Genomic DNA, 72089 nt, shown 5'->3' with positions numbered 1-72089 from the left:
ACACAGGTTGTATCCTTTCATAAGAAATTTCCTAATGGTCTATTTTGATGATATTTTGATCTATAATCAGTCTCAAAAGAAGCATTTAGATCATCTTAGGGAGGTGTTTGAAACTTCAAGAGCTAAAGAATTTTATGTCAACCTTAAGAAATGTTTCTTCATTCAATCCCACGTGATCTTTGTAAGATTGATAACCTCCTCAAGAAGCTGATCCACAGAAAATTAGAGCTATTAGAGAGTTGCCTGAGCCTACGACTATTTTTTATGTTCGTAGTTTTCATGGATAAGCCATTTTCTATAGGTGATTCATCAGGGATTTAATACTTCAGTGGCTCCCATTACCAATTGCATGAGAAAAGGGAAGTTTCGTTGGAATGAAGCTGTAAGAAAAGCATTTGAGGAGATAAAATGCAAAATGAATAAGGCAAATGTGTTAAGCCATCTGAATTTTTCAAAAGTCTTTGAGGTGGCATGCAATGCACCAAATGTTGGCATAGATGGTCTCTTAAGTTAAGAAGGTTGTCCTATAGCATATTTCAGTGAGAAACTCAAAAAGGCTAAATAGAGCTATTCCACTTATGGAAAAGTGATTAGTGATAAATATGGAGAGGAAGAAGGTGGGTGGTGGTCCAATGAAGCTAGAGGTGGGAATGGAGTCAGTCTTTGGAAATTCATTAGGAAGGAATGGAACACTTTCTTTAGGTGTTTTTCTTTTAAGGTGGGTAATGGAAAGAGGGTGAAGTTTTGGATAGATAAGTGGTGTGGGGATAAACCGTTGTATGTTTCTTTCCCCTCTTTGTTTGCTTCATATGTTGCAAAAAAGGCTTAGCTAGCGGATCTTTGGGTACAACATGGGGAGAATGGCCATTGGAACCCTTGCTTCTCACGACCTTTGAATGATTGGGAAGTGGATGAAGTTGGGGATTTATTTGTCAAGTTGCAAGGAAAGGCAGTTGATATGGCAGAGGAAGATAAGATGGTGTGGATGAACTTGCACAATCTTAATTTCTCTGTGAAGCTCTTATATGCCACTTTGGAATCGAGGGTTATTATGTCTTTTCCAAGGCAAGTAGTTTGGAATTTGTGGGTCCCTTCGAAAGTTAATTTTTTGCATGGGAGGCAATTTGGGGAAAAGTTTTGACTTTAGATCAACTTCAAAAGAGAGGGTGGTCTTTGGTCAATAGGTGTTTTTTTTTTTTTTGCAAAGAAGAAGAAGAATCCATAGATCACATCTTCCTTCATTGTTTTCTGGTTAAGTTCCTTTGGCAACTGGTATTTGATCTCTTTGGTATTCATTAGGTGCAAGCCACTACAATAAAAGAGGCTCTTTTAAGCATGGTTTTTTTGTGAGTAAAAGGAGGAAAAAGGTTTGAAGAGAAATTCCTTTATATCTTTTTTGGACAGTTTGGAAAGAAAGAAATTTCATGATGTTTGAGAATAAAGATCATTCAATTCAGTTTTTGAAGATGTTCTTTTCGCAAAATTTGTTTGTTTGGGTAAAGCAATATATAGAGATTGATTCTTAGTCTTTATTTGATTTCTTCGAGTGGTTGGTTTGGTTAAGGGCGGTGGTTATTGTTGGGGTTCTTTTCTTTTTTCTGAACTTTAAGACACTTTTTGTATACGTCTTGTGTACTTTGGAGTGTCCTTGTGGCGTTTTTATTTTTTAATGCATTTGATTTTATTTATCAAAAAAAAAGATTGTGCAAGCTCTTCGTCATTGGAGGTATTATATATTACCTAAAGAATTTGTGTTGTACTATGACCATCAAACATTAAGGTATCTTAGTTCTCAAAGAAACTTGAATGTCAAACATGCTAGATGGATAAGGTTTCTTCAAGAATGCTCATTTGTTCTCCACCATCATGTAAGAACTAAAAATAAAGTTGTCAATGCCCTTAGTCAAGTAGTGGCCATTTTATAGGCTATACGTGTCCATGTGGCTAGATTTGAGAGAATGAATGATGAGCATCTTACTTATCCTGATTTTGGTGACATTCGTCAAGAAATTCAAGATGGCCATCGTCGAGATCACGTTTATTTTATCATTCATGATGGCTACTTATTTAGAGGATATAAGTTATGCATTCCTCATACTTTTATTTGAGATTTCTTGATTTGGGAGTTGCATAGTAGAGGCCTATCTGGTTACTTTGGCAAAGATAAAACTATTCCTTTGATAGAGGATAGGTTTTATTAGCCTCCCTTGGAAAAAGATATTGCAAAAATTGTGTCATGGTGTTGAACTCATCAACTAGTTAAGGGAAAGAAAGAAACACTAGTTTGTACACACCTTTACCTATACCACACACCCCTTGGAGAAACCTTAGTATGGATGTTGTTCTTAGGTTGTCGAAAACAGCTCAAGGACATGATTCGTTTTTTGTTGCATAGATAGGCTTTTTAAGATGGCACATTTTATCCCTTGTAACAAAATAGTCGATATCTCACATACAGGCTTATAGCCAAATTATTCTTTAAGGAATGGCTTCATGGGTTTACTCACTTCCATAATATCTTATAAGGATATCAAATTTGTTAGTTATTTTTGGAAGACTGTTGGGAAATGTCTCAAATTCCTAATTGGTATAGATTCCTTTTTGTAAAGAATATTGTATAGAATATTTTCTATATTCATATGTCATTGCAATATTAGATTTTCTTATAGAATAAGAAAAGTTATTAGGAATATCTTTATAAATATTTTAGGTCATAAGAGGAAAAGGTTAGGAGATGGAAATGGTCTTATGAAGACTATATGTGATGGATAAAGATGTGAGGAAAAATGGGAGATACCTAGTGGAGTGAGGGAGCGAGGGAGCGAGGGAGCTCGTGTACCTATGTGTGGATTATTTTATTGTTGTGTTCTTGAATTAATATGTTTACATTAAAGCTTCCGCCTATACAACAAAGACACTTTAGAGAACTTTTGGCACCAATCTAAATTTTCTTCAGCATTTCATCCTCAAATTGAAGTTCTTAACCATAGTTTAGGAGACTTTCTTAGGCGTCTTGTTAGAGAGAAACAAGGTAATTGGGATTTGATACTGCAAAAAGCAAAGTTTGCCTATAACAATTCTATTAACTATTATACAAGTAAATAGCCATTTGAGGTTGTTTATGGTCAATCTCTCTGTCAACCTATTAATCTCATCCCTTTTATCATATGAATCTAGACTTTGTATACTTGTTAAACCCTTTATTGATTACATTCATGATCTCTACGCTCATATACAACCTAAAATTACATTAAGCAATGAAAATTATAAACTTGCTATTAATGCGCATCATAAAAATCAAGAATTTAATTAAGGGGATTATGTCATGATTTGTATTTTCACCCCGAGAGATAACCCAAACATTCCTTCAACAAGTTGTTTGTTATCGCAAATGAAGCTTTTTGCATCATTCACAAACTTGGGTCTAATGCATATTTATTTGACTTACCTATTGATATGAATATTAGCCCAATTTTCAATGTGAAGGACATGTTTCTTTATCGATGCACTTTTGAGCATCCTATTTCATCATATGTATCTTTATAGGTCAAATTACAACTTTAAAGATTCCCAAGCCTTCACCATTTCAATAGCCATACATGAAGCAAATAAAGGATATGCTAGATGATGAAGTTATTGGATTTTCTCATGGTGGATATCACCGGTACCTTGTCAAATGGCAAGATCAACAAGTCTCTCATGCGACTTGTATTACATGTGAAAAGTTTCAAGGGCTTGATCCTAATCTTCTTGAAGAGCATCATACCCATAACTCATCAAAGTCGAGTCTTTTTCCATTAGGGAGAATCGATGGGGATCAAAACCACTCATTTCAATTTTATTTTAGACATAAAGGATGATAAGGATTCCATTCGCACTCAACTTTATAATTAGGATTTCTATACTTTAAAGTTAGCTTTTAAATTCAGCACCAATTCTTTTATCACTTTAGTTTAATATTTCAACTAAGATTGAAAGTATATCTCCTTTAGGATTAGTGTGTCCAATTGCTCATAAATAGAGTTGATTATAACAATGAGAGATCATTATTAATTTTGAGAAATATTCAAAATTTGTCTTTTCTCTTTCTCATTGTTCTCACCTAATTATCCTTCCCATCAAATTCCTTTCCCAACCCAATTTCTCTTCTACATAAAAGAAGTACTTCTTCCATTATCCTTCATCAAACAACACAATTAGTTTCATAAAAGATGTACTTCAATTTAAGTACTTCCAAACAAATTTACAACAATAATAATAGTAATCATTGTTGTCCCACAAGATAAACCTCAATAAGGGGTTTCAAAAACCACCAAACAAAAAATTTTAAAAACTAAAAGGAGTTCTTAAAAAAACCCCACAGCTTTTATTATTAGGACTCAATGATTAATGCTTAATTATTTGGAAAAGATATATTTAACCTTCAATTGTCTAATTTAGTTTCATAGAAGTAAAAAAATGAAAATGGAAAATGAGAACATACACTTCCTCAGGTTCTCGAACATCAATCAACTGAACCTCTTCAAAAAAATTGGGATCTTGCATTTTTGCATGAAGCTCCACAGGTTGAATGTCTTGAAGTAATGATTCTTCCCTAGAGGCACAAATTCAAATGCACGAAGATACAAGTGTGTGGAAGTGATGTCAGCACTTTCATTACTTTATCAAATGAGCTGTTCACCTTCAGATAGGTTTACAAAACATACCTTTCAGATATAACTTGCAACAAGTGCCATCCAAATTTTGTTTTACACCTTACAACTTTGTTTAAAGGTGCATTAAATGCAGCCTCCTCAAACTCTGGTACCTGGAATTTTTCATATGAACAGCCAAGAATATTTGTTGAGTAACCCATTGCGCTCAAGAACTAAATGATATTATTAAATACTAAAGGCGCTGATATTGCAACATTTCATTTTAGAATCTGAGGGAACACATCCTCAAATTCAATCAAAAAACTCTAAAAAAATTAATAAAAGAGAAAAAAAATCCCAGCACCAGGAAATCATTTGTTACCTATCAAAAAAAAAGGCATTAGGAAATCATTTTATAGGTATTTTTTTTCTGAGACGTGAACCTAGAACGTCCTACATCCCCACCCCAACCCCTTCCCACTCAAATACAACATCAGGAAATGTGATTCCTAGTGTTCCATAAGTCAGATGTGACTATTAAAGATAGTTTTCACTTATTTGCCAGAATATGTCATCAGCAACATCAGAATCCTAAACTAAAGGGGCCTTTTCCAAGATGCATGTCCCATGTGCAAATTAGGACCACAAGTAGAAACCATATATAATCTAAACTTGATCTACTAGGTTTCTTACAGTCCATTGAAAAGAAAAAGAAAAGAAGTCCCACCATTCATCTTCTTTTTTCTGGTTATAAATGTGGTCAAAGATATATTAAAGAAAACAAAAAAAAGGATGTTTAAGTAAATAAAGGGCTCTTGTGTCCAATATTCACTTTAATAAAAAGAAAATACTAGAGAGAGAGAGAGAGAGAGAGAACAACAAACATTGTTAAAAGCTTTGATTGTGGAAGGTGTCAACTACCATATATCGTACAAAGAATCTAGGATAGATTCCCACCTTCATTATGGTTTGGGGACTGTGTAGCATATGTTCTATGGGAAAATAAATAAATAAAGAAGGGAAAGAAAGGGGAACAGAAAGCACCAATCACCATAGACATCTAGTTTCCAAAATGATAGAAGATAAAAGGGCCACCGCAGGCTCCACTCTTGGTGGTGCCCTTCCGTCAATTCCTTTAAGTTTCAGCCTTGCGACCATACTCCCCCCGGAACCCAAAAACTTTGATTTCTCATAAGGTGCCAGAGGAGTCCTAAAAGCAACATCCGTTGATCCCTGGTCGGCATCGTTTATGGTTGAGACTAGGACGGTATTTGATTGTCTTCAAGCCCCCAACTTTTGTTCTTGATTAATGAAAACATCCTTGGCAAATGCTTTCGCAGTTGTTCGTCTTTCATAAATCCAAGAATTTCACCTCTGACTATGAAATACGAATGCCCCCGACTGTATCTGTTAATCATTACTCCGATCCCGAAGGCCAACAGAATAGGACCGAAATCCTATGATGTTATCCCATGCTAATGTATCCAGAGCGTAGGCTTGCTTTGCGCTACACTGATGTATTCAACGAGTCTATAGCCTTGGCCGACAGGCCCGGGTAATCTTTGAAATTTCATCGTGATGGGAATAGATCATTGCAATTGTTGGTCTTCAACGAGGAATTCCTAGTAAGCACGAGTCATCAGCTCGCGTTGACTACATCCCTGCCCTTTGTACACACCGCCCGTCGCTCCTACCAATTGAATGGTCCGGTGAAGTGTTCGGATCGCGGTGACGTGGGCAATCTGCCGCCCGCGACGTCATGAGAAGTCCACTAAACCTTATCATTTAGAGGAAGGAGAAGTCGTAACAAGGTTTCCGTAGGTGAACCTGCGGAAGGATCATTGTCGAACCTCCGAACGACCCGCGAACACGTTACAACTCACCGAGGGGGGGCGGAGCGCGGGTGCGATCCCGTCGCCTCTGTCGCCCCTCCCCCCATTCGGGAGGCCCCGGGAGCCCCGCCCTCCGTCGTGCCCCGCGCACGGGCAGAGGGCCACACCAATCATGCATCCTATGCCATTCCTAAGGCTTTCCTTTTCTTTCTTTTTGGCATATTGGTTGATATTCTTAACACCCTAAGACATTTACCTCCACTCGTTTCTATCTCCTTTCCTGGATATTTTATTTCTTTGATTCAACATGTCCCTTTAGTCCAAGGGCCTTTGGCACAGTGGTCTAGTTTCTTAACACCCTAGGACATCTATACCCTCTTATTCCTCCATTACTAGATCTTCTACCTCTTCACCGTGATCCTCTTTTCTTTTTCTGATTTTTTATTTTTTTTATAGATAAAGAAGATGTATTATAAATAAAAAAAGGTATACATATTGTATACAAAATAGCCACAATACCCAAAAGGATTTTCTGACTTCTTGTACACTTTTTCTCTCATTCATCATCATTTGGAAGTTCATAAGTCTTCTCAGCCCAGTTCATGGGTACTAGTTGGCTCATGGAAGTTCACATTGCAGTTGCACCCTTCACCATGATTCCTTTCTTTTTATGACAATTTCTTCCATTATTTTGTAGAAATTAGATGGATATTAAGGATTGTTTGGCATATTTCTTTTGTTTATGGTTTGATTAAGTTTCTACAAGGTAACTGATTGACTTCAAGTTGAACTCTGTGCAAAATATTTTGTACGGATTAATAGTATCAAGCATTTAAAAACACCTAGGCTGCTCTCTCATAGATCATGATATCAACAAAATTTAGTTGAAAATTTTCTTCTCAGTTTCTTATTTTGAAAGAGACCTAGCCCTTGCACATGTTACATCACAAGCATGCCAGAAATCCAGTATTCCCAGAGAACTGGCAATAAAGTATAAGCCAATGAAGCAACCAAGTAGTAGCAAAATCAAATGAAGGTATAAAGATGCATATTCTTTGAATGGATAAAGCCTACCAATTCATTATCTCTCTACTTCATGTTCAAAGGAATTCCAAGAACAAACTAATAAAATTATTTACTTGTCCACACAATCACCAGCATTACCATCAACTTAAACCCTTAAAGTCAAATAACTCCTTTTTTTGTGTAAAGCAAGATATTATAAAAAAGAATCACTAACAGAGCACTTCAAAAGTACACAGGAAGTATTAAAGACGCCACCAAAAGAAGTTCAAAGCCAATCTTTTTTTTTTTTTGATAAGTAAAGAGAAGTATATTAAAAAGAAAGAGGAAACACCAAACTAGTGTCCTCTAGGTATACAAAGAGTATACTAAAGCAGCCCCTCGACTCAAAACCGAGGGAGCGAGCCGGGACCCCTACCTATAACAAAAGCCTAGCCACTCAATAAAGCTAACCAGAGACCGCGGGCTCAAAACTATAAACATCCTCACCCATGACCACAGATTACATACAAAAGAATGTTTCAACCTTTGGATTGACAACACCTCATTCCCAAAAGCCAACGAATTTCTTTCCTTCCAAACTGTCCAAAATATACATAAGGGGGCCATTTGCCACGCCTTCTTACGGATTTTCCCCACAAAAGCACCATGCCACCCTAGGAGAGTTTCCTTAACTGTACCAGAGAGAACCCACTCCACCCCAAAGAGAGAGAAAAGAAGATTCCACAATGTCCTCGTCATAACACAATGGAGTAAAAGATGATCCACTGTTTCTTCTTCAGCAAGACAAAGGAAACACCTATTTGCCAAAGAAAACCCCTCCTCTGAAGTTGGTCTAGAGTTAAGATTTTGCCCCAGGATGCTTCCCACGAGAAAAAGGCTACCTTTGGCGGCACCCTCGCTCTCCAAATACCAACATACGGGAACATAGCTGAACCACCAGGCTCCAAAATAGAGTAGAGCGACTTGACTGAAAAGACACCACTTTTAGATGTCGTCCAAACCATCTTATCCTCGTTCTCCCTTTGCACCCTAAAAGCTTGGATTTTAAGCATAAACTGTTCCATCATCTCAATTTCCCAATCATTCAGCGCCCTTGAGAACAAAGGGGTCCACCCATCCCCTACACCATCTTGGCTCCACACTTCCGATACCCACACGTCTTTAGCCTGAGAAATGGCAAAAAGAGAGGGGAAGGATTCATAGAGAGGCTCATCTCCACACCACTTATCCTTCCAGAATCTCACTCTCCGCCCATTGCCCACACGGAAGGCTAAACTGCTATACATACCCATCCACTCCTTTCTAATAACTTTCCAAAGCCCTACACCATGCCTCCCTCTTTCGGCCCGAGTACACCAACCCCCCTCCTCTACACCATATTTGTGATTGATCACTTTCTTCCACAACACCTCTCTTTCAATGGCAAAACGCCAATTCCACTTTCCCAAGAGAGCTTTATTCATCAACGCTAAGTTTCTTATCCCCAAACCACCTTTCTTCCTTTCCAAACAAACCAGATTCCACCTAACCAGATGAGGCTTCTGATCAAGAGTGCCTCCCCCCCACAGGAAGTCCCTCTGAATCTTCTCCAACCGCATCCTTACTTTTCTGGGCAAAAGGAAAAGAGACATGAAGTAAACCGGCAAACTGGAAAGAGTGCTCTGAATAAGAGTGAGTCTTCCCCCCTTGGAAATATACTGTCTCTTCCACATAGCCAACCTTTTCCTAAACCTCTCTTCAAAACAATCCCATACCACCTCTGATTTAAAAGGTGCCCCCAAAGGCAAACCCAAATAACTGGAAGGCAGACCACCCACCTTACAACCCATCTCCAGAGCCAAATCCTCTATATCATACACACTCCCCATCGGGATAAGCTCTCACATGCATGCATCATGAAATTTCATGTAACTCTTGCTCGCTAACATGATGCCACCCACACGTTACATAAATCTAGACATACCTATGAAATTGCCTATTTATCATATTGCAAACACTAAATAAAACTTTCTTATATGGGTAGCCCACTCCATAAAGCATTCTTTTTTGGCTCATGGGAACTAAAAAAATCTATTTGCCTGCCCCTCCGGGAACAATCTCTCAAGCAGTGATAGTTATTATATGTTTCTTAATGTAACACCTCAAGGAGATCAAGTGACTATAGGGACCAAAAAGCACTACTAGATTTCAAAATAGCAAATTCTATTTCAAATTTCGACCAAAAAAAAACGTCTGAAATAAAATTTTCAGGTCCACCATACTTGCCACAATTAAAACTCAACGAGTTTACCCATGTTTTCTTATATGTCTCAGACCAGTATACACTTTCTAAATTCACAAATATATGCAGTTCATAACAAGCATCTAGCTTATATTATAATACAGGCTGAAAAGAAAATTATCAATCAATATGATAAAAGGAGTATCTCAATTATATTTGTCTTGGAAACTGGAGCGAATTCATTGATTTCAACTGAGGAAAAAAAATGAAAATAAATTTGAATTTAATCATCAAGATCCCCAAAAAGAGTAACATGACAATTTTCTGTCTCGGCAACATACCATTTGCCCCTTTCTCACCCATCCAAGCATTCCACCCTCTTCTTTGGACGGACAAATTGAGTATTCTACAGCCAGATCACTCAAATCCACTCCTGAATGTAACAAATAACATTGGAACATGATAAAATAAATAAATAACATTAGAACAATAGAGCATTAGAAAAAATCAAATCTAAGTGAGAAAAAGTGTGATGACCCCAAAATGGAAAGTTCAAACTTCAACTAAATACTTATAAATAAGTAAAATTTCTTTACCAAAATCTGTGGAAACTAACCGCCAGAAATCCTCTGCTGAAGCTCCAATAGAAGCTTAAGGTCATCCTCCTTGACAAGCAAGTGCTGCACCAATATTTCTCTACCACTTCCAGAGCTGCCCCCAGAACTAAATGAAGCTGGAAAAGACTAGAAAGTTTGAAATTCTCATACAAAATTGAGAGAGAGAGAGAGAGAGAGAGAGAGATGATATAACAGTTAAGAAAGAAAACTCATAACAGTGTTCATTCAAAGCAATTTTAAGACTCACAAGAAACTGAGTGTTCCAATTTGATCTCATGGTTGCTCAAGCACAATTTTAAGGGTACCCTTAGTGCTCCTTTAAGGGTTGGGATTAAACTTAATTTCCAATAACTCTGTTTCATGTACCTATTTCTTTCTTGGAAATTCAAAGCTTTGTATTTGAGCAGTTCTACAACAATATATTCTAGGCACTTGTTTTTATGACTATTGAATTCTGTTGTCCATTTAATGTTGCCATTACAAAAACAAAAAGGGTAAAAAAGGGTCAGGCACTATTTGTTCTCCCACAGAACTAATTATGGACACAACCCTTTGTATTCTCCTCTGTTAGCTTTTCTGAAAGGCATTCAGTTAAACTTCAGAGAACAACTCTTCCTTGTTCACAACCAAGCAACAGGAAAGTAACCAAATCAACCATAAATAAAAAATAAAATAAAAAATAAAAAAACAAAAATAAATTAAAATAAATTAAAAAAATAAAAAAAAAATAAAAAACCCGCTCAAATAAGCGCAATATATGTGGCGCTGAGTTTTTCATTCTCAATTTTCTCAGCAACCAAAAGAGCAAAGAAAGCTTGAAAAATATATCTTCAATCAATAAAAAGGAAAGGAAAATAATTACAATCCATTTCATGACCAAATATGTATCTGGGTTTTTGCTCTGTTAAATATTCAATTAAGAACTAAAAGGAAACCCATCTTAAATTTCTCAAATTGACACATAAAAATCTAAAATCTTTGTCTAAGTATGAATACATGAATAAAACATCGGTTACATGGAAAAACGAAAAACAATGTGTGTATGGTGGGCGTGCTCCACCAAACATTGAATTTTGAGAACAAAAAAACCCATCTTAAATTTCTCCGATTAAAGCATAACAATCCAAAATTTTTGGTTCTTAGTCATATGAAAAAGAAACCAATTGATACGACATGGACTCAAGCGGCCCTAATTCAACTATCTGGCTGAGAAACCAGAACAATATAAACTATAAAACACAAAAACACAAAGTTTTCCTTCATTTTCTTTTCTTTGGCATCGGTATTCCCATCAACTAAGCGAGAAACTACATGGAAATGAAAACCCACTAGTATCAAACAACGAAAAGAATGGAGAAACCAAGGGCTTTACCTCTGGGACATGGCTGAGCCACCATGGGAGGGAATCTCTTTAGGCCAAGAGAAAGAGGATAAGGTGAACTAGGTAGGAATGTTTTGGGGAGAAATGCGTGTAGAGAAGGAAATGAAGAGAATTTGCGAATGATTGAAGGGGATGTGAGGTTGAGAGTGGGAATCAAAGATAGTTTCAGTGCAACGAGAGCTGGAGATACACCTGGTGGGAGATGAGCAGCTCTCAACATTGCTTTCTCTTTTGAAATCTCTTCTCCTCTTTCTTTGTGTCGAGAGTGAGGCCTCGGGTGACAAGTCTACAGATGCAACTCTATATGTGTATTTGGGGATTGAGGGTTTTTTTAAAAGAAAAAAAAAAAATTACACTTCGAAACAATCAAAGATTCAAAGGAAATGATACAAAAATCTATGGTATAGGGTTTGTGTCATAGACTCATAGGGTTCATGGTAATAATATTGTTGTAATTCACAAAAACCAGCATCACTCCATTTTAAATGGAAGAGAAACTTTTGTAGAATTTTCCATTGCAGAGTAATACTCATCTTTAGAAGGCATTGTTGTTATTTACCTTCCAATTACGGGTGATAAATTGGGGGAAAGAATGTGTAGTTAATTGACCATCCTAATTTTAGGGCGTTTTAATTAGAGATAAATAATGTCTAGATTGTTGTATTATAAGTGAAAGGAAAAATCATTTATCTATTATGTTTTCTTCATAATTTTCATGAATAAAGTTTTATCAAATTTCTTTTTTCTTGATTTGTATCATTTGGTATCAAAGCAATGATCCTGCTTGCATCCCCATAACAAAAGGAACTAGAGGGCAAGAAATGAAGCAAATTGAAGAAACATTGAAGCAATTGTGACAATCCATATTCTCATTCTAAAGCTATCAATAGCAAATTCAAGCCTTGAAGGAGCTACGCAAATGGATGGTTACAATGACTCTAAATGATGATTAGATCAGTAACTCTTCTATGACCTATTATCTAGATCATATCAAGACCTCACACCACAATGACAACAAGACAAACCTCAATCGTAACAACAACTTCCAACCTTAGGACAATAAGATTGATTTTTCAAAATTTGCTAGAAGTGACTCTTAGGAATGGGTGTTCAAATGTGAAAGGTTTTTTCATCATGGAGCAATAGAAGATGACAATGTGAGGAAGGAGAGAGACATAAGAGGGGGAAAGTGTTGGTTTGTGATAGAGTTGAAGACATTTGAAGTTTCATTAGAGGAAGTTAAAGGAAAGCTAAGAGGTATCATTGTGGAGATGAGTACAGGGTTTTCCTCCTGGATCAGATTCGGGGTGGCAAGTTTTGAGAAAATTTTTGGAAGGTCTTGAAGAATGTTGCAGGAGGAAAAGAAAGGAAGATTAGTTAAAGTGTGGGAGGAAGAGGGTAGAAAGTTCAGAGTGGAAAGACGTGAAAATGGGGCGGGGAGATACATCCTTTGTTCTGTTGTTGATGTAGAGACTAAGAGATTTTGCTTAGTTGTCCCCGAATATAAGGGTTTGATAGGAGGTTGGGCCATTTTCACTAAGAAACTTCGAGCTTTAGGGGTAGTTACTCAAGAGGAAGCAAAGTTTGAAGAAGCACTACGAGATGATTTAAAGCCAAAAGTGGTGATAGTAGAAGGTAAAGCTGAAGAGTGTCTTGGAAAGAAGGTGGGAGTTGAGAAGAAGACCTTTGTGGATGTGGCTAAGGAGCCGGCTAGAAGGCAAGGATATGTTTTATGGCTACAGGTTGGAGGGAGAAGGTTGAGAAATAGGGAGGAAGGGTTGGGTCAGTGCTTTGGTGGAAGATGGGATGACGGGTCAATGGTGGAGACGGAGTTGTTTTCAGTTAGAGAATAGGGAGAGCGCAGTTGGAATATAAAAAATGGAATGAAAGTGTTGAGCATGGGAGGACCTTTCATGTTGCTGGAGTTCGAAGATGAAGAGGAGGCAGAAAGAGTACTAAAGAGGGGGACACGACAATTTAAAGACAAAATGTTGCAAATAGAGAGATGAAGCGAGGAGGCAGGATGCTTGAAGGTAAGAAGCCAAGCAAAAGAAGTTTAGGTAAGAGTGGTGGGACTCCCGCTTCATTGTTGGAGTGAAGAGATGTTTAAGAGAATTAGAGACTGTTGTGGAGGCTTTGTTGAGGTGGATGAAGAAACAAAGAATTGTTCTTAGTTCCAGTGGGCCAGAATTTTGGTGAAGAATAGGGGGATTTTTTTTTTCCGCGAACTATGCATTTAGTGGTTGATGCTTACTACTATGCATTACAGTTGTGGTGGGAGAGGCTGCCACGGATCTTTGAAATGGTGCCGATGAAGAAGTTGAAAGAGGGATAAGAGGAAAAGGCTAGGAAAGAATGGGATGTGGGCTCACGCGCGGGGAGTAGCAGTAGCAAAGGAAAAAAGAGGTGTCGTATAGCAGAGGCTGATGGGGCATATTCAATCAGAAAGGCTGGAGGAGAAGAAAATCGTGATGGAGACTAGACGTTTGGTACAACTAAAGCTTTTTCAGCTTTTGGGAAGAATGATGGAGGTATAGGGAGTGGAGTGGTGAGCTTAAGTGGGGGATGCTAGGCTTAAACTTTACAAGCCCGCTCAAGAAGTTTCACAAGCCCATCTAGATTGGGCCTTAAAAGAAATGGGGACTTTCAGTAGGCCAAGGGACTCTTGGGAAGATGCGCAATCCAGCAGAGGAATGGGACGAACCTATTGTGATGGCCCTTCAACCCATAATGGGACGAGTCGGGTGGTGTTGTTTGCAGGCCCAATATGGGATTGAAAGAAGGACAGCCCACTGTAGAAGCTTCATGGGCTTTTTCTCCTGTTAGGCTCACAAAGGACAGACCTTTAAAAGAAATTAGGGCTTCTTTCGGTCGGTCACGATCAGAAAGGTGGTTTGAAGAAGAGCTCTTGGCCGGTAGAATGGTTTATGCAACGAAAAGAGGAGAGAAATGAAGGGTTTCCCTTACGGACACATGGATTTTGGAGGAAGATGCTAGGTATTCCCCCTTTGAGCCTTCTACTGTTTGGTTTTGGGGGGGACGGGTCTCTTCTTCTTCTTCTTCTTTCTTTAGGGTGGAAGGGGTTTTGATTAAGGTGGAGGAGAGTTGCAGTTTTGATGCTTTGATGAAAGAAAGTGGAGGCAAGTTAAATATAAGCCCTTTAAGAGTGTGTCTGGCGGAAGAAAAGATCGATCAGAAAGGAGCGGGCAATTTCTTTTTGTTGGAAAAGGGGAGGAACGATAGGGCTGGGAAAGAGAAAGATGACGAGGAGTCTTGGAGGTATAGTTGTCTGGCAAGATTTTGTTAGTGTTTGGGAATGCCTTCGGAGGCCTTTGAAAGCGAGATCTTGAAACTCCTTAACAGAATAAGAGAAAAAAAAGACTGTTTTGAGAGAGTCATCGAAAAAAAAAAAATGTCAAAAACCTTCAAGATTTTATCATGAGTTGAAGAAACTTGAGTGGTCGATGAACTATGGTGGAATAGAAGGGGATCGGGGCCATCAAGAGTGTGTTACATGAGGCTTAGAATTCTGTCGTGGAATGTAAGGGGGGTAAATGACAGAGACAAAAAAAGATTGATAAAGAATGTGATTAAATCACAGAATGTGGACTTAGTGTGCCTACAAGAAACAAAAATTCAAGAGATGTCTAATGGAATGGTAAGAAGCCTCGGGGTTGGAAGATGTTTAGAGTGAGGGGCTTTAAATTCCAGAGGGGCGACCAGGAGGTTTGTGGTGTTTTGGGATAATAGGGTGCTGCAAATGGTGGAAATGGAGGTGGGTAAATTTACAGTTTCTTGTCGATTTAAGAACTGCGATGATGGTTTCTGTTGGAGTTTTTCAGGAGTGTATGGGCTTATAGTGAAAGTGGAGAGATAAGATTTTTTGAGTGAGTTGGGGTCAATTAGAGGTTTATGGAATGAGCCATGGCGTGTAGCAGGAGATTTCAACATGATAAGATTCCTCTCTGAACGGAGTAGAGGAGGTCGTATGTTCCCAGCAATGGGGAGATTCTCAAATGGTTGAGGAGTAAAAACTAAGGGATTTTCCTCTTCAAGGAGGGCTATTCACGTGGTGTGGAAGTCTCAATAATCGATCAAAGTCAAGAATTGATCATTTCCTTATTTATGAGGATTGGGAAGCGCATTTTCAGGGGACCATTAAAGTTGTACTGGCTAGGCTGGTTTTTTATCACTCTCTGATACTTCTTGATGGGGAAGGAATGAGGAGAGGGCCCACGCCCTTTAGATTTGAGAATATGTGGTTGAAGGAGGAGGACTTTAAAGAGGTGCTGAGACAATGGTGGAAGGGGATTCAAGTTAGCAGATCAACCAACTTTATTTTGACTAAAAAAAATGAAGGCTTTAAAACCGATTTTGAGAAGTTGGAATAAAGAGGTTTTTGGGCAGATTGACTCCAAGAAGCAGAATGCGTGGAATTTAATAGATTACTGGCATAAGGAAGAGGGAGTTCATTTTTTGTCTTTGAAAGAAGATGAGGCTAGGAAAGAGGCAAGAGAGTCATATAAGAAGTGGGCCTTATTAGAAGAAGTGTCTTGGAGGCAGAAGTCTAGGGAAATCTGGCTGAATGAGGGGGATAAAAACACTAGGTTTTTTCATCAGATGGCTAATGTTCACAGAATGAGGAATCAGCTGACTAGAGTAAAGGTGAATGAGAGGTGTTTAACTGAGGAAAGTGAAATCAAAGAAGAGGTGAGAATAACTTTCCAAGGACTGTTGGCAGATCCTGGTGACTGGAAGCCTAGTATAAATGGTTTAAATTTTGAGAGGCTGGAAAAGGTGGAAATAGTGTGGGGGGTGGAGAAGCCGTTCTCAGAGGAGGAGGTTTTTGAAGCACTGGTAGACTGTTGCGAAGAGAAAGCGCCAGGCCTTGAAGGTTTCTCAATGGCCTTTTGGCAGTTTTCTTAGGATTTTGTGAAGGAGGAGGTTATGAAAATTTTCAAACAGTTCCATGAGATTGGAAGATTTGTTAGAAGTCTGAATGCTACCTTTTTAGTGTTGATTCCTGATAAATAGGGGGCTGAAGACTCGAAGAATTTTAGGTCAATTGGCTTGGTGGGAGGGTTATACAAATAGTTAGTTAAAGTGATGGCTAACAGATTAAAATGAGTATTAGCCAAGGTGATCTCAATGTCCAAAAATGCTTTTGTGGAAAGGCGGCAGATTATGAACGCAGTATTGATCACTAATGAGGCAATAGATTCCATTTTGAAAAGTAAAATATGGGCAATTATTTTCAAATTAGACATTGAGAAAGCCTATGACCATGTGGACTGGTAGTTTCTATTAGTGGTGATGGAGAAAATGGGGTTTGGGGGAATGTGGTGTAGTTGGATAAAGTGGTGTTTATCCATTGTTAGTTTTTCAGTCTTGGTGAACGGAAGCCCAACGGGTTTTTTCAAGAGCTCAAGGGGTTTAAGGTAAGGAGACCCCCTCTCACCTTATTTATTCGTAATAGTGATGGAGATTTTTAGCTGCTTGCTTAAAATAGTAGTTGTTGGAGGTTTTTTAACGCCTTGTATGGTTCGGAGAAGAAGGGGTGAAGGGGTCCAGATCTCACATTTATTGTTTGCTGGTGACACGTTGATTTTCTGTGAGGCTAAAGAGGATCAGTTGACATATTTGTGTTGGCTGTTAATGTGGTTTGAGGCTTTGTCAAGGTTAAAAGCCAATCTGGAAAAAAAAAATGAACTGATTCCAGTTGATAGAGTTGAGAATGTGGAAGAGTTGGCTGATGAGTTCGAATATAATGTGAGAAATTTGCCCTCCACCTATCTAGGAATGCCTCTGGGTGCTCTTTTTAAATCTATTGGTGCATGGGATGGAATAGAGAAAAGATTCTGAAAGAGATTGGCTTTGTGGAAGCGGCAGTACATCTCAAAATGGGGGAGGATTACCTTAATTCGGAGTACATTGTCCAATCTATCGATCTATTTTATGTTCATTTCCCAACTACCTAGGGCGGTTAGGATGAGACTAGAAAAGATACAAAGGCACTTTCTATGGGGTGGTGGGATTCTTGAGCAAAAATCACACTTAGTAAGGTGGCTGATTGTGTGTGAAGACAAAAGTAAAGGAGGATTGGGGGTTAAGAACCTTGGTTCTTTCAATAAGGCTCTCCTTGGCAAGTGGGCATGGTGCTTTGCAAATGAAAAAAAGACCCTTTGGAATCAAGTGATTAGAAGGAAATATGGGAAGAAAAGAGGAGGATGGAGATCTTGTGAGTCTAAAGAGGTCTATGGAGTTTGGTTTTGGAAAGCTACAATTAAGGTGGGAGAGCTAGTAACCCCTTTTTTTGGCTTTGAGGTGGGGAATGGTAAGAACGTGAGTTTTTGGAAAGATAAGTGGTGTGGAACCGTCCCTTTATGCGAGGCTTTCCCTTCATTATTTGCTATATCAACATCTAAAGAGGCTTGGGTAAATGAAGTTTGGACAGCCGAAGGGGAAAGGAGGGGAAGTTGGACTCCTAGTTTCAATAGGTCGTTTAATGATTGAGAGATGGAAGAAGTGGGAAGATTACTTTGTTGTTTGGATAGGAAGATGGTTAGGGTGGATGAGGAGGATAGGGTGAGATGGGTAGAATCAAAGGATGAGGTTTTTTCAGTAAAATTCTCTTGCTTCATTCCCTTCGAAGATTATTTGGATTTCTTGTGCACGACCCAAGATAAGTTTCTTTGCGTAGGAGACTTCATGGGAAAGAGACTTAACCTTGGACCGCTTGCAAAAAAGGGGTTAGGCTTTGGCTAATAGGTGCTTTCTGTGCCAAAAGTGTGGGAAGTCGATTGACCACCTCCTCTTTCATTGTGAAAGAACAAGGGAGGTGTAGACATTGCTCTTCTCTTTTTATGGAGTTTCTTGGGTTTTTCCGCATTCAGTAAAGGAAACCCTTTTAGGTTGAAGAGGTTCTTTTGTGGGCAGAAAAGGAAGGTGGCATGGCAACTAGGACCGTTATGCTTGTTTTGGGTTATTTGGAAGGCTAGGAATTCAATTGCTTTTGAGGACGGTGTATTGTCCATTCAAAAGATGAAAATTTCTTTTATATATTTACTTTGGTCGGAAACCAAATTATGGATAAAATATGGTCCTTCGACCTTAATAGATTTTATAAAATGGGTGTGTATGCGTTAAGGGAGAAGGTTTTTTGTGCTTTCCTTGTGTTTTGGGTCCTTTTGTAAGGGGGTGAGTTGTTCTATACTGTAACTTTGTGAGTCGCTTCTTTAGCGCCTCTTTGCTATACATATATTGCTTATTGATAAAAATAAAAATAAAAAAAATGTGTATGTGGCTTCCATTAATGTGGAAGGTATAACCCTTGACTAAATTCAAGATTATGAGATAACTAATGCATAAGTTTCTTAGGAAAATTTCTTGAAGGATGTTAAACAACATTTTGGACCTAGCATATATAAGGACATTGTCAAGAAACTAACCAAGTTGCAACAAAGTAGTAGTGTGAAGTAATATCAGTTAGATTTTGAGGCACTCATGATAAAATAAAAGGGGCTCACCAAGGAGTTTTTCATTAGTTGTTTCATCGATGGACTACAAAGTTTTCAAAGGCGTATCTCAGGTGCGCCTTGAAGAGCGCCTTAGGGCGAGGCGGGGCAAAAACGCCTTGACATGTAAATAATAAAACGCAACTCCTGAAATGCGTACGCCTTTTCCAGTGAGGCGTGTTTGAGGCGCACTTTGATCGCACCTTTTACGCTCCAAGAAGAAGGCGCACGTTTTGTAGAAGCTGATGTGGCCATGAACGGAAATTTAAAAAAAAAAAAAAAAAAAAAAAAAAAAACCTAACTAATCCCTAAAGCAAAACTCGAGTCCCGATTGAAGGCAAACAAAAATTGGGAGAAAAACTCCAAAAGGAAACCCTACTTGAAGCGGCGACGGAGTGTTCAACCTCAAGCGGCGACCAATCGCAGAGCTTCTTCTCCGGCGGTGATCCCTCTCGTTCATCTCCAGGTATGTCACGAACTCGTGATCTCCCTTTTTTCGTCTCCCATGCTTCCCCCTCTCGGCTTCATCTCTTCATTTCTCCATCTTCCATGGTAGTCGACAGACTCGACACAGAGGTCGGTCTCTCTCTTGGCAGTCGGTTGGTCTCCCTCTTCATCATTTTTTTTTTTTTTAATCAAATGCATTTTCATCCAATATATATGCATATAACTATATATATTTAAATCATTTGACCAAGCTTTCAGCCAATAATTTTGACCATGCTCTCAGTCTCAGCCAGTAAGTCGTTTCTCTCTTCATCCATTTTTATTTTCTAAATATTCCAGCAAATTGGCTGCTTAAAATTATTTTTTTATTTCTGGTTTAATTTTATTTTTCACCCAAATTTTCTTTATTTCATTATTAAATTCCAATTAAAATTTGTGTATAATTTTTAAATTCCTCTAAAAAAAATATTGGTTTTTTTAAAATTAAAACCAATTAAATTTTGTATTTTATTTTTAAATTCTTCTCAATTATATCTTGTTATTATTTTTTAGTCAATTATATTGTTATATAGAAATTTGAATATTATTATTGGTGTTTTTTTTTTTTAGAATGAGTTCCTCCAATTCGAAAAATTCAAGAAAAGATTTTGTGTGGAAGTATGTTATTGAAGTTGTCGGGAGCAATATTTAAGATGTAAATTTTGCAATCAAAGATGCATGAGATGGGTGAATAGACTCAAGCATCACTTAGCCGGAACTCATCATGGTATGAAACCATGCAACAAAGTTAGTGAAGATGCTAGATTGGAATGCAAAGAGGCATTAGCCAATTTTAAGGATTAAAAAACGAAAAGAAATGAATTGCTCCAAGAAATTGGTATGGGTCTAACTTCAATGCATAAGAGTGTCTTGTCTAAAACAATAGGGACATTAGGGAGTGGGAGTGGGAGTTGGAGTGTAAGTGGGAGTGGGGAACCTATTCCTAGGTGACCCATGGATAAATTTACCACTTCACAACCTAGACAAAGCACTTTGAATTCAAAGTGGAAGCAAGAAGAAAGGAATGAAGTATGTAGAAAAATTGGTAGGTTTATGTATTCAAAAGGTCTCCCATTCAACACTGTAAATGATCCTTATTTGTTTCCTATGATAGATGTTGTTGCAAATTTTAGGCCCGGGTTTAAGCCTCCATCTATGCATGAATTGAGGACATGGATTCTTAAAGAAGAGGTGAATGACCTAAGCATCATTATGGAAGATCACAAAAAAACTTGGAAACAATATGGATGTTCAATTATGTCAGTTGGTTAGACAGATGGAAAGAGTAAGTGTCTTATCAATTTTTTGGTGAATAATTCTACTGGCACTTGGTTTATGAAATCAATTGATGCTTCTAATACAATAAAAAATGGGGAATTGATGTTCAAATATCTTGATGAGGTGGTTGAAGAAATTGGAGAAGAGAATGTTGTGCAAGTCATCACTGATAATGCCTCTAATTATGTGAATGTTGGAATGAGGCTTATGGGCAAAATGAGAAAATTGTGGTGGACTCCTTGTGCTGCTCATTGTATTGATTTGATGTTGGAGGATATTGGAAAGCTAAATGTTCATGCTACTACACTTTCTCGAGCTAGGCAAGTAGTGAAGTTCATATATAGGCATACTTGGGTTCTTAGCTTGATAAGAACATTTACAAAAAATCATGAACTTCTTCGTCCAACAATTACACGATTTGCTACTACATTTCTTACTCTCCAAAGTCTTTATAAGCAAAAGCAAGCTCTTATAGCAATGTTCTTCTCAGAAAAATGGTGTTCAAGCACATGGGCTAAAAATGTAGAAGGTGTGAAAACTCGAAGTACAGTGTTATTTGATTCAAATTTTTGCCTCATGTTGCTTTTTGCATAAAAACCACTGTTCTATTAGTTAGTGTCTTGAGAGAGGTTGATTCAGAGGAAAGACCAGCCATGGGTTATATTTATGAGTTAATGGATTCAGTTAAGGAGAAGATTGCATTTAATTGTCAGGGTATGGAGAGAAAATATGGCCTAATTTGGAGAAAAATTGATGCAAGATGGACTCTGCAACTTCATCGACCTTTACATGCAATGGGTTATTATCTTAATCCTCAATTGCGGTATGGAGATAAGTTCTCTAATGTTGATGAGGTGAGGAAGGGATTATTTGAATGCACGGATAAGATGTTGGATTATCAAGAACGTTTAAAAGCTGACATTCAATTGGACTCATATGACCAAGCAATGGGTGAATTTGGGAGTCGTATTGCAATTGATTCTCGAACATTAAGAAGTTCTACAAGTTGGTGGATGCGTTTTAGGGGTTCAACACAGGAGTTACAAAAGTTTGCTATTCGAGTCCTTAGCCTTACTTGTAGTGCTTCGGGATGTGAAAGAAATTGGAACACATTTGAGTCGATAATACTTCTATTTTTGTAAATTTTATACATATATTTCTATTTCAATGTTAGAGAACCTTATTTCATTTTTAACACATAAATTTGTTTCTTTTATTATTTGTAGATCCATACAAAAAAAAAAAGAAATAGACTTGAACATCAAAGGTTGAATGCTCTAGTGTATGTAAGGTACAACACTAGATTGAGAGAGCAAAGTCTACAAAGAAAACAAAATGTTGATCCGATTTTGCTAGAGGAGATTGATTCGGATGATGAATGGATTGCGGAGAAAGAAGATCCCCTCCTTTCCCTTGATCTTTGTTGGCTTCAAGATAATGAGGTATTCAGTGTTGATGCTATTAGAGTTATGTCATCCAACTCCCAAGAGACTGGAGCATCATCGGATCACATGGTTTTTTCACATTCCTACAAAAGGAAACATAATGAAGTACCAAGTAAGTACTCAAAAATTGAAGTCATAAATTTGATTAAATTTAATAAAAAAACTTATAATATTTACACTTAATTAATTCTTTATGCTAGGTACAAGTGGAGGCAAAGACAAAGAGAATGAGTTGAATTTGACACCAATTGATGAAGATGAAGATTTACATGAAATGGGGATACATGATAGTGGACATTTTCCTACTATTGATACATTGGATGAGGATGATGATAACCTTGGAGATAAGGATTTAAGTTGAAACAATTGACTCTAGTTGTTATTTCATGACTTAGTTATGGATTTTTTGTAAAAGTTTAGAACTATTATTATGGTTGAATCTATTTTCTATTTCATGACTTAGTTATGGCTTTTTGTTAAAGTTTGAAACTATTAGTATAGTTGAATCTAGAATCTATTTTATGACTTTGTTATGGCTTTTTTGTGAATGTAGGGTACTAGTATGCTTTTTTTTTTTTTTTTTTTTTTATGATTCTAATGAATTGTTTTCATGTTTTTATTTATGCTATTTTATTTTATATATTTAAAAATATTAATTAATTATATAATGTAAGACTCAAAAAGCTTACGCCTCAACGCCTCGCATCACGAACACAAAAACTTCTCATCTTATGCTTTCGCCTTTAAAAACTTTGGTGGACTACAACTAGAAATCCGCAATGAAGTCTACGTGTTCAAACCAATAACCCTAATGCAAGTCATAGCTTTAGCATTGCTACAAGAGGAAACTAAGAACACGGTGCTCTAAAAGGCCTATAATCAAATGCAATAGAAACAACCCCTTCAACTAGCAAGTCATTCAAATCAAAGACACAAAATTCCTTACCCCCGATTTAAAGAATCGTGCATTCAGAGTTGAATGACAAATGTGTTAAGGGGTTATGCTATTATTGTGATGAAAATCACATGTTAGGCCATCAGTGTAAAAAGTGCCAAATATATTTGTTGGAAGAAGAGTAGGAAGCAAAAAAGCAAAAGACAAATGAGATCAAGGATCAACAATTTGATAGCAATGAAGATTTGGAAAAGCCACTAATTTTTGTCCATGCACTTTCAGGTTCATTGTCTTGTCAAACAATGCAAGTGAAAGAGTTCATCAAGAAAAGACTTATTACTATCCTAATTGACTCTGACAACTATTACCAAGAGTTAAAGAACCACAATGTCATAATGTGGGTGTTGAAAGGAAATTTAAAGAAACCCCAACATCGTGTGAAGCAACAAGTTAACATACATGGTTCTAAAAGATCCTTTAAGGTGAAGGGATTCAGTGTATCCAAGGTTTAAAATATCCAAATATATCTAATATCTATGAATACCAATACAAAATTTGGGAAGATGTATCCATCAACTAATATTTTTGAATATTTTACTAATATTTCACTGATTTTTTTTTTTTTTTTCGTGTTTGAACCAATATTTCTCCAATATTTCTAGATATTTTACTAATATTTCACCAATTTTTTTATTTTTTGATTATTAAATAAATTAATTATAATTATTTATTTTTATATTTGATTTAATTTATTACCAAAAATATAATAATATAATTTTCTTAATAGGTCTTTTTTTATATATAATCTATATATTTATTAAATATAATAAATATAAATATTAAAAAATATATGCATATATTATTATTTATTTTATATCATTGAATACATTTAAATTAAAATGAACGATAATTTTAATATTAAATATGTTTTAAAATTAGACATGTTATCATAATAATATTCTAAAATGATCTATAATGCAACTTAATAGTAAATATACACTTATAAAATTTATATTATATATATATATATATATATATATATATATATATATATATATATATCTATTTTTACTTCTTATATAATTTTTTTAGAGTTTGTCTTAATATTTTTAGAATTTTTATTAATTTTTACTTAATTGATATTTTGTGTCAAAATATTCATTCATAAATCTCTAATATATCCAATATATCCGTAAAATCAAAGTATTCATATATCCATTATTACCGATTTTTTTATCATTTGGTGTATCTTTGTCTCCAATCACATCGACAATCAATTGTTATCTTTTGCAAAACCAAGAAGCTTTCTTCGCAAAAACAATAAGTTTTCTACACAATATGGTATATCTTCTCGCCTCCAACATATCAACAATAATCTATTGTGTTCCGTGAAAACAAGATGCTTTCTCCTCAATTTTATAGCCTTTAAAGTTCTCACTATGTATTTATTAATGGATTTAATTATTTTTAAAAATAATTTGAAACTCAAAAAAATAGATTAATATATTATGATTTAATCACTATATTTTTTTAATATAAATATATTGTAAATCAAGTCATAATTAATAATTAAAATTGTTGAATGAATCTTTTAATTTTTAAGAATAATTTGAAATTCAAAATATTGATCTAATTAATTGTAAATTAAATCAAAACATTCTATAATATTATGTTCGTAATTGAGTAGTAAATGTGCACATGAAATGAAAAACTTGGTTTATTCAAATGTTAAAAAGGATAAATTTATTCGTTATTCATTTTAAATAAAATATTATTAATAATTTATTTTAAAATTATTCTTATTATTCATTTTTAACAAAAAAATAAATAAAAAGTTACTAAGATGTTAATATCCTTATCTTTGTAACATATGCTAAAATAATATATATTTTTTATAAAAAAAAAATATAATTCATCATTTTATTATAATATTATTATTCATGTTTTACTAAAAGCTATTTATTTTTAAATTTATTTGTAATTACAAAATTATTTTTATTTTTAATAAAACTTGAATTAAATCTGATTAATATTATATAAATTGAATTTATATTGTTTTTACAAAATCAAAACCAAAAAAAAAAAATTAAAAACAACTTATCCAAACAAGTATTATATTTTTTACTTTTAAAAACAACTTGTCAAACACTTTTATTTTTATAAAATACTAAAATATCGATTTTGATTCTTTTAACTAAATTTTTTTAAAAAAAAAACAAGCATTAGAAAATAGCCAAATGGGCCTTAAATCTTCCTTGACCTCCCTTTCTCCATTTTATGTCTTTCACCTCCTATGCACATCAATACTTCGATCATTTACACAGAATGACCCAACTCTGACAAAAACCTTCCCCAATATAAGCTACAAGGTTATTTTCTTTTCAAGCTGTTTGCACATAAATGATTATGGATGCCCATTAGCCATTTATACATGGAATAAAAATTACAATTTCAATACCATTTTACTTCTCTGCCTCTTATTTTGCCATCACTGAAGAGAGCGGCTGTACACCATTCTCTGAGTTTAACTAATGGTGATGATGCTGGTGAATGATCTTATTCTAGTGGATTGAAGGTGAGGAAGAACTGTTTAGATTCATTGACGGCGGTGTCCATGCATAAATCATTAGGCCCACCAGAAGGATAATAGCACCTGTCACAAAAGCTGGTGGAAGAGAAGATGCGACACCAAGATATGGAAGCGGCAGTGTGAACATGTACACAGCAATTGGCACTGCCATGGAAAAAAAAAACATTTGATATCAAAACACAATATGATAAACTTGATTAAGCAGTAAGCTAACAAAATGAAACCTTATGGATTTGCTCTCTTGGGGCTAATAGTCTGTCATACCATTATTATTAAGCATCTGTAAGTAGAAATAACCTTGACAATGAAAAATGATTGAATTAGACTACTTACAATATACACTCTTTGGTAAAACTAAGAAGTCCGTATTTCCGTCTCCAGAATATTGCCTGGATTGGAGGATTTCATGCTTGCACTCTTATGTATAAGGTGCTAGGTTATAACTTATATATAAGCAAATCAAGGATAGGTTTTAGGTGCTAGTAATTAGTAGGAGGGCTGAAGATGCCAAAAGGTTTGGTTAAGTACATTGAGTATTGAAACATGAACCTAAGATTCAAGTTGCTCTCTTGTGTTGTTCTAATTATGATTAGATATTCTTTCTAGCATTTTCCTATATATATGACACATTCTACCAACTTTTCTCGGATATCTTTGATTGCATTAATGTTTGAGTAACTTTGTCCAAGCTCTTACTTGTGAAGGTATGAAATTGCATTAATGTTTGAGTAACTTTGTCCAAGCTCTTACTAGTGAAGCGATGAAATTGTATTAATGTTTGAGTAACTTTATCCATGCTCCTACTTGTGAAGCTAAGAAAATTTCACTTGTTTTGGCACTACCTAATTCGATTCCACACTATTTTATGAAGAGAAAAAGTGTCAACTTTTTTAGTGTTAACATCTTCACATAAACATTAAGCGTAGAGAAAAATGAAAAAAAGTGAATGAGTTAGGAAGAGGAGAGGCATTGGAAGAGAGGATAAGGAGAAACAAAGATAACCATAACACACTTATAGAGGGGCATTGGGGATGGGGGAGAAGAAATGAATCTACACATAAATCCTGATGGAGAAGGTGTCCGCAAAAAAACCCTTATTATGTACAGTTAGCTTTGTCTAGGCCTTTACTGCTGAGTATAGTTCATAAACTAGAAAAAATTTAGCCTGGCTCCTTAAATACTCCATTACAAACAGGTAACGTTGGAGCTCATCATTCATATCTCTGTAATTCACTTGTTCTCTTTTTCAATCCTCATAAAGAACTAATAGAGAATCTTGGTAGCATGATTTAATCAGCTCAATATATTTGCACTAGCCAGGCCTTGAAGATGAAAAACAGAGATGATGAATCCAGATCACCTTCAGTAGAGTGGCTTGTGATTTTTAATCTAATAATGGCCCAAAATCCAAACTTTAGGTGGTTTAAGTTAGCATCAAATTGGATTACATCTAGCATTAGTTTGACTGTTTAAGGCTCAATTGAGTCAGTTGTCAGGTTGATAACCGGAGCACCCAATCTCACAAACCAACCAAATTGCATATTTACATGCATAACCTTGCTTGTTGAGAATCAAATCTCTGACTAGAGTCCTATTTTACACATTGGAGGAACATCTCCATGGCCAGTAAGCCAAAACATCGGGGTCCCATTTTATTCCAAGGCATGATTCTGTAGTGTAAGCGTATTTGTGTGTTGACAAGTCAGGGTTAAAATTCCCATTGCATTTCTCCTAGCTCAATCACTTCAAATCCTCCCTTGGACTCTAGTCATTTCCAAATGGTTTATGACTGAAGATTGCGAGAGCAGATGGTAAGTGTTTTTGAGGTGATGTATGATGTCAAACATTGGTCAACCAAGTTTTCATCCTTCATCCTTTGGTTGAAAAATGGAGTTGAAGCTTAAGAGTGTCAAAATTTGTGTTTAAAAAATTTGGATCGATTTTTTATCGATCAAACTGAGGGATGACAGTTTATGTTGTACCCAGATTTTTTCAATCTTGTCTAATCGATCAGAATTTGATCATATATGAGAATTTTCATTTTTTTTTCCAAATGAATCTTAGACATTTGATGGGTTTTGAAACTCTAGTATAGAACCCCATTTCCAGATGAGGGAAACACAACTGTGAGAGCTAGGTGGCTTCCCTTGAGCTTTAAGTTCCTAGCCTATTTTGGGGGTGTTTGGTTTGAAAGAAATTTTTTTGGGTTTTGGACTGAAAATCATCTTTTAAGTGAGTAAATATCTTTTAAAATGAGTTGATTCAGTGTGGATTTCATCCCTAATCTCATAATCATCATATTTTGGGTAAAACTCAAATGTTTTCTTGTGTGGATTCAAGAAGAGGCTGAGATCAAGCTCGGGGTGGACTCCAAGTATGCTATGGAAGAAGAAAGTGGGTAGCTAAGGTTTGAAGATTCTAGGCAAGTGATCCGAAAGACAATAGAAAGCTTGGACTGGGTAAATTGTTGTACTCAGTTAATTTTTTTCATAGTGGATGTTTTGATTGCTAGAGGCCCATGGCTTTTTTATCTCTTCAGAGGTTTTCCACGTTAAAATTTTAGCGTCAATGTCTCTATAAATCTATCTCATCTTTTGATTAGTTTATATTAGTTTATGCAATTTTCATTAACTTATTCTATTGAGTGATTGAGATTATGAGATGAAATTGAATCATTTAAGCTTTGAAACAAAACGAAATATTTTTGTTTTGGTGTTGATGTAAGTGGACAAGTGAAAATATGAATTTGAGTTGATGAAATGTTTTATATATCTTGGTTGGGGAGTGTTGACTCATTTGCATGTGAATTGCATTGACTATTTTGTTGGGAGAGTGTTGGTGTATCCATTATTGTTTGTGCTTTGCTTTCTTGTTGGTAGGATTGAAAAAGAAGATCAAAACAATTGAAAAATCAAGGGGGTGTTTAGCGTTTATTAGGTACCATCTCAAATTGTTTTTAGAACAATTCACCGTGCACGCCCCCCCCCCCCCCCCCCCCCCCCCCAAGGTGTTATACAATAGTTAAGATTCATCTTCATGTAGGATTATTGACTTTCACATGGAGGTTGCAGCAAAAACACACATAGCATACATCACATACCTGAAAAAGTGGATGCAAGGCAAGATACCACAGCGGAAGATATCTTGAGGAGATGCAGCAGTGATATGTTGAAGCCCATGTTGACTACAACAAAGAGCAATGGCAGTAGCGGTGCACCATCACATCCTGCAGCCAGACAAAGCCTAGAGTAATTAAATCGTTCACTCCCTATCACTACAGCATAAAGGTTACAAGAATAAAAAACAGCATGATATATTTGGAAAGCAGCACATGTTTGGATACATTTCCTATTTTTTGTTTGTAAAAATAGAAAGTCTCATACAAATGTAAAAATTCTTATAAAAAAAGATGGTACATACCTTGTGTACTTAAAAACACTTTTAAAATATTTTAAAATTTAAATAAAAAATTTTTACTTCCTCAAATAAGAGTTTTTAAGAATACAAGGTAAATTATTTTTGCTTTTTCTATTAGAGTTCTTATATTTTGCCTAGAATTTCTATTTTTAAAAATGAAAATAGAAGTGTATCCAAAAGCCACCTGTGCAACCAAATTGATACTAAGTTACAGTCAAATATCTTTTTATTCAAAGCCAATGCGGGAGTGAGTCTAATAAAAAAGCTTTTAGCTTAAAGTGCTTTTATCATATTTCTATCAAAAATGCTTTTATGAAGAATTAATTTATGATCAGCTGTAAACCAAAATTTTCACAATGTTTTTAGTTATGTGTTATATACAAAAAAAAAAAAAAAAATTGGAAGAACCACCAGCCAAATGCTAGTCCAAGATTACTTAGATTTTGAAACTTTGCCAAATGCCTAATTTTTGTAAAAAAGTGCTTTCAAGTATTAGGATACTCTTTTAACCTCTAAAAATCACTCCTTAAAGGACTCTTAATCTATATACAAAGTGCCAAAACCTCCTCAAAACATTTGACCATTTTCTTAGCTTTTACCATTTTGTTGGAAGATCTAAATCAACTACCATAGCTACCAATGGCCAATCCACCTCCAAATCTTAATCTGAATATCATCAAATTCTAAACCATTAGTGTCTCTATCTTAAAATTTCTCTATCCTTGTATGCCATATTTCTTCCCCATATTATTTCTGTAAGTCCCTTGCCTTAACTGTAAATATCGATTTGAATATTTTGTTAGAAAGCATTAATTTAAATTTCAGACATTAGTGATTCAAGTAACCAAGCCATAAGTTTACTTGTATTGTTCAATTTCATGTAACTATGTATTATATTCAAGTCATATGAACAGCAATAATGTTCATTCCTTCAAACTTTTTCATAAATCACTCTTCAATCTATTTATCATTCTCTGTATCAATAGACTCCTATCTAGGTTTATTTTAAATCCACTCCTAAATTTTGAATCTCTCTCCTCAATATTTTCTGCATTGAAACTAAATATTAGTCACATGCCCCTAAGAAGGGGAAAGTAGAATTTTGTCTCTCATGACTTTCTTGAATGAAGTCTAAAAAAGTTCATATATTTATAAAATTTTATTTATTGATTAAACATTTTGAATTTAAATATAAATGGACATATGAAAAATTTTAAGACAAGGTTGAGTTTTGGTACTTTTTGACCTTTGTCACAAAGAGAACTAAAAAAAAAACTGTCTTTTGTTTATTCTTCTAGATCAGATTGGTGTTTCATCCCTCCCCTTGAGACTGTCATACAGAATTTAGGCAATCCAATCTAATTGGGTATTCTGCATGACAAACAAAACTGACTGTAACAGGAGCATTATCATAGATTAGAAGTGTATGGTATACAGGATTATTTCATAAATTAGAAGTGTATGTGCCTCGTATGGAAGTGTCAATCATTTTATTCTATCACATGATACAATACACTTTACTAGAAACAATATATTCAGAGTCACTCAAATTTCTCTACTAGTACCACTTTAGGATGAAAATGAAGTCACTAGGGTTTTTCTTTTGCATTTAATATTGTTGTCCTCCATTGATTCTTTTCTGTGCCTTCTAAAAAAAATGAGGAGTCTCTCCACAAAATGCTCCAACCTGATATTTTCTCTATCTTATCTTACATAATAAGGGAATAGTTATATGTCAATATTTGACAAGCTGAATCCAGACGGAGACTATAGCATTCTGAGTATTTAAGGCTACCTTTTTAAGACTTTGAGAGATTTAAACTGAGAGAGTTTTCACAAGGGAGCTTATTCTGAATGAAAATGGAATTCTATTCGTTTTTCTTCTGTTTCTCAGTTACATAACCTAACAAGAATTGACTTTTAACCTAACCATCAAGAGTTCTAATTTATCTATAAATTATATATACAGCTCTCAGTCATTGAATTCTTAAACAACCTTCTTGGAAACTAAATAGCGATGTTTACTAATTAAAGATTTTGTGAATTACTTACCAACAGGGACTTTGGCATGGATGACAAATTTTGAGGTCATTGGAATTTGTGTGGTCTGTTGGTGCATGCTAGTGTATGCTATGCAGTAAGACAAAATATATGATTGTAAACATAGAGCTATATGGTCATTGCAATAGTAGGAAACCATGATCTTGTGCGATTATGTATTATATCCATACTAATAAATCAGTGGAAGGCATTGTCATGTTTTGATACCTATATCATATATCAGGGGCAAAAATCTTTTGACACTTACTTTTTGTTGAAAATGATCAAAAGTCCCGCCCCCATATTATTTTAGTACGTTCACCTATCCTCTAAAAGGAAAAATTCGTGGATCCACCCCTGCCTTGTCTGTGGAGGAACCTTCCACAGACCGCCTATACAAGTTATCTGGCACTTCAATGGCACTGCCCATTATTGCAGTATGAACGTCAACACCACCAATTTCAAAAGGGATATAAAAATATTATGATTTCTTAAATACATCATTACAAGCACTCAGACCTAATCTTCTAATATCCAAACTAATACCTATTGTCCTTTTTTAGGCTAATCACTTTTAAAGACTTTTAATATAATCCTCACTCATGCCATTCATACCAGGATTCTGATAAAATATTAATAAGTTTTATATCAGGCATAAAAACACACTCATTATGGGATGCATTATTGCTACAACTGAGGAATGCTTCTTTATAAATCCTAATAACTGTATAATGCATAAGCATGGTGAGGACCTCAAATTTGATGTACACATCTAAACATAGATTTCCACATGTTTATACAGAAACAAACATGTGAATGTGGATGCGTGTGCATGTAGATGCAGGGATGTGTATGCAGGTGTTTGTTTATGTGTGCATGTGTATGCCTGCACACATGTGTCCATGTGCATGTGAGTGCAGGCGTGTGCGTACTGGCATTTGCATGCACATGTGCATGTCTGCAAATGTCTTTCTTGCTCACTCTGAGGATGTACAAAAAGGAAATGATTATGAATAAACTATAGCTCACCACTGGACAAAGAACCGATGTTCAGAAAGCAGGCTGCACCATCTTTAAGGTAGTTTGGCAGATGACTAAATGGAACACCCCATAACTTTGATAAGAAGGGCAGGAGAAGGCATATGAACAATGCCTACACAAAACAGAAATACAAACACTCAAAATTTTTTATTCAGGTTTGCAATAGGCAACAACGTAAATTGTAAACTACAGCTAAGATAAACAAAAGAGTCTAAAACATTAACTCACTGCAAAGAACTTACTTGGAAAGCAGATCCATAGGAATTTACAACAAATAGATCCACTGAACCTCCCTGCAATGTAATCACCAAATTTCTAAATATAGAGGGGATAAAAAATCAGCAAATTTGACTGTCCAACTTCAACAAAGTGCAAGCAAGCCATGTTATTTCATCTAGGTTACACATGTTCAGCATTGGTGTGTATCTAGGACCCAGACAGTAAGCATGTTGAACACCATATTTTGTTGTATCTGCCAAAGCCAAAGGTATGCACTCATCATAAAATCCATGCAACATAGCATACAAGAAATATAGTTGGAAGCTTGACTATGGATATACAAATCAAATTCCAATAAAGCAGTAAAATTCAGCCTTTTGTATTAATGTGAGATCAACTCTAGATCTAAATTTGTCATTGTCATATTGATAGTAATCTCGTCTCCTCATGACCCCCTTTTCCCATCTAAGTCCAATTTAAAGTACGTAAACTGTGACTTCAAAAAGCAGCAAACATTGAATTATTGTTATTATTTTTTATTTATGCTTATACTTATTTATATATTTGTTCTTTGTAGTGTCCAAGAGGCCAAAAACATAGTTTTGCAGAACTTTTATTTTGTCAGAAGAAGTGGGGAGAAAAAACTTAATCGTGAGACTAGAATAGATATATACTAACAGTCGGCCAGCATATGTACCTTTAATTGCTCAGCGGCCTTCAAGAAAATTCTCTCCTACAAATGATAGATATGTTTCCTGTTAGAAACCAGTAATACTGTAATACAAACTTAAAACAGGGGATTCCGTTTCAGAATGCTAGCAACCTTCAAGACTGTATCAGCCGCTTGAAACAAAAAAGAAACTATCATCAAAAGACTCCAAAATATGCCAGCTCCCTTCAACGAAGCACCAGCACTAGATCCACTGCAAAATTAAACATAGACATGCAATTCAAGATTTATTTTCATATAGATGAACAACCATAATAGTTTTCTTACATACAAATAAATTTTTGCTGGCACTGTATTAAACATGTCAATAAGAGGAGAAAATGTATCATTTGTTTTTACTTGATTTTTTGCAGTATGCAACTGTTATTTCCTGAAACGATTATATGTACTCAAATTATGATAGAAATCAATTATGCATCGATAATTATTAAATAGTACAATGCAGGATTGATCTTCAAGGTTGCAGACTAACAACTAGAAAGCTTAATTAAGGTGGTCTTGAAATCCAGTTTGGATCAACTTGAATCTCATTATTTATTGAGTAGTTGTCCAACTGGGGAAGATAAATTACTGCTGCAGTTAATGATATGGCAGGAGAAAGGGGGCAGTCATCTTGCTCAACAGTTACTTTAACAAGTTGGAGTCAATTCAATCCAAGAACTGATTGAGTTTGATTTCTAGACTTCCTTTGAATTTGTGGAGGATGATTGAGTTAATGCCTATTATAAATAAATGATAACAACAACAAAAATAATAATTAAAAAAGATAACATCAGTATGTGCTAATTTTCTTATCAATGCGTTGAAAGAGGATAACAAAATCACCAGTTAATAATGTCAGATTTCAATAAGAAGCATTGTTGATTTTAGTTTACAAGATTAGGATCAAAATCCAGGAAGAAACAACACTTGGCAATGCATTTAATAATCTTTCAGCGTCCTAGCTAAAATTTAATCGCCAGAAAATGAATCCCTTAAGCACCACATCCTCAGGCTTCATGATCATTAAAGAAACAGAGTTTCTGGAAATGTAATTCAAAGATGAGTTTAAACAATGCAGCTTACCTTGCTACAGTTATTATTACACCAATAGCCACAAGAAAACATCCAAGTAATTGGTTGACTTTGTATCTCCTACCAAGAAAAATAGCTGATAGGAGAAGTTGCCAGACAAGAAAGCTCTGAAAAGGAAGTAAGAGGACAGGATTAACTCTCCAATTCCATATTACAATTACATCAACGATTTCTCTTCTCTATTTTAATTTTCTTAAAGGTTTGGGTCAACTAAATGGGTCATGGTTTCGACTAGTGAACTGATAGCTTAGGGAACAAAACTAGAGCAGTAACAGAAGAGGGCTTTTGCAGAATAAGATTCACAAATGTTATTTTACCTGAGATAAAATTGGAATTGATGCTCCAGAAAGAATTGCTGGTCCAAGGAAGAGGCAAGTGAACAACAAATAGAATACATGAGTATTTTGTTAGATCATATGCAGAACAAGTCATAAAGGAACATAGTGAAATACTAGTAAATCACTCTAGGCAATGCCAAGAAATGAAATGCTATGCTCTAAGTTAAGATATATATTTGAATCTTTGATGCATCTGGAGCAATGGAAATCTGTGATCCAACATTTATTTAAACAAAGAAAAGCTAAAAGTAAAACAACATATTCAAAACCATTTCAAATTGTATCACAAGCCTATGTAGAGACTAGATTCAGCAATAAGTTAGTGTTTAACTCAATAAATGACAGACCATGAATTTGTATTTTCTAATATGCAGCATGCAATGTACATGGACAAACAGAAGCTTCAGTTTAGGTATACATGAAAAGCCAGAATCAAATAAAAATTTAATTTATAATTTGAAATAAGGGAATAATAATATGAAATACTGTTCCGCTCTTATTTTAGTAGTCTTTTCACCAAGATGCAAACCCCCAGAAGTTGGAAAACAAAATTCGACAGAATGATAAACCCTAACCTAAGACTGGTCAAACACAAAAAGAACAAATTTGTTGATCAGATGTAACAAGCAATTGATATAACATAATAAAATCTGCTTCCACAAAGGAAGATTCTAGTTTTATTATCTATCTCACCACCTTTGTTTTATAACCTGACATGGTAGTACATGGCATCATCAAATTATTGCATGGTGCTACCACATCAGCAACCCAAATTCATATTCTGCTTTTATGGCCACTTCAGGTCAGATGATAAAGAATTGTGTTTAAAAAGATGGCAAAGCCAAGTTTCTTTTCCTCTGGAAAACAATGGGCCTGAGAAGCAAATGCAATGGTAAGTGATCACAGAACAATGAGAATTGCATTACCTCCAGCTGCCATTCCAGTAGCAGCACCAAGAGCCTCTAAAAGGCCCACAGCAACATAGGGAGTCTTTGGCAAGGAAAGCATCTCATCTGTAACAATTCCAGCATTGTAACGCAGAGACAAGATAGAGAAGTACACAAGTACATATCTGTAAAACACGAATTAAAAAAGAAAAAATAAATAAATGGAATTAGCTTGAAGCCACTATTCAGATTGAATGCTGTACTTCTCAGTGTTCACCAACATGTTTGAACCTAGCCTGTTAACTGATTGTTGCACACTAGCTACACTTTCACCACCCCTTTTAAACTGTCAATTGAATTCACAAATTTGACATATCACCATAAATTTGTAACATGTAACCTTTTCTTTTATTTTATTATTATTATTTTTTTGGTTTATCAAGCTCTTGGACAAAAGGCTAGAACCCAGGTCTTCGTTTAGATAAAGACCTTCGTATGTCTCTTTGTATCAAAATATATGTGAAAAATCCTAGGGGTGTTTACCATATTTTAAAAAGTTTAAATAGGTGTAATTTGAGAAACTTGAGGGGGGGTTTGGCAATTTAGGTGAATATTGAAAAGGACGTAAAAAGCACAGGGATGCTCCTGAACCACACAGAAAAAGTAACAGAGAAAGTATTCTAGGAGCACGTGCCCACTGAAACGTCCACTTGCCCCATGAGACTCTTGATGAAAAAGACCTGCGGGTGATTCAATCATTACTAGACCAGCGTGTTAGACTGTCACACTGTAACTTTAAAAAGCCACCTTTCCTCTACGGTCTTTGTTCAACTTGGACCCACCAATCACTAAGCACATTCGCTGCGTCCTTCACTTCTCTTTCTTTTTTCTCTTTAAAAAATTCGTGCTTTCCACCCTTTTTCGTAGCATAGAGGAGGAGGGAGCACAATGTCTTTCACCACCATAATAATACATAATCTTCTAGAATGAATAAAAAAAAAACTTTAAAAGAGAAAGAAAAAGAGAATCTCTGCAGGAAAAGTTTAGAATAATAAGAGTTCATTTAACTGGACTCAGTTTTTTAAATCAATTTTTTATTTGTTCATATACTATATTAGAGAGTTGATAAACATACGATCAAAGTCCGAGCCACTTACAAACAACAAGACCAGAAAATGAGATGCTCAACCCACAAGAGAAATCCTAGAGATAATTCAGGTCACCCTTAACTCATCAACTCATTTAAAATAAATTAAAAATAGAAATAACCTTCCAAAAAAAAAAATCAATTAACTTGAATGTGATTGATGGGCTGAATAGCATTCCACACCAACCCATTTGGGTAATGAAGTGAATTCATGTTGATCAGCAAGGAAAGTGACTTCAAGTTGTACAAGCAATCTATATATAATCATTAATAAAAAGCTCCTGCTACAGTAATGAAAGACTTTTCTTTTGTTGTAAATAGTTTTTGTCGAAAGGGCACGCCCTTAGTGATTCTGTTATATGGACCTTTTAAAGACCCATCACTTTAAACCCAGCTCAATTCGTCTGTATCCTTATATCTTAATTCTATCGGTTTCTATTCTCATCGAATAGTATAGATTCCATCATACGTTGAGATGGGGAATTCGATGGGTGCCCCTTTTGATACCTTACCGTTTTGTCGATAAATTTTCTCAGAGTTAAGATGCAGTTACAGTCTGAAAACAAGGGAAGAAAACATGTGAGTGGCTGAAAGGGACCACTTTTGAATTGCATTAAAACGGATGGGCATTCTGCTGAAAAAGAGCGGGTAGTTAGTAGAGGCGGGAATAAAATAACAGACGAGGTAGTGATTCGGGCGCCCCATGTTTTCATTCATGGGGCACTCATTCAATGAAAAGACGATAGCGTCCCTTGCTAAAACTTGGCTCTGTGCGTGCAGCCAAATTTGAACCCAACAAAAGTTCGAAAAATAGAATGAAATGCTTAAAACATGTTCGTTCATCCCCAATTTGGATTTGACACCAAAAAAAAATCACTGAAATAACCTAAAATGATAGTTGTTTGAATCTTTGGAAGAAATAATTCATAGAATATGAAGAGGAATCAGTAATGTAATGGAAAAGGGAAAACAAAGAGAGAAGTACCCGACAGTGGCAAGCTGAGCGAGGAAGAATGGGTAATGTTTGAGAGGAACCAAGGCCAGCTTGTACAGCACTCGATTCCCTACTCCCAGCACCACCGTAAACGCCGCCGCGATAACCACTTTCATCCTCCGATCACCCTCACAACCGCCACCAGCGCAGCCAACATCCTCCTTTTCCTCCACCACCACCAAATCGCCCCTCCGCCGATCCTCCGACCCGTACGACCACTTCTCCACCCTCTCCTCACCTCCCCCATCCGATCTCACCCGCACTCCTCCTCTTCCCACAGCCTCCGCCTCCGCCACCACCAGCCGCCTCCCCCTCAAAACGATCCCCTTCCGCCTGTTCATTCCAACTCCACAAAGCCTCGAAATCTCGCTGGCTCCCAGAACCTGCCTGGCAACCATTGGAACACGAACGCCGGCGGTTAGCCGGCGGCAAGAGGCAGACATACTGATTTAAATGGATGTAGGATGAACAAGAGAGCTTGTGGAGAATGGAGAACGAGAAAAAGAGAGAATTCTGCTTGCAGGTCTCGTGAGTCGTGAGTCGCAAATCTTCCAATTTTATAAAGCGTGAGGGGCCTTGGGCTGCTTCTGTGAAAAAGTGGGTGTCGAGGTTGATTCCATTGGAATTTAATAGAGTGGGCCCCTTCCATCATTCTCTCTATCCTATGTACACACTCTGCTGTTGCAATTTGACATTTCCCAATATGATCCAATTTCGTCAAGTAATTCTAACTTTTTTTTGTCTTTGTTTTTATTGAATAAAAAAACTCAAAATACTTTTAGACTTTTATATATATATATTTATACTATCAATGTAATTAAAACGAATTTATCTTCGATAAACCAAAAAAACAAACGAGGTCTAATCTTCTTAGTTTAATTTATCGTGAATAGAATGCTAAAGAGTATATGATGAGTATCCAACTTGTTTAAAAAAAATCAAATTATATCATAATGTATTATATTTTTAATGCATTAATATTATAAGATCAATGTATTTTTATCTATCCATACCTTCAATTTTCTATTAATATGCATTAGCATTATACATCTCGTGAATTACTATTATATATAATTTTTATAAGGAAACTTATAAGCTTTTTGAATAATAAAAATAAAAAAAGAAAATTGTCTTATAGGATTAGTTATAGTAAATGACATCATAATAATGAATTTACGAATGATAATACTTTTATAATATTAATAATAAGAATAATGATGTTAATGGTAATCATAAAAACATATATTTTTATAGGCTTTTTGTGGCATAATAATAATATGAATATATTATTAAAAATATCAATAATAACATCAACAATAATAGATATGATATCAAAAAAATTAATATTAATAATAACATGAATAGTTTATAATACTAATAGCATGAATAATTAATATATTAATAGTTGTATTAATATTTATTAATAATAATAACAATAATAATAAAATTAATCTTAATATATAGTAAATAAAACATAAAAGACAATAGAAAAAGTAAATTTAAATGAAAAATAATAATAATTGAAATTATGAAATCATCATTGTAGTTGAGAAGAAACTTTGAAACCTATCACATATATTTGACTTTTTCATAAAAGCATAAAAGACAAAATAGAAAGGTAGAATTAAATGAATATTAAAAAAATGGTATAATTGAAATTATGAAATGATTAAATTTTTTTAACCATGACATATGTAGTTGTAATTGAGAAGAAACTATAAAAGCTATCACATCTATTTAACTTTTTTTATTTAACTTTTTTAATACATACATATTTTAAATTGGAACAATGATAGCCTGAAGGGTGAAAAGGATGACGAGTAGAGTATATTCCTTGTTATAAGAAAATATTAATTGAGAAAGGTGATAAATAGTTTATTTTATAATTAAAAAATTACATATGGTTAAAAGGGAGGAGGCAATTATTTTTAAAAGCTATTTTCATCTAGACAGTTTAATTAGTCGAGATGAATGCTTAAAAGTGTGGTCCTAGTAAATGACATATGGTCCTCGATTCGAATCCCACAACGGATGACATCCTGAATTTACCCGATGTTGATTATTGTGAAGCCATCAGGAATTCAAGATTTGAATCTTCATAAAAAGTCTTAGTACCTTAATCATGGAAGTTTCCTTGGTTATCCAAAACTAAACATTTTTAAGAGTTATTCCATCGTGTTATATGATAATAACAATTTGTATTTATTCATGATATGAACGGCTTTCTTTCTCTTCTTATGACATTTGGCCAACCAAAAAAGATAGCTCTAAAAAAATGTTTGGTTCCAAATGGTTATTAAAGAAAGAAAATAAATCAATGGTTTTCTTATATTTAATTTATTAGAAGATAAAAAAATTAAATATACTTAGAATTAATTAAAAATGATTTAATTTTTATATAAAAGAGTTAAAACAAATAAAATAGATTTAAGAAAAGGCAGGTCTTTATTTTATTAAAATATTTTAAAATATCATAATTATTTTTATCTTTGGTAAAAATTAATTACTTCTCCTCCTACTTGTTGGATCGGTATAAGTAGAAATTAAATCCTATCCCAAAGAGGGCTAATCATATATACAGCAGGAGGCCTTTCAAGTCCAAACCCCACCAATGGTTTTGATGATGTAAATAGGAAAAAGAGGGCAATGCAAATATGTTTTTCTAAGGAATGAATCGCATAAAAAAAATGCCCATTTGAGTTGTTTTCGCTTGTTTTCTAACTACTCTTTTAAGAAACAATTATAAAAGAATTGAAATTAAAATATTATAAACAAAAATTATTTTGTAAAAACACTTAAAAATATGAAAAATAGATTAAGAAGATTGCAAATTCTAAATATACTTTTGTTTTATAAAACAATATATAATAGTTTTCAAAAACTATTTTTCAACACTATTTCTTACTTTTATTTTACAAAACAATATATAGTAATTTTCAAAAATTATTTTTCAAAACACTTTTCAAATCTTTTTATCATGACCCCTACTCAAATATGTAATGGGTATGACACTTCTGGTAAATAAAATGCTGGAAAGGAATGCAACTTACTTAAGCCAAAAATGGAACATGCTGTCAGAGCACAATTCCAAATTTTAGTATGTAAGAGGGAAGGAATAGATACACAAAACACTTGCTAAATTTATGGCCTACCAAAAATGGATCCAATCATAAAACTTCACCCATTTAAGATTTTAAAGAAAAAAACCACCTTGCAATTATTCACACAAATAAAGTCTCTCCAAGTACACTTCTTATTTTTTATTTTTAAAAATAAAAACTTCTACATAAAATATAAGAACTCTTATATAAAAAAATGAAAATTTAGACCATGTTTAGTATATTTTAGAATTGGTGTTAAAGAACAGTTTTTAAGAACAATTTTTAAAAAATATTTTATAAAATAAAAATCTATTTAAAAAGATAAAATATTTTTAATATTTTTAATTATATTTTCAAAATAATTTTTATGTCTACTCCTTCATTTTTAACAATTATACATGATTATATAATTATTTTTTAAAACAATTCTTAAAAAAACAAGTGAAAACAAATGAAAACAAGTAAAAAATGCCTTCTGAAAACACCATGTTTTAAAAAACAAAAAAAAAACAAAAAACAGTTTTTTGGTTCTCAAACATATTTTTTTTGTTTTTTTTTTATCTTGGAAAACAAAACAGTGTTATTAAAAACAGTTATCAAAGGATGCCTTACATTGTATTCTTAAAACTCATCAAAATTTTAAAAATTTGAGAAAAATATTTTTCAAGTATACACGGTTTCTACTCACTCTTTGTATAAGAATTCATATAAATTTTATATAAGAATCTCTGTTTTTAAAAACAAAAAAAACAAAAAATATATCCAAACATGCACTAAACTACACAATTTCCCAGTTGCAGCTCTGGAGAAATCTAATAGAACTCACCATTCCAAATCAGAGAACCTTAATATGACTAACCAAAATGTTTGAAACAGTGAAATGCTATAAGTATTATGTTTCATATTGACAATAGATACATATTTAGTTGCTATTTTTAACAGCCTCGTGTTAAAGAGAGCACCAAAAGTACACAAGACGAGACGAATAAAAGGTACCAAAAAGCAAAGAACAAGAGGCCTTTTTTATGTTGACATTTGATTGACCCAAAGTTCCCGTTGTGAAAAGAGAGGAAACAGATAGTATTGGCAAAAGAATCAGAATACAGCACAAATATGTCTAGATGTTGTTTACAGCAGGTGGTTTGATAAGCAAATCAAGTCCCTTTGCCACTTTGACTAAAGGAAATGCTGTTTCTATGCCAAAAACCTTATGCCCTGATTTTCCTATCACTTCAATGTGACCCCAAATTTCAACATCCAGACATGGGAAGTAGTTGGCCAATTTTAAACAGTTCCTGTTTCAAGTTGTGGTAGTATGAAAAAGGCCCCACATAATAAATAAACACCAATGACAAGTTGCAATTGAGAAGACCCTACAAATCTCTCTATCCTCAATGGTGCATTCTTTGCAAAGGTAATGGAGAATCGATTGACCACCTTTTCTTCATTGTCCTGTTACCATTGGACTCTAGCACAAGCTATTCGATCTAGCAGGGTTGGCTTGGGCCCCTCCAAGGAGTATTGTGGACATGATGGTTATTGCTTTTAAAGGTTTGGGGAATTCATTAAGAGGCAAGACACTTTGGCAAATCGCTTGCCTCACTTTGTTATAGATGGTGTGGCAAGAGAGAAATAAAAGAATTTTTGAAGATAAGGGGAGAACGGAAGAGATTTTATGGGACTTGCTTCTTTTCTATTCCTCTCTTTGGGCCTCTTGTACTGCAGCTTTTAGCGGAGTTTCTTTTAGTGTTTTACAACTCAACTGGAATGCGGTTTGCGTTTCAAAAGTTTGAGAGTGTCGGGGCTTTTCTTTGTATTTAGTTTTCTAAAGTTGCGTATTTTCTCTTTTGTTCAGTTTTTGTTTTTGTGGGAAGGACCTCTCATCCTTCTCTTGTATTTCTTCCTTCTCTTGTATCTTTTCCTCTTTTAATATATTTTTCTTCGTTTCTGATAAAAAATAAATAAATAAAAAACAAATAAATATCAAAGTACTCTTATTTAGTAAAAAAAACAAGGATTTTATCTATCCATAAACATGATTAGACATGTTTATGTTTTAGAAGATGATCACCATTTAATCCAAACCAAAGGAGAAAAGTGTCTACAACTTTCTATATAAAGATTCACAGCTAGTTACATTCCTCAAGAAATAGAAGATGAAGCATATAAGTCATCACAGGTTTATGAATACCACCTCCCCCAAGGTCTTGCCTTTCTACAGTATATGGTTTTCTGCTACACACTATAGGACAAAGAATCAGCCAATACCAACACATAGAGTTGCAATAGCATTTTTATGCCTGCAATGGTCTTGTTTTAGCAGACGATATGGTAGTATCTAGATGAGAGACTAGTGGTTTCAATTGCGGACTACATCGGTGCACGAATAGATTGTGTTTCAATTTTTTACAAGGTTACTCCATTTTGATCCAGTCCTTATGGTTTGTGTGTTTTCTTCTGGAATATATGTTCATACCAATCTTACTTTCAAATTTATTTATTCACCTACCAAATAATTCACTAGGGATCCCTTTTCCGTACAGCTTTCCACTATGCATACATGATAAATAAGGATCAGTATCATGACATACCACCCAGTAAATATTAGTAATGTAGAATCTGATGCCATGACATATGGCAATATAAATAAAGACTACTAATATATATTGGCTTACGAGCGGCGTAATAATATCCTCACAAAAGAAAAAGAAAGTGGAATTTATTAAGAGAACCAAAAACTACATTTTCAACATTATTTTCTCTTGAAATATAATGGTATTTAGTAAAATAAACTTCTGATAGAAAAAATGAAAATATGGTTTAGTTTACATACTCTAACTGATAATTTGCATTTTTTTATATGAAAAATTAACTTTAGTAAATGGGAAGGACAAGGAATCCTTCAAGCAGTGCAAACAAAGAATATAAAGCTCATAAAGAAAAGTAGAATATGCATCTATCAAGAATGGCACAGGGATAGAACAGCATCATTTGCCTTTTTCACTATACCTATCAAGTACACTATAATTTTACTCATGTCATTGTATGAGTGTTTGCTTTAAATTTTCTTTTCTTTTCTTTTTCCAGATTGTTCAATCTAAATTTAGTCCTGCAACGTCCTTTTCAACTTCCACACCAACAACTTCACCAGGTATAATGAACTATGAAATGATTTACTAAAGAGACCAAATTGATATTGTTAAATCTCTTTTGTTCTTCTGTAATCAAGAGTGCTATTGTATGTATATTACATTCAATAAATAATAAAATAATAACTAATGAAACATATAAAATTATTTTGAAAAGATCTTGCAAAAATTGTTTCCCCACCTTAACAAAAAGCTTGCAAGAGAAACTCCTCTCTCTCTCTTTTGGGATGGGACTTTCTTCCTCCCAGTATCAGGGGCTCCAGAAACTCCTGAAACAAAACCAGACCATTAGTTGGTGTACAAACAACTAGAAAATTATGGAAAATAAATTATTCATAGGGAAAGGAACAGGTTGGTTAGAAACGAAACTGCATACAACAATTGAGTCATTGGAATTTGAAATAACCCCAGATGATGTGAGAACCGGGAAAGTTTTATTCATAATAATTTGTTGTGGATGAATAAAGTCGCACACACACACCATATAGCATCTTGCAAAATCATGCAATCGTGACATGGTGCCTGCTTAGAGAAGTAACACATCCAGTTTGGGGGGAAATAAGAAGCAACATTAGAAGTCATATGAAAATGGTCAACCCATATATTATCGAGGTTTAACATTAAAAGTTACAAAATATATTTATCAACATCGAGTCTCTCTCTTTCTTCTAACAATTCAGTGACATTACAGATAACAACCAGAAAGTAAACTGATAAGACTTAACTAACGATCACAAACTCAAAATCATCAAAAGATGCTTTGAGAATCAAAAGTTATAGAATAAGCACAAAAGAAATGGACTGTAAAGCTGTTATTTTTAATTTTACCACAATTGTGGGGTAGTAATGAAGGAATAGGTAAGATTAAGATGAGGAGATACCGAGTAGAAACAATTTTCATGACTTTAGGTTGATTCATTAACAAAGAGAGGGACATTTAAAAGAAGATGGTTCTTCAAAGTGCACCTAGCAGTATTTGAATGGCCATGAGGATGCCTTCATCACATACCAAGTAAATTATGGGATATAAAGGTGGTGACGATCAGCCAGATGATGCTTCATCTAACAAAATGTTAGGCAGCTGTTAAATGTTGTGTGCATAAAAAATTGAGAAAAGGCTACTATTTCATCTTTCTTAAATGAAAAATGAGAATGCAAAAAACACACCAAAAAAAGGGAATGAAAAAAACAACCATGTTACATTTCTAAAGAAAATATATTTTTAGAAAATTCATTTGAAAAAACTTTTGAAAACAAGTTCCAAACCATAAATGAAATGGTGAACGATAAAACAGAACCAAAAACATATTAACATTTTTTTAACAGTAATTTTTTAACTTCCATAATTCATTCCAATTTCTGCTGTCATGAAACCAACATTGAAGTTAAACCTCCAAAAGGAAAATATGAGCACAGGAAAATATGCAAATAAACCTCAAAAAGTGTGCCCATGTAAAACATAGCTTTAGATTTAAAGGACTGTTGGTGTGTGTGTCATGACTAAGTTATAATGTTTAACAATATAAAGCATGGCACGCATCACTAAAGAGTTAGAATTCAGTTTCCCAGCCATACCACTTTCCTCTTTCAGTACTTCACATCCAGCTACAGCAGCTAAAGCAATAGACATGACAGGAAGCTACTGACCATCTTATTCTGGAATCACAATGAAAGTTGATGTGTTTTGCAGTGTCCTACAAAACATAATGGTCATAGACAGGAGGAATAATTAATAACAATCATAATTTCACCATCTCATCTTGAAATAAATTACAGATGTCTATATGTCCAAACACACTAAAATTGAAGAAAACTAACCACACCTATCACAGCATGAGCAAGAGGAAACCAAATGGCTATTCCATGAGAAATGAGTACTACAACATGTTACAAACAAGCAATTCAAACATAAAACATGAAGAATAGAAGGCTTACTCAAGAAAGGAAAATCAAGAGGTGTCATGGCAGCTGAATATGCATTTCTTCAAATGAAACCACTAAAAAGGATGTAATTGAAGCTTGGGATGAGACTTATGGAGTTGCATCAGCAATTCATTGCACGATATGCTTGCTCCTTCTGACGTTCCTTGAAAAAAGGTTGGTAAAAGCTCCATTACATCAACTTCTTGGATGCTATGACAGAGACACGTCAAGATAGTAGAAACTATTTTTCGGTCAAGAACAATTCCCTTGGCCGCCATTTGATGAAGCAAATTGATGATTTCCATGGTGTCACCTTTTGAACTCAATCCTTTCAGTAAAGAATCATACACCAAGGCATCAGGTGTAAATCCAGAAGCAACCATTCTTTCCAAAGCACTTTTAGCCTCATCCAACTCTCCTAATTTGGACAGCCTATTTATTAGTGTTGAAAAGGTCAAAGCATCTGGTCTCAAACCCATTTCGACCATCTCCGTTTGTAATTCTTTGACAAATTGAAAATCACCTGCTTTTAGGGTTCCATCAATCATTGTATTAAATGAAATGATATCTGGTTCACAATTTGCATTCCTCATCTCTTGAAACAAACTCTTCGCTTGCTCCAAACTACCCTCCTTGCACAAGGAGGCCATCAATGTGTTATAGTCAAACAATGCAGGGTTAAGCCCATGAGTTCTCATTTCACAAAAAAGTCCCTTTGCAATGTTAAGCATCCGCATTTTACAGAAGCCATCGATAAGGATACTGTAAGTAAATGAGTTTGGAACAAATCCCAAGTCAAGCACTTGTTTCCAAAGTTCCATAGCTTCTTTGATCTTCCCTGCCTTTAAACACCCCCCAAGTAGCATATTGTAAGTTACCAAATTACCACAGCTTCCCTTCTTGACCATCTTGCGATGAATCTTTACAGCCCTTGCTAGATGACCTTCCTTGCATAACCCACCAATTAGCATGTTAAATGTAAATACATTTGGCTCAAGACAGTTCTCATTATCGAACATCGAATTGAAAAGCTTTAAAGCCTCATCAACCTTCCCTTTATCACAAAGTCCCTTCATCAATGTATTGTAAGTAACCACATCAGCCTTCTTCCCCTTTTCAATCATCATTCTTAAAATTTTAAAAGCATCAATCACCAGGCCTTCCTTACACAGTCCACTAAGTAGAACATTATATGTTACATTACTAGGCTCTTCACCCTTCTCTACCATTAAATTCAATAGGTCCATAGCATTTTTAGCTCTTCCATCTTTACAAAGCCCATCAATTAAACCTGTATAAGTAACAACATCAGGATGGATCCCATGTTCTGCCATAGCATTCAGCATGGTGTTGGCTTCTTTCCATTGTCCCACCCTACACAGACCATGCACCAAACAACTATAAGTTACCACATTAGCTGAAATTCCTTTTCCCAACATCTCATCAAAAAGCTCTTTCCCCCTATCAAGATTTCCGTTATTGCAAAAACCACTTATAAGAGTACTATACAAAACAACATCCACATCAAAACCCTTCTTCTTCATCGCCTCCAACAATTCCATGGCTTCATCCATTCTACCATCCTTACAAAGACCATCCATTAAAGTGGTGTATGTAACTGAATTAGGAAAACACCCTGCCGCCTCCATTTCAAGCAACAAACCAACTGCTTCTTTCAATTTCTTCGCCTTGCAAAGTCCATTTATGAGCGTGTTATAACTAACAATGTCAGGCGAGACACTTTTTCTTCCCATTTCACGAATGAGCCCCATGGCCTCAAAAACCCCACCATTTCGACACAAACCCTTCAAGACAATATTCATAATGAACACATTGACAGTAAAGCCACGCTTTAATACCAACCCCACAACCCCAAATCCTAATTGGGGCTTCTGGGCATCCGCAAAACATTCAATTAAAGCACTCAATGACCCAAAACTAGGCAAAACATCAACATGGGTCATCCTCCTGTAAACCGAAAAAGCCAATCCATAGTTTCTCGACCTTGCTAGTGCATCAACAAGGAAATTGCAGGTTGCCCATGAAGGCAAAAGGTTGAAATCGAGTGCAGAGTGGAAAAGCGAGACGGCTTCGGTGAATTGGGAGTTGGGCTTTTGACAGAGGGACCTGAGTTGCGTTTCTAAGTCATTCGGCGAAATGGGAATTGGTATTGAAGAGGAGAAGAGATTGAAGCAGAGGTATAGAGACTGGGATGGTAGATGGGGGTGGAGATGAGGCTTGAATAATGGTTTGAGAACCATTTCAACGAAAAAGAAGGCCTTTAACCTAAAGAAGAAGGCTTGTCGCAGTGGTGAGACCGGAATTAATACATCACAAACATAGAGAAGAAGAAAACTCACCTGCTTCCCTTCAATTTATATGCTTACGAGTTACGGCTGCCGGTCTCCATGCCGAATGGAGTGAAGGCGCTTGCAAGGTTTTGGCTCGGAGCGGTGATTGAACAGGAAAATTTTGAGCGTCACGCATCATTGTTTGAACGAAATGATACATAGCTCGGGGGCGCAATGAGGCCTGTTTCCTAAGTCGTACAATCTCGAAAACTCACACTAATAGTAAATGGGTGAATTCGAAACCCATATTAATAATAATATTAATTATTAATATGTTAATTACTTAATTAAATTATTTATGTAAAATGAATTAAATATAGAATAAATAGGTTAGGATTATAATCAAATAAACCATATAATTATTAAATATATTAATTCAAAAATAATTAATTTAATTTATTAAATAAGTTATATAGATGAATACAAATTCAACTTAAGCATGATGATACGTACGAGAATCCTGAATAATACATCGAGTTGAAGTCATATTAATGAATTATATTAAACTTTATCATCTCTAAGTATAACATTGCTTCATTGATAAAGTATTAAAAGTTCAAGCCTCACTACTCAATGTATTGTTATGTAAAGCGCATATTAAATATAATATTAATTATTAATATGTTAATTACTTAATTAAATTATTTATTTAAAATGAATTAAATATATAATAAATAGGTTAGGATTATAATCAAATAAACCATATAATTATTAAATATATTAATTTAAAATTAATTAATTTAATTTATTAAATAAGTTATATAAATGAATACAAATTTGACTTAAACACACGATGATACTTACCAGAATCCTGAAAAATAATTGTATTAGACTTTATCATCTTTAAGTATAACATCGCTTCATTGATAAATTATTAAAAGTTCAAGCCTCACTACTCACTGTATTGTTATGTATCATGAATTAACCAAAGATTAATTAGCATATTGATCATCCCTTGGTTTGTATACCCAAAGTCTATGGCTTAATTCCTCTCCATCGAATCGGAAATGGATGAACCTAAAAACAATTCTTTCAATCCTTCGCCTGCCTCTCCTCCAAGGGTATCAAATTGGTCTGGCATGGGCCTTAAAAGAGATTTAACCATACCTCATGTGGTCCAATTAACTTCATTTCTAAAGAAGCAAAAGGATAATTCACAAGTGCATGGAACCAAGTTTAGAATATGGTTTGTATGGTGATCAGAACCAGAAAAGAGAATGAAGAAGCATTGAGGAAGGCTTAGAACCTGTACAAGAACAAGGACAGTAAAATATAAACAAAGCAACAAAAAATCATTCCATAAGAAGCAATGAAGTTTGTCATCTCGATCAGAAATTGAGAAGCATTTACAAGGAGATTAAACAGATTATAATAAAAGATAATGATAATAATAATAATAAATATGCCAAAATTGAAGCCTTTCCCTACTACACATCCAGCATATAGAATATTACAATAGTGTTGAACAAGAAACTGCCATAACTAATCTTTCGAATTTGTCACAGGCCACTGGCCACGCTTCCAAGTGAGAAAGCACTTTACTTCTTGCTGCCTGAAGGTTGAGTAAGCTTCTGACTCAAAGATCATTCTCCTTGAGTTGGCAATTACAACATTTCTGAGGAGCAAAATCCATCAGCCATTACGGTGTCTACTGTAAAGCTCTTGACCCTAGTTAGCTCCTCAAGGCCATACATATGTCATGATGCAAATCCTAGTGAATCGTAGTTCAATCATCTTCACTCTCTGTCCTGCCATCTTCATCTTCAAACAAATCTTCAGGTGGGTCATACACAATCATACCAGGGAAAAGCTCCAAGAAGTCATCCTTCACCTTCTCCCTCAATTCTGGGTATGGAAGGAGACCTTTTAATATAACTCGATAGGGCAAAGATAATGGGGGATCAGGAGATCGCCTCATTTCCTCATATATGTCCATTGCCTCTGATGGCAATCCACCATCTAAGAAGGCCCTGACAATGTCTCCAAAAGTATGCTGATCAAACAGAACCTCCTCTCTCTTAAGATCCTCCCAAACCCGCTTTGTTTCATCCACCTTTTTGTTTCTTGCTAGCATCATTAGCATGTCCCTGTAGAAGTACATATCTGGCCGGTACCATATTTCTTTTCGCACCACATCATATAACTGTAAAATGAACATAAGCATTAACAGCAAATACACAATATTAACAATTTGATGTTCCATGAACAATTAAAATTTCGACATGCTCTCTAGTTATCGACTTATCATGCAACAAAAATAAAGTTACAGAGAAATTCTAAATTCTAATAAGTACTTACAGAATAATTTTAACAAACCAAGCACACTATAGACCCCAAAGGCAGCTCAACTGGCATGTGCTCTTCATTAGGAATGGGAGGTCTGACATCGTTCTTGGGGGTAAGGTCACATAGCTTTATTTTCCCCAATGATAGTTTCCAAGATATGAATGGGAAAGAACCTAAAAAATCATTAAATGGGGTGGGGGGAGTATGGGAGACTGATTTTTGTTTCTCCTGTGTCCTACAAGTTTCTTCAAAATATTTGCTCAGGATCGGGAGGCCTGACGTGGTTCTTAGGGAGAGGTTAGTCTTCCGTGATTTTCCCCATCCACGGAGGTGCCAAAAATAAACACAAAGACAAGTGATGGAGTATATTACATTTCCTTAATGCATTATGGAGGAGATCAGTGGCATCAGATGGTGAGATATAGATCTTATCTCCCACTTGACCCTGTTGTACTGTCTCACAGACCACATGGTACCTTTTTGAATGGTTGGGTTGCTACAAGTATCCTGTAGCACAGCTGGATTATGACACAGCCTGATTGGGCCATGTGAGGTTCATGAGTAAGACAACAATATTTTGTCCGAGGATTTGTTCTGACTGACCTCCTTGGTTCAACAATACATGGAAAAATTAAAGAGACAGATGATGGCAAATGATGTATCTCCTTGAGGAAATGATTTTTGGGTGAGATTACAGGATCAGATGGTAAGATGCATCTCTCCCACTTTACACCTGTCACACTGATTCGCAGAACAATGCTGCTTTACGATGGATTGAGTTGCTACAAAGATTCCATACCACAAAAGGTTTGCGCCACACTCTGATTGCGCCACAAGAGGCTCATGAATAAGACACAACCATAACATTCTGTCCAAGGATTTGATCTATAAGTTCGTTTGGTTTATAATACATGGCAAATGAAAGGTTAATCACATACATTTAGTGGCTAGTGAAGCAATTTCAATACAATGATCAGTTAGGGAAAACCGCATGCATGCTCACCAACCTAAACAATTTGAAAGTCACATGTGTACTTATGGGTACCTCTTCCAAATTTACTATTGATCCGGCATCCAAACATTGAACAATGAAGAAGAAGGCTATTTGGAAGAGGAAACTACCCAGGAGGAAAAGCTCATGTTTGAGTCTTCTCACTTATTTGGTTTTTTATCTCAAATTTCATGAAAACTAATTTGGAGAAGAAACAGAAATTTTCCCTTTTGGATGAGTAAAAGAGAAGATTCTAATGTTATCTAGTGAACTGGAGCAAAGTATGTTAAAGACAGGCATCGAGCAAGCCTAATGAGTTTAATGGACACTGTGTAAAATTATCCCTGGAGTCATGGTGGTTTCAAGGGTAGGGTTGGTATCTTCCAGGTCATGTATATCTCACACAATTTCTGTTTGGGCTGTTTCTACAATGTTGACTTAGCTTAAGAGATGAGGGCATAACTCCTAAGTTGTCAATACATGAGGCAGGATGGCATGGTTTCCTACATTCTATACAAATTTTACAAATCAAGAGCTTGCTTCAGTGGAGGTTCTTTCAACTTCTTCACCTACCTCATGGAAGCAGCTAAATTAGTAAATCACAAGTTGGGAGGTACACTAGGTCAGAATAACAAGGTACTGAACATGACTACTAGGCATTGTAATAACCCCAATTCTTAAGAAGTTCAGATGGAACTTTCATGCTGCTTCAGAAGTGGAATCCTGGACCATGGAGTGGACAAAACCATGAAGGCTAGCCATAAAAGTGGCTCATCCCGAACTCGTTAGTTATTGGCATCGATCCTGCACATTTAATTCCTTACTGGGATGCCCATATGTGTCTTTTTGTGTACTATCTTCCCCTGTGGCATTTAAGGATCCATCCTGAGTAACCCAAATTGATACCGCTGTGATTTCATTTATCCTCCACTTGGCAGTCAGGAAGAGAAACAAGATCGAAAGTTTGAATGAGAATGTTTTGTTGATAGCTGCTCCAAGAAAACCAAAACATCCACAAAATGAGCCTACCAAAACTATTTACCCTACTTGATTTGAGTTCTTCCCTTGATGAAACCAGAATAATATATAGTAAAGGATCTCAATCAAACCATTTCCTCTACATCCAAATGGAGGACTAGTTCTATTATGAAAAGGGTGAAAGTCCCAAGAAAAAGGGCAAAATATACCGCATCTATGATATATTTGCTTGGCAAAATATGGAAGAACTACAGTTGAATTGAGAATTAAACAGATGATATTAAACCTCCACACAAGGCAAATTAAGGGAAAGCAAAACAAGAAAATTATTTAAATCACATGTTCCACATTTTTTTGGTGAATGGCTACTTCTGATTGATTTGAATAAATCGTTTCAGACAAAAAAGAAAAAAAAGGCTCAAAAATGAATTCCGCTCCCATGCTATTTTACTGGTTTTCATTTAGTTTCCACTATTCATTTCGAAATTGAAAATGAGCATAGACTACTAAATAGAGGGACAAACAAATGCTATTTTTTAGTGTGTTGATGAGAGGAGCCCTAAAACTGGAAGAAAATTCAAATAAACACAGCTCCTCGAAATTGAAAACTCACCTCAACTAATCCAAAACAGGTGCACCATCCCATGGTGTGTAATACCTAAGCATCAAATTTTCAATTCTATTATTTTCCATGCATTTGTGCAGCAAAAAACTCGACTGAAAAATCACACTCAAAATTGTAAGCTCGGTCCAGTTCATGTCAAAACACAGAAAAGAAGCACCTTTGTCACAACACAGAAAAGAAATCATCTTTCCCACATGCCAAACAGCATAAAAATAAAGACACCAAATGGATTAATCCTAAAATATCTCAGAGGACAAATAAAACCTCAATTTTTTTCCTTCCCACACTTCCCTAAAAACCAAGCAAAAAAGCTGTAAGGCACACCTTAGTTAATACAAATTAGGTCTATTGGTCCAGGAAATGTAAAATCTAGGCTTCAAATTTCCTTTTTTTTTTCCATGCATTTTCTCAGTAACCAAATGGAGGGGAGACCCGCACTCAAAAATGTATGCTCTGTCAGCTTCACGAAAAAAGCACAGAACTTTTTCCCCTTTTTGTGGAGAACAAAAGATAAAAACTCCTAATTGAGCATCTGAAATTTCTCAGCAGCCCACCAAAGCCTGAAAGTCTTTTCTTTTCCTACATTTCCTACGCAACCAAACAAACAAATACTAACCTTCATAGAGAGGAAGACCTGGTCTTGTCTCTGGAACTCAGCGAGAACGGAGACAAGGTCGGATCGGAGGAGTCGAGAAACGGAGGATCGCATGAACCGATCAAACCGGACCGGGTCGGACCGGAGCCTCTTGAGTTCTTTGGCCGCTATCAGGCCTTCTTTGCCCATCTCTTTCTTGCGTCTCCATATCGACAAACTCGGCCGGGAGGCCGACCGGTAGGCGCAACGGTGGAATGGGTACTGGGAATCTAGGGTTTTCAGAGAAGGTTGTGGGAGTGCAGCGATTCTGGATGGACTTGTCCGCACGAGATCTCGTGTCCATCGCCACATTCGATCTGCTGTTCTGTGCAAATTTTAGTAAAACTTCAGTTTCATACTCTAGTTGCTGTGGCACACGTGCAATATAATAAAATTCAAAATTATTTCTATAGGAGCATAAAATCATACAAATATCAAAATTATTAGAAAAATAAAATGTTGGTGGAAGAGTTTTTTTGAATTTTTGTCTTGATAATTACAATAGGTTCGCTTGCCTTATATACAATGGTAACGGTAACGGGTGTGGACTTTCCTAAACGTTCATAATTCATAATTCATAATTGTTCAGACTTTTTAGTACGATCATATTAATGGCCAGGTGGTAACTTAGAAAGGTACCCTTTATGGATAGTACTTTTTAGTACGATCATATTAATGGTCAGATGGTAACTTAGAAAAGTACCTTTAGTGGGTATTACACATGAAAATATCGATAATTACAAATATATTGGTAACTTAATTTTAAAAATATATAAAAAAATATCAATGAATATTTTAAAAAAAAGTTTCAATATACCAAAAATTAATTAAAACTCATAAAAATATAAAAAAATTTAATAGCAATGTAATTAGAAGTATAATAGATAATTTAAAGTTGTTTTATTGGAAGAATTTGATATATGTATGATATGATTTACGATATTAAATATAATTATATCATGTTGGTCAATAAGAAATATAAATTTTGTAATTATACACTCATTATGAAGCTTCATGAAAGACTTAATTTCATTAAATATCAATAATTTATGCCTATTATATTATAATGACCCTTTAGTACCAAAATAATAATTAATGTGGTTCAATGGAATTGGTAGATGAAGGAATCTCATTTTGCTGTTTGAGACAACAGTTGGGCCAAAATAGTTGTTGGAATCTCATTTTATAGTTGAAAAACAAAATTGGTCATTGGATCATAATCTGAGTAAAATCTGACAATTGGATCATCACATAGCCGTTGGGGTTCAATTTTGGTCGTTGAATCACATCCAACTTCAATTTGGATCACCATATGCACATGAAATTGACCGTTGGAGCTCAAAATAAATCTAGACCGTTAGATCAACACGAGGAAGCTGGGAGCCGTCAGATCAACAGCAAGTGGAGGGTGCCAATTTTTTCAAAAAATCAGCAAAAAAAATTAGCAAAAAATCGGCTAAATAAACCAAAATATCCTCGATTTTTTTCAATTGGAGGCGATTTTTTTTTTTTTGAAAAAATTGCTGATATTTCTCCTCCAACCAATATTTCTCCGATTTTTGGCGAAATTTTTAGATATTTCTTCCATTGACATTTCGCCCCTTTCTTTCATTTCGTTGATGCCCGAAACACGAAATTTCGGAGAAAAAAACCGACATTTTCAACCATGGTACCTAGAGGATGCCTTCTTTCTTGGCATAGGGTTGAGATTGGTTGCATCATTCAAGGAATACTTTAATGACATGTATCTAATTTTGGTATCATTAGTTGATAATAATTAAATAATAATAATAATAATAATAATTAAAAATAAATAAAAATTTTGTTTAGAAAACATTTTTAAAAATAATTCTAAAAATGAATTTTAAAAACGGTGCTTTAAATTTTGGATCTTATTTAAATTATGTGTCACTCGGGATATTTTCGATTTGGATGGTGAATGATGTATTTTGGCTATTATATAATGTTGGTATCAGTGATATGACTACCATACTTTCACACAATTGTAAGTAACAATATATTCCAAATGGTAAACTTGGCAAGTAAAGAAGGGCTATGACTCTCTCCAAATCCTCATAGTTTATGACTTGACGGTAGGTCATCTATCTCCTCCATTCCTTGGTAAAGGGTCACTCCATCTTTTTATGGGTTCCATGTCCAAGTGTTGAAGTACTAATTTGGGAACCACAGGGGCATTCGAGAAGAAGCAATATCACATGGTTGCTAGGGGATGACATATGATTGCATAGTCTCATCAAAGCCTCCATGATACAACATGGTCGAACCCGCGTGATAGAGTGCATGTAACTAGTGCTCTTCGTGGATATGTTTAACACCATGGAGTCAATATCAAGGAGATGGATGGCCTTCATGTGTCTAGCACCATGGAGTCAAGTGACACAAAGATGTCTAACACACCAAGGCTAGAAAGTAGTACAGGCCAGACAAGAGTCACATGTTAGACATGATGTAAGGACTAGATGACTACTACCACATGTCCTACAGCTCAATATCAAACAACTCCTTGACAATCAGTTTGTTTTTTATTTATTTTTTTATTTTTCACCCCAGTTATAGTATATTCATGAATATTTAATGAAAGCTTCAAATGTGAATGATTTTTAAGGGTTGAATGAATGTGGAGAGAGGTTTTGAAAAAGGAACAGTAGACTAGTAGGCTTTTAGATAATGGATTTAGGTGGGTGGGTGAGAATCAAAATTTTGGAATTAGGTGAAGGAGGAAATAAGGTAGGTTGACAAATAAAAAGGTGGGTTGGTAAACTTCCAATGGGGTAATCACATTTTCAATTGTTTTTCAACCCTGGCCATCTTATTCAAAATCCTAATCCTCATACTTGTCCCCTCGTTTCCCTCTATTTATTTACTTTTTACTTTGAATTTTTCTCTTTGAAGTCCTAAACCCATCTTCCACCTTAAGTTAAAAAATAATTAATAGATAGAGTTTTGTTTAATCTTAATTTTGATCGGAAAATAAAGTTTGATTTTAATGTTTTTATTTTAAGTGTGTTTAGACAATAATATTTTCAAAGAAATAATTATAAAGGTTTATCAAACAAAAAAATAAAAATAAAAAACAAATGAGAAAATTCATAAAAATCATATATTTATAAAATCTTTTTATAAGATTGTTGGTATATTAGGATCACATGCATACATTTAATATTATTTAAGTACTCCCGATATTATTAGACGAACTTAAATTGTGTTTTCTTAATATATATATATATATATATATATATATATATATATATATATTGAAATATCCATATTAAAAGTCTTGAAAATTGAAAAACTTTGAAGAGTTTTTCAAAGGTTTTAAAAAATATATGTAATTACACATGCCTTAATGTCAAACCTTTGGAAACTTACAGAATTACATAAGAAGTGAAATTTAGAACAAATGGGAGAATCAATCAACGGGCAATTGAGCTATCAATTCAATCGAGTCATTGACCTGAGTGGCATGGTGGTGCTTCCCTTATATCTTGAAAATGGTTCATTTTGGTCAAAAGATACAATGACCTTTCTAGCTCAATTAGGTGGCCCACAGTTCACCTTGGATGCCTTCCACTTGTCACTTGCATAATGGTAGACCAGGCGGTGGAATTGGGCTTCAAGAAAATGTCTTTAATTGCTAGTTGACATTCAATTCAAAAATAAAGGATTTTTAACTCTTATTTATGTTCTTTCAGTGACCATGTAGTGAATATCAATCATCAATAGAGTGGTTTTTAGTGCCTCCCTATTCTTAAACTTGTGTTTCCATTTAATGCACTTTAATTCAAGTTTTATTTATATTCAATTGAGTTAAAATTGTAAATTAGGATTTTTATTATTACCAAATCAATCTTCCATCCTTGTAAGGAAGAATTTAAGTGTAGTATTACTTAAGAATTTTCAAGAGTGAGGTTTTTTTGAAATAAATTATGAAAGATCCCTTGGAACTGACAATCCAAGTGTAAAACTTGAAATCTTGGATTGGAAGTTTTGAAATATTGAAACCTTGAGATTGGTATTGAAATAAGAGAAGAGTGGACATAGATTGGGATTGGGTCGAACTATTATAAATCAAAGTTTACATTCTCTATTTCCTGATCTTCATTTATTTTTATTATTTATTTAATTATTGATTATTATTTTATCATATCTTGAACTGTTACTTGCATTTATAATTGGAAAATTTTCAGAAGTGACCATCATCTAATTCGCCTCCTTTGGGTGATTAACCTAGGTTGAATTAGCATAATCTCAACAATGATAATAATAAAAATAAATACATAAATCAAAGGCAATATGTTACCCTTTTGTTTTTTGCTTTTTTATTTTTTTTGAAACTTAAAGTGAAATTTGAGTTTAGTCATTGAAAAGATAAGAAAATAAGATGGAGAATGAAAGAAATTGATGAGATGGAAATAAAGAAAATTAGGGTTAGGATTTTGGATGGGTTAAGTGAAGTTGAAGAAGAGGGCAATATTATTTCATGTATCTTTTTATTTTAAAAAGGGATGGGGTAAGGAAAGGTGTATGTTTAGTTCAAAAGGGAATACATATAGAACTCCCTATAAAATATCCTTCAATCAACAAACCAAACTCACATAAGACCTTTTTTAGATAAAAATGCTCTATCAATTTTTGTATAGAGTAGTTATATTTTCATCTATTGAATTCAATTATTCATAGACTTGTTCTCTTGACTCTCGGCTAATTTAATTCCAAAGATATCATTTTATAAAAAGAGAAGAAAAAAAATGCCTCATTTTGGCATTACACCACCTTAGTCACCCATCCTTTTAACCATCCTCTTCTATAAAGAATGAGAGAAAACCTAACCATCCTCAAGAGAAAGGAAAGTACATTATTTTCTTGTGTCAAGATCCATGAAAGGAGAGATTGGGTAGATGATCCTATGGTAGATGACATCTATGTTGACTATCGCAGATTTTATATATATTTTTTGGATTAGATTCGATCCAAGAACATTCAAATTGCATACATTCTTCTTCTAATCTCTAGATTTAGTATATTTTATGGTTTTTACAATCATTATTTTTCATTGTATTAGATCTAGAGAAGCCTAATATATTACATACATCTTATGTGATTCACGACTTAGGAATGAAGTAATCCAAAGTTTCCATCAATCATCATCATGGTTTTGAATATTTTAATAAGAAAATTGCCAAATCACCTACAACAACACCTCCTAACATCTACAATTATACCACATCTACATCTACTAAACCTAAACAAGGCTCCTCATGACCTAAAGCAATATAAAAATACTATTTCATCTATAAAAGAGAGAGAAATTGAAGGGAAAACAGTCCCTAGATCTAGACTTTGGGAGTTTGTAACTAAGATTTTAGGCATAGCGGAATAGAACAATGTTTAATTCTAAAGTATTTAAAAGTATATGTACCTTGATTTGAATGTTCTCAAAATCTTTCTAGGTTGATATAGGGCAATCTCGATATCCAAGAGCCTTCTACTTAATGGCTTTCTCTTTTAGATCTTAGCACAATAGATATCATAAGTCACTTACACAACCTTGTCCTTATATAAAAGCATTTATGTGATTATGTTTATTTGCACTTATAATTCCCTTAAACGAAGTGCCACCAAAAGTGTGTGAGCTTGAGCGAGAACTATTAGGACCCATAGGAAAATACCGGCTTTCTAAAAAAAATCATAATTTTAAAGTTGACTCAATACTCTATTAAAAAGAGTTAATTGCACTATAATATCTTGTAATATTAACTCAAGATACAAAGTTCGATTCTATGACCTATTATTCGTTGCATGTAAGTTCTACATGAATTGATGTTTGTAATTTAACAAGAGAGTAGCTATCAGCTTCTCAAGATTACCTCCAGATCCTTGAGTCTCATCCCTTCAATTAGAAAGTATTACATTTTTTAATAGATTACCCAAATTCATGAATTAATCACAAACAAACACATCAACTTGTCAAAAACACATTATTTGAATTTTTCATATAACTCTTAATATATTCATGTACAATATAAATGATTAAGCCAAAATGCTTAAATGGTACAAAATATGATAGAAAATGGAATGCAAATATCATAAATAATATTTAAAGAAATCAAAATTTTACATTATATTACTATTTTTAAGGACTGTCCTAACAAAAACTTCATTTGAGAACAAGATACACTAATTTTTCTTTCTTTGTTATTGAACCCTACTTCATCTACACCCTATGGGTTAGTTGCATGACCCTATCAAAAAATGCTGCAACCATTGAGGCAAAAACTATAAACAAGTAGAAGCTGAAATTGATTCTCAAGGTATTGTAGTACTCACTCAAAAAAGGAAAAATAAAAATAAAAAATCATGAGATGAATCCTCATAAAAGCTTGGCATGAGATGATTTATAGAAGCTTGGAGGGCAAGGTTCTCAAAGTTTTTGGAGAAGCTAATGGGTTGGCCAACTTGGCCATGCATTGAGGAACATGGCTTCCACTTAATATAATGACTATAAAATATATAGAGTTTAATTCCACCTCTTCAAAAGTTTGAAATGCCTATTGGTTGATTGTATAGGTTCTCTAGAGATCTCATAACATATACAATGACTACCGTTGTTTTATTAATATTTTTCTTTTATCAAGAACACTTTAAAAATTGATTTAGATAATGTTTATCTTTAAAAAAAACCATAATTAAATTAAAATAATTTTAATATAAAAGTTAGATATTATTATCAAAATTTCTAGATTAAAAAAATAGGTTATTAATTTTTAAAACAACCTAAAATTTTGATTTAGATAATGTTTCTCTTTAAAAAAGAATTATTATAATTTAATTAAAAATAATAATATTTCATAACTAATATATTTAATAAATTCTTCATATATTTATATTTTTATTCCTAATTTCTCCTTAAAAATTATCATAATTTACTTATAATTTTATTATTTTTATTTTTATTTTACTTCTTACTATTTTTTCTTGTTTTATCATTTTTTTAATTAAAAATTGTACACAAATATCATTCATATTTTATAAATTTCGAATGTTATGATCTATTAATTTCTATTTCAATTATGAAAAAATAAATAAATAATTAAACATAAAAAATATTCAAACGTGAAAACCAACATTTTTCATCTCACTAAATTGTCTCATAAATATATTCATTTCATTAAATTTTATTATACTTTAACATCTCCCAATATATAAATATATATACACTTTTGGGTTAATAAAATCCATTTTTTCCAAAAAGATATTTTTTTATAGTAGATATCTTTTTATTGTTTATCTTATTCTTATCATAAAATGATTTTCAAAAAAAAAAAAAAGTATTACTATAATTTATAGATTTGTTATAAAATTATATTTTTAAACAATGATTTTGAAAAATATTATATTTCTTAAAATAGATTCACAACTATTTATTTTATTAAAAGTTTTATTAAGTGAAATCATTAAAGTATGTAATTTAAAGAGTTAAATCTTTTTCACCTTACTAAATCAATAAATGTTAAAAGACAATAAATATTAATTCATATTCCCCTTTATGCCCCGATATCTTTTTAATGTGAACCATAAGAATTTTATCTCCTTTTAACCTCATATTTAATGTCTTTTAATTTTGTCCCTTATAAATAGAGTCATGTTCTCAATCCATAGTGCATTCAACCTCAAAAAAATAATTCACTCATTAATTAAATTTACCAATGTTATCTCTTTCCCTTCAAGGGGCTTCACTTATATGATTTATAAATTTAATTTCTAGAATAATTATTAATAATAAATGAAATGAGAATTCAAAATTTTTATTAAAAAAGTCATTTCATTACGAATGATAATACCAATTATTATTAATTACTAGAAATTCATAATTGAAATTAATTTAATGTTAATTCATATTAAAATAAATTATTCATTGGGAATAATAGGAATAGGAAGAGATACATGATATGCATCATTACTAAGTAAGCATACTATTTATTAAAAATTAAAATTAATTTTTAAAAATTAAATTATTGATATTTTACATCTCTAGAATTATCACAATAATATTGGATTTAAATAATTTAAATGAAATAGTGATATAACTAAAAGTTAGATTATTGCAAAAATATATAACCTAGAAGATGGGCATAAAAACTAAATTAATTACTTAATTATAAAAAATATAAATAATTTAAAGAAACTCAAAAGATAATCTTACATTATTTTATTATATTACAATATATTATCTATTAATATTATATATTTGATTTATCTATTTATAAATATCATTTACTGATTAATATTTTATTTTTAATTTATCATTTTAATTAATTATAAATTATTTAAACAAAAGAATTTATCTTCGAACTATTATTTTTTAATAATGAATATATATCGACAACTGCTAAATTTAATTCAAATTATTTCATTTCTGAAAAATAATACACTTGTTAATTACCTTTAGAAAATTTATTTCTTTTCATTCAAAGGGCTTCATCTATTTGTTAATTTAATTTTTCAAATAATTACTAATAATAATTAAAAAGAATTCAAAATTCATTGGGAATAATAGGGAAATATGATGCCAATCATTATTAATTATTATAAATTAGTAATTGAATTTAATTTTAAAATATTAAATTATCAGTGTAGACCCCCTCGAATGGGGGAATTCTTTTTTTTTTTTCTTCTTCTTCTTTTCTTCTTCTTCATCAACATGAGAATGAGTTGTATTTGGACGGCTAAAGAGGACTGGAAGTGAAAGAAAGCAGCTGATGGGTGAGCTGTATTTGGGTGGCTAAAAAGGACCGGAAGTAAAAGAAAGTAGCTGATGGGTGAGTTGTATTTGGGCGGCTAAAGAGGACGGGATGCAAGAAGAGAAAGGAAAGGAGAGCTATTTGGGACAAAGGAGACAACTGAGCAAAAAGGAGACACAACTATATGAAAATGATGGATTACTGAGTGAAAAGGTGGCGGTTACAAAGAGATATTGCAGTTTTTTTTTTTTGGAGTTAAGATGGGGGATAACTGATTATCATGGCTTAAAGAAAAAGATTGGAAGGGAGACAAGATAGGGGATTATCATAGCTTTAGAGACAAGAGGACCTGGGGGGGATTACTGAAAGATCGAAGTGTGTTTTGGGGTGGTTTGGGGGAGCCTTTAGAAGGGGAACCAAAAAAATATAAAGGGTGGCAAGAGGAGACAACGCGCAGCTGGAAACAAACCCACTTTTTGCTTGAAATGAGCATTCTAGGTATGATTATTTGTAAGCCCCTTATTTCTCATTTCCTTCTTGACTAACTCTCATTTTCAGTATTTCTTTTGAGTATTTGGTTTACTGATTGGTGTGGATATTATATGTCACTCATTTGTTTTGTAGGACTCTGGGTATGCATACTCTGTTTTTAGATTTATTTTGGGTGTTTTTGACTTCTTTTCAAAATATCTGATGCCCTGTTCCTTCCCATAACTTGGTGTATCAAAATCACACTCTTGCTCTCTTTTGATTCCACCTGTTTTGGCCTATGGATGTCATCTGAAATGAGGCTCTATATGTTCATGACTTGCTTAGTTTCCTTGCGCTATTTCTTCAGTCCTTGCCTTGCTTCTATCTTCTTATGTTCATTCCCCTCTTTCTGGTAAGTCTGAGGTGTGAAGATCTCACTTGGGTTGGCCATGGAACTGCATTGAAGCTTTGTTATTTGGGATCACGTTGCCATCTGGGTTCATTAAGCAATATAGTGGCAATAAAGATGTTTTGGTGTTATTAATTTGGGTGAGGAAGTTGTTTGTATGAATCGTGAAGGTTTAGTTTGTGCTTTGAGAGAGGAACAAATCTTTTCCCATGAGAGCTTGGGTGGCGACACTTCAGTTTGCTGTGAGTGCTCCTTGCTATATCCATCCCTACTCATGCACACAAGAATCGTGCTCCGATCACCATACCCATGTCCTTACTACCTATCTCATCCTTCATAAGCCCCCATGCATATCACCCTTTCTTTAAAACCCATTGACCCACTTCTCCTATCACATTTTCCATTAATTTCATTTCAAAACCCATCACTACGCTCTCACCTTTAACCTTATACCGAATATACCCATCAAACCCTTCATGCCTATACCCATCACCCCTTCCATTCATTACCCATTTGTTGCCTATTTTCCTCACGTACGTGAAATCTCATGCCTGCATGGTCATCCTTCATTCATCCTTCACCATTCTCATACCTATTTTCTCCATCTATCATCATGCTTCATTAATCACACCTCACACTCCACCATGCCCGTAGCCATACCCACAACTATGCCCATGTTCTTACTACCCATCTCATCCTTCATAACCCTCCATGCATATAGCCATTTTCTAATACCCATTAAATCCATGCCCCACGCGTCTACATGGCCATGCACGGCCACACAAACCCTTGCAAACGTTTCTACCATTCCATCCCTCAATTTCCATTATACCCGTTATCATGCCTACATCCTCATACCCACCTCCATTCATACGCATCACTTCCCCAACCATTCCATTTCACCCCCATTTTCCATAATACCCACATTTCCATCTTCTACTAACCGTCCCACCATTCATAATCCCTATCTTCATTCCCATGCAAATACCTCACCACTTATAACCCCTATTCTCATTCACATGCACATGGTCACCTCCATCTCATTCCATTTTTAGTCCTCACACGAACCATGCCCATCTCTCTACACCACGTACCCTTCATACCCATTTCCCCCACCTTTGCATGGCCATGCATGGCCACACAAAACGTTTCTGCTAAGCCATTCCACCATTTATATCTCCATCTTCCATATCTCCATACCAGTTCCTATCCTTCGTACCCATTGAGTTTGATCACCACAACACACTTAGCTATTTGGTTTATCACCTTCCCAACCCCACCACCTAGCTCGTTTCGGTTCATTTCCTTCCCCATCCCACATACATAAAGTCTCATGCACATGACCACCTTTATATCACTACATTCCCGCGTTCATATCACCACATTTCTACCTTCAACCTCATACACACACCCCAAATTCAGATTGACCCAGGTGTCATATTCACCACCCCCCTTCATACCCACCAAACCTGTCTCCACACCCACCACCGTCAATCTACTTGACATCCTCAAACCTGCCCTCATCCAAAGTCTTCTCTACTAACTCCGCAAGGGTGTTGCGCACCGCCACAACCACAATGTTATTCACCAGGGTTTGAAGCCTCAGAAATTATTGGTGGATAAGGAGGATGGGGCTCTCAAGATTGTTGATCTCGACCTCTGGAAGGCCTTTGCTATTCCTCTCAAGAGCTACACTCATGAGATTGTCACGCTGTGGTACAGAACCTTAGAAGTGTTGCTTGGTTCTACGCATTACTCTACTGGTGTGGACATGTGGTTTGTTGAATGCACTTTTGCTAAAACAGTAAGAAAACAAGTTTTATTTCCGGGTGACTTTGAGTTTCAACAACAACTTCGTATATTCTGCTTGTTGGGAACGTCAACTGAGAAGTAGTGGCCTGGAGTTAATTCCCTGAGAGATTGGCACGTCTATCCACAGTGGGAACCTCAAAACTTGGCACGTGCTATGCCATCATTCGAACCTGACGGTGTTTACCTTCCATTGAAGTTGCTTAGATGTGACCCATTTGAAGGAGTGGTAAATATGAGGAAATTGGCACCACCTAAGCAAGATGATCATCACTCTGCTCATCCAACTGGAAAGTCCTTTTCAGTTCTAGACAGCTCCGGCTTTGGATGAAGACTTTTAAGTCATATGGATATAAGATGAAGCATTCAGGGTAATCTCCACCCACTAATGACAAATATTCTAGCTTCCTCTATGTATAGTGTGAGATCAGGGCCCACAAAGAGCGGCACAACTAGTGTTTCGGGCTCCCCTCTTGCTACAAGTAGCATTACGAGTTTTGAGCCAAGTGTCAATGAAAACTCCCATTATTTTTATGGGAGTGAAATAGAAGATGATGAAATTGGAAAAGTTGCAGCAGGTCAGGATGCTTACTCGGTTTAATTTCAAGAGAAAAACAGCTGCAATCACCCACCTCACTGTGTTGTATCAATTGCACTTCAGGTCCACGTACAGGACCTCATTTTGCATGGCCACCTTTGGCATGCAATCTTGGGCCACGCGTTGTCTCTTCTCATTCCATCATCTTTGATTTTAAAAATAATTTTCCAAATCCCTTGCTTCAAATAATTTTCCGGATCCTAGTTTTATTGAAAAATAATAATCCTAACTCCATGATTTTTCATTTCTAGAGTTTTTAGGATCACCCAAGAGTCCCATTTTTAATAAAAAATTTCTGCCATTTTTCTTTCTAGCATGCAATTTTCATAACTTCCATAATTTCTAAAATGTTTTAAAATAAGCATGAATTTAATTTTTGTAATTCCAAATGATGGAATTTATAGAATGAATTCATGCAAAAATAAATTGGGCTTTGGTGGGGGCCCAACATCAAAGAAATAAAAATAAATTTGAGTGAAGTGCAGTGTTCGCCATTGGTGATTTATTATTCTATTAGTGATGCATGTGAAATATTTTATACTCATTATTATGCACTAACCCCATTTCATGATAGCGCATTATCGCTTGCAGTTAAGGTACACTCGCACTCTCACTTTGATTCTTCTCTATGCATGATTTGATCTCCATATGTGTATGATTTTACTAGGTATCCATTGATTTCCTTACCAATTGCCATGATTGTTTCATTTTATTAGTAGAGACTCGTTTTTTAAGGACTTAGAGGGGTGCTACGGTCTTTACCGTACCTTCCCGATAAGTAACTTGACTCTCAAGCCTAAATTTGGTTTTTCACAGACGACATTTTCCAAATAAGGAATCACACTTAGAGTTTTCTTTCTTATTTTGTTTACCCTTTAAAAATAAAACAAAAATAAGTGGGGACTCCAAGTCATTTTCTAAAAAAATAAATCATTTACAAATAAAAAGCAAGTTCACTATCGAATGGAAGCGCATTAGCAGAAATATGGGGTCCACAATTAGTATTTTAGAAATTCAATTTTTAGAATTATCATAATAAATTTCGAATAGTGGTCAACAAAAAACTAAAAATAAAATAAGTATAAACGACAAATGTCACATGTGAGCTTTTATTAAACATAACAAAAGAAATTATTATTCCAATAAAAAATCTAAATGATGATACGTAAAAAATTCCTAAATAATTTTAAAAATTAAATTAATATGCAAGTTTTAAAAGGGATTTTTTTTTAATTATTAAATTATTGCAAAGTAACATCAAACATATTATCACATAAATAGTAGAAAAATATTATTATAAAAACTAGTCACACATTTTTTAAAAATGTTGTCATACACGGTTTGATTTGTATTTTTAAAAACAAAAAAAAAATTCCTATATAAAATTTAAAAAGTGTTTTATAAAATTGAGGAGAAAATTAATATTTCAACTTAAAAATAAAATTAACTTCTATATCAAATAAATTAATTCATTTATTAAAAAGGAAAAAAGAACCTACCTTATATATATATAAGGTAGGTTCTTTTTCCTTTTTAATAAATGAATTAATTTATTTGATATAGAAGTTAATTTTATTTTTTTTCTTATTGATATTATTTTTTCCTTCAATTTTATCAGCCACAAATTAAGGAGTTGCATGGGAGAAGGGTATCCTGATGCGTAGGTTTAATATTTAGTAGAATCATTATCTCTATCATTTTTCACATTTTCATTTTATCTAGTGGATTATTCAATGGTCACTATAAATGATTAAGGAATATTCCGGAATTCAATTATAACCCTAATATAATTAATTCAGTACAAGTCACTTAATTACGGAATATTCGCAGAAAATACCTAGAAAAATCCATAAACACTCCCCCCCCACACCACATGTGGCACCTTTTAAAATTAATATTAATCTTTGCCTAATCATATAGCCCCACTCATCAAATCTGACACTAGGAATAACAGTGAAACAAGTTTTTTCTGGCAGCTATATGGTCCCCCCATTTATAGGTTTGAAATTTAAATGGACGGGGACAAATTTAAGATTTTTTTAAAAACCTAAAATAGTGTTCGGGTGAGTTGGAATTTGAAATTTAAATAAATGGGTTTGAGATGGGTTTGAGTTTTTTTAAAAACCTAAATCAAGGCAAGTTCAAGTATTGCCTTGTTATATCTTGGTCAATTATATATAAAATTAATTTAATTTGATTTTTATTTCCTTACTTTTAATATATAGATAATAATAAAAATAATAGTTTTTTTTAATAAAATAAGTTATAAAAATATAATAATTTAATTATTTATAATTTTTTTATTTTAATATAATTAAAAAAATTTAAACATCACAAAGGTAGGTACCCCCCACCTCGTTCAACCCCGTTTAATTTTTTTAATGGGGTGGGGTTGGGATATGGGTGACTTCTTCGGAATTGACCTCATCGTCATCCCTAATAATATTTGACTTACGAAATTAAAAATAAAAATGAAAAATGTTTGATTTATTTGTTATATGAAATAAAACTAAATATAATTAAAATTAATTAAAATTTTATATATATTTTTTAATTATAAAAATTTTATATAAGAGAAAAAAATGTGAAATGAGTTTAAAAAATATATAAAAATAATTTATTAACTCTAAATTTTATTTATTTATTTGTTTATTTAATAAATAAGAATATGTTTCACAAAGTGTTTTTAATTTAAAAAGTATTTTTTAAAAAACATAAAGTGTTTTGATAAAATTTTAAAAATTAACTTATAGTATTAAAAAAATTATTTATATCGTTTTATAAAAAACCAATCGATAAGTAATTTTCTTAGAAAACGATCCATGAGCAAACACTTTTACTAAAAGTATTTAAAATATAAACATTCTCAAAAGCATTCTAAATATAATATACGTGTTTAATCATAAATTCAAATTGATAGCGTGACCTTGAATTACAACTGAAATTTATATCTAAGCATAAAATAAAATTATAAATTTTATTGGAATGTTGACATTTTCTTGGGCAGCCTAGTGGTATGGTTCACTTTTCCACCACCCCATTGATGGTGATAATACGATGATGAGTGAACCGTGGTGGTGATAGTGATGTGACTCTTTATACATTTGATTCCATTTTTTTTACAGCAAAAATGATGGTTAAATATTGTAATTATGCCAACATGGTGCTTATCATTAATAAATTAAACAAAATTCAGAATAAAATATTAAGATGATGTTTGTTTTTTTTGGTTTTTTGCTGAAAAAAATTTATTTTCAGAATTTAAGTTGTTTGTTTTTCTACTTTTTCATGACTTATTATAAACTTTTTATTAAATAAAAAAAGTCAAAATATATAAGGTGGTATTTGTTTTTTTACTTATTTATAAATAGAACCTTAATGCTTAATTGTTTTTTTAGTATTTTATTTCTATTAAGTATTAAAAAGTATAAAAAAACTAATATGTTATTTTTTCTATTTAGAAAAAACTATATATTTTGTCTTTTTTTATTTAGTAAAAAGTTTATAATAAGTTATGAAAAAATAGAAAAACAAACAATCTAAATTATGAAAATAAATTGCTTTCAACAAAAAGTAAGAAAAACAAATACCACCTAACTTTTTCTAAATAGAAAAAATAACATATTAATTTTTTTTAATACTTAATATAAATGAAATACTACAAAAATAAACAACATAATATTTAACACTATTAGGCATTAATGTTCTATTTAGAATTAAGTAAAAAAACAAATACCACCTAAGTCTATTTGGTCATATTTTCTAAAACTTGTTTTTAAAAATTATTTTTTATTTTTTAACTTAAAAATAGTTTTTAAGAATAAATTTTCAAAAACATAGTTAAACTAACTCATATTTTCATTTTATTTTTTAAAAATAGGTTAAAACAACTCCTATTTATTCTTTAAAAGTTATTCATTATTTAATTTTGTTTAATTTTTTTTTTTTATAGAAAATGACATCCAAATGGTGTTATCAAGTTTTTAAAACACTTTTATGTTCTCCTAAAAATTATTATCTCTTTCACTTTGTTTTTTTAAAATTATTTATAGAAAGTAACAACCCAACAATATTAAAAAAAATTAAAAACAATTTGATGTTTTTAAAAATAGAAAACCATTTTTAAATTACACAAGGAACACATGATTTCATTTTATGAGATTAAATTTCATTATTTTCTTTATTTTAACATTTTTTATCTTAAAAAATATCCCTTTTTTTATCTTAAAAAATATCCCCCCCTTTTTTTTTTAAGGATTTTGTCTTTATTTTATTTTTTAATTTTTTTTTTCATTTCAAATGGTTAAGGCCAAACTTTTTTTTAAAATAATTTATAACACTATTTAATCTTTATTTTAAAACAATTTTTAGAAACGAAGTGAAATAAAAAAAACAATTTTTAGAGAACAAATAGTAGTTGTTTTTACGAAGTTTTAAAAATAAAAGGAAAATATAAACCCATTTAACCATATTTTTTAAAACTTATTTTTAAATACTGTTTTTATTTTTTAACTTAAAAACAATTTTTATAAAACATGACCAAACGGATCCTTAGCCTTCTTATTTAGGATATATAAGTAAGATAATTAATAATTTTCATAGTATTTCACATCATATTATTTTGAAAAATATAATTTAAAAGAATAAATATTTTAGTGTTAAATTATTATTAATAATTTTTTTAAATGATAAATACTTCGATCCTTAACTTTTTATCCATACATTTTTAATTTAAATTTCATTCTAATTATTTAATATAAAAATAATTTCCAAATTAGAAAAAATACAATCCCGACGAAAAAACAAACAAATAAATGGAGTTATCACGGGACCAACCTTCTCCAGCCCTTTGACAGGTCACACCGGTAACCGAATCCCCAAAAGACAGGGCATTCTTCCCACTTTATTCTTGTTTTTACCCTTGTGGACAAATTTACAGAACATCAATTGACCGCTTACCTCTTAAATAGGTAAACACGAAAAGTGGACCCACTCGCTTTTGTCCCTACGCGCTCACATCACATGAAAGCCTCATACTACTAGCGCGTGGTCGTTGTGCTTGTTTAAAAAATTATTCACGTCGCTCTTTGGTTGGGTATTTTTCGCTTCGAACGACAGTAAATAATGCGCCTCTCCAAAGGGAACAATCCCCTGTATCGCACTCCACTCAATATGTCATAAGACCCGTAACCAACCAACCATACCATGTAATATTAATAGGGGTTATACATTAAGACTATGTTTGGTTCGCCCAATATAACATGTACCATGGATAGAATAGAAAAAAGGAGATATTATATCGTATTTTATGTTCAATCATAAGTGATAAAATTTATTATCTACCTTATTTTTTTTATCCCTTTCATACAAGATATGCTAATTTTATGGTAAAATATCTAATGTATATATTTCATGTATCAAAATTTTATTTTCTAATATACTTATTTTATAAAATATTTTTTTATTATAAATTAAATTTATGATTGAAAAAGAAAAACTAAAAAAATATTTATAAAATAATATTAATATATAATATATAAATTATTTTTATATATTAAATAACATAATATAATTTTTTTGTAAAATTTAAATATTTATTAATTATGAATATTGTTAAATATAACAAAATTTTTAATTTTTTAAATACAAAATATTTAAATGTGATATAATTTTTATTTAAAACAATATAAATAATATATATTTCATATTATTATTTTTATCTAATTTAAAAATTAAATATAATATAATATAGTGTATTACAACTTAAAATATCATATTCATAAGATATGTATATAAAATGATATCATATTCTATTAGAAATCGTATTCTATCAAATAATATGATATCATTTAATAATATACATATCCTCTCATCATGGCAACCAAAGTAGCTTGTATGTGTTGGAAATTCTTAACCCATGTTATGCATGTGGATGGGTTTTAAAAAACAAAAACTGTTTTCCATTTCCTACTTTTCAAAACATAAAATATAATGTTTTCATAAAATATTTTGTTTTCGCTATTTTCTTAAAGTCTATTTTTAAAAATAACTATATAAAATATATGAAATGATTAAAAATAAAAAATTTATTTTTTAAACATACTTAAAAATATTTTAAATTTTTTTAATAAACTTTTATTGTAAAAAAAACATTATAAAACAATTTTCAAAAACCATTTTTTAGAACCAGTTTTAT

The 72089-nt window shown here is 33.6% G+C and overlaps 5 protein-coding genes and 1 pseudogene across 7 annotated transcripts in view; 2 read left to right on the top strand and 4 right to left on the bottom strand.

The window, feature by feature from the left end:
* The window catches only part of LOC117916403 (rhodanese-like/PpiC domain-containing protein 12, chloroplastic), a 17277-nt gene extending 5158 nt beyond the window's left edge, over positions 1-12119 (bottom strand). Inside the window, exons 1-5 of the mRNA XM_034832377.1 lie at positions 11703-12119; positions 10330-10446; positions 10055-10146; positions 4707-4807; positions 4484-4594 (exon numbers count right to left, since the gene is read on the bottom strand). Of these exons, the coding sequence (XP_034688268.1) occupies positions 4484-4594; positions 4707-4807; positions 10055-10146; positions 10330-10446; positions 11703-11931 (650 nt within the window). The 5' untranslated portion in view covers positions 11932-12119. The remainder of the gene's footprint in view (positions 1-4483; positions 4595-4706; positions 4808-10054; positions 10147-10329; positions 10447-11702) is intronic.
* Positions 12120-16064: 3945 nt separating this feature from the next.
* Positions 16065-16637, top strand: LOC117916336. The gene has a single exon (XM_034832290.1). The coding sequence runs from the start codon at positions 16065-16067 to the stop codon at positions 16635-16637; it is 573 nt and encodes a 190-aa protein (XP_034688181.1).
* Positions 16638-25644: 9007 nt separating this feature from the next.
* Positions 25645-38363, bottom strand: LOC117916631 (protein CLT1, chloroplastic). Its single transcript, XM_034832758.1, has 10 exons — positions 37798-38363; positions 35705-35850; positions 34758-34795; positions 34432-34547; positions 33460-33559; positions 33334-33369; positions 32660-32710; positions 32406-32529; positions 29020-29145; positions 25645-26063 (listed from the first exon to the last, which is right to left on the bottom strand). The coding sequence occupies exons 1-10, from the start codon at positions 38247-38249 to the stop codon at positions 25891-25893; spliced, it is 1362 nt and encodes a 453-aa protein (XP_034688649.1). The 5' UTR covers positions 38250-38363; the 3' UTR covers positions 25645-25890.
* Positions 38364-44061: 5698 nt separating this feature from the next.
* On the bottom strand, positions 44062-48493 carry LOC117917151 (pentatricopeptide repeat-containing protein At4g28010). Its single transcript, XM_034833401.1, has 3 exons — positions 45992-48493; positions 45632-45750; positions 44062-44325 (listed from the first exon to the last, which is right to left on the bottom strand). Exon 1 carries the CDS (start codon positions 48238-48240, stop codon positions 46054-46056), a length of 2187 nt encoding a protein of 728 aa, XP_034689292.1. The 5' UTR covers positions 48241-48493; the 3' UTR covers positions 44062-44325; positions 45632-45750; positions 45992-46053.
* A 1194-nt stretch (positions 48494-49687) lies between these two features.
* Positions 49688-54222, bottom strand: LOC117915645 (pentatricopeptide repeat-containing protein At1g62350). 3 transcript variants are annotated; one of them, XM_034831261.1, is made up of 3 exons: positions 53827-54222; positions 53199-53243; positions 49688-50473 (listed from the first exon to the last, which is right to left on the bottom strand). In XM_034831261.1, the coding sequence occupies exons 1-3, from the start codon at positions 54154-54156 to the stop codon at positions 50057-50059; spliced, it is 792 nt and encodes a 263-aa protein (XP_034687152.1). In that variant the 5' UTR covers positions 54157-54222; the 3' UTR covers positions 49688-50056. The 3 variants fall into 3 exon arrangements, with proteins under 3 accessions (XP_034687152.1, XP_034687154.1, XP_034687153.1); XM_034831263.1 differs by having other exon boundaries at positions 53199-53302; positions 53827-53904; XM_034831262.1 differs by lacking the exon at positions 53199-53243 and having other exon boundaries at positions 53827-54217.
* Positions 54223-64825: 10603 nt separating this feature from the next.
* On the top strand, positions 64826-65626 carry LOC117916335 (annotated as a pseudogene).
* The last annotated feature ends 6463 nt before the right edge of the window (positions 65627-72089 follow it).

The sequence above is a fragment of the Vitis riparia genome, chromosome 6 (genome assembly GCF_004353265.1).
Source record: "Vitis riparia cultivar Riparia Gloire de Montpellier isolate 1030 chromosome 6, EGFV_Vit.rip_1.0, whole genome shotgun sequence".
Classification (NCBI taxonomy): domain Eukaryota; kingdom Viridiplantae; phylum Streptophyta; class Magnoliopsida; order Vitales; family Vitaceae; genus Vitis; species Vitis riparia.
This window is presented reverse-complemented; position numbering and strand designations above follow the sequence as displayed.

Excerpts from the sequence above, each read along its gene's own strand:
- LOC117916336 (XM_034832290.1), top strand. The coding sequence starts at position 16,065 with ATGAAGGCTTTAAAACCGATTTTGAGAAGTTGGAATAAAGAGGTTTTT.
- LOC117916631 (XM_034832758.1), bottom strand. The coding sequence starts at position 38,249 with ATGTCTGCCTCTTGCCGCCGGCTAACCGCCGGCGTTCGTGTTCCAATG. Across the intron at positions 34,796-35,704 it reads TACTGGAATGGCAGCTGGAG|CAATTCTTTCTGGAGCATCA; the intron begins GTAATGCAATTC and ends TCCTTGGACCAG. Across the intron at positions 33,560-34,431 it reads GTAATAATAACTGTAGCAAG|TGGATCTAGTGCTGGTGCTT; the intron begins GTAAGCTGCATT and ends TTAATTTTGCAG.
- LOC117917151 (XM_034833401.1), bottom strand. The coding sequence starts at position 48,240 with ATGGTTCTCAAACCATTATTCAAGCCTCATCTCCACCCCCATCTACCA.
- LOC117915645 (XM_034831261.1), bottom strand. The coding sequence starts at position 54,156 with ATGTGGCGATGGACACGAGATCTCGTGCGGACAAGTCCATCCAGAATC. Across the intron at positions 53,244-53,826 it reads AGGTCTTCCTCTCTATGAAG|GTATTACACACCATGGGATG; the intron begins GTTAGTATTTGT and ends TTTGATGCTTAG. Across the intron at positions 50,474-53,198 it reads CCTGTTTTGGATTAGTTGAG|TTATATGATGTGGTGCGAAA; the intron begins GTGAGTTTTCAA and ends TTCATTTTACAG.